Source organism: Lutra lutra, chromosome 8 (assembly GCF_902655055.1).
Source record: "Lutra lutra chromosome 8, mLutLut1.2, whole genome shotgun sequence".
NCBI classification, from domain to species: Eukaryota; Metazoa; Chordata; class Mammalia; order Carnivora; family Mustelidae; genus Lutra; species Lutra lutra.
In genome coordinates, this window is record NC_062285.1 from 54013109 (window position 1) to 54085197 (window position 72089).

The window sequence follows — 72089 nt, forward strand, 5'->3', positions numbered from 1 at the left end:
TGTTTCAATCTCCTTACTGGTTATGGGTCTGTTCAGGCTTTCTATTTCTTTCTGGTTCAGTTGTGGTAGTTTATATGTCTCTAGGAATGCATCCATTTCTTCCAGATTGTCAAATTTGTTGGCGTAGAGTTGCTCATAGTATGTTCTTATAATTGTCTGTATTTCTTTGGTGTTCGTTGTGATCTCTCCTCTTTCATTCATGATTTTATTTATTTGGGTCCTTTCTCTTTTCTTTTTGATAAGTCTGGCCAGGGGTTTATCGATCTTATTAATTCTTTCAAAGAACCAGCTCCTAGTTTCGTTGACTTGTTCTATTGTTTTTTTCGTTTCTATTTCATTGATTTCTGCTCTGATCTTTATGATTTCTCTTCTCCTGCTGGGTTTAGGCTTTCTTTCTTGTTCTTTCTCCAGCTCCTTTAGGTGTGGGGTTAGGTTGTGTACCTGAGACCTTTCTTGTTTCTTGAGAAAGGCTTGTACCGCTATATATTTTCCTCTCAGGACTGCCTTTGTTGTGTCCCATAGATTTTGAACCGTTGTGTTTTCATTATCATTTGTTTCCATGAATTTTTTCAATTCTTCTTTAATTTCCTGGTTGACCCATTCATTCTTTAGAAGGATGCTGTTTAGTCTCCATGTATTTGGGTTCTTTCCAAATTTCCTCTTGTGATTGAGTTCTAGCTTTAGAGTATTGTGGTCTGAAAATATGCAGGGAATGATCCCAATCTTTTTATACCGGTTGAGACTTGATTTAGGACCAAGAATGTGATCTATTCTGGAGAATGTTCCATGTGCACTAGAGAAGAATGTGTATTCTGTTGCTTTGGGATGAAATGCTCTGAATATATCTGTGATGTCCATCTGGTCCAGTGTGTCATTTAAGGCCTTTATTTCCTTGTTGATCTTTTGCTTGGATGATCTGTCCATTTCAGTGAGGGGAGTGTTAAAATCCCCTACTATTATTGTATTCTTGTCGATGTGTTTCTTTGATTTTGTTATTAATTGGTTTATATAGTTGGCTGCTCCCACGTTAGGGGCATAGATATTTAAAATTGTTAGATCTTCTTGTTGGACAGTTCCTTTGAGTATGATATAGTGTCCTTCCTCATCTCTTATTATAGTCTTTGGCTTAAAATCTAATTGATCTGATAGAAGGATTGCCACTCCTGCTTTCTTCTGATGTCCATTAGCATGGTAAATTCTTTTCCACCCCCTCATTTTAAACCTGGAGGTGTCTTCGGGTTTAAGATGAGTTTCTTGTAGGCAACATATAGATGGGTTTTGTTTTTTTATCCATTCTGATACCCTGTGTCTTTTGATTGGGGCATTTAGCCCATTAACATTCAGGGTAAGTATTGAGAGATATGAATTTAGTGCCATTGTATTGCCTGTAAGGTGACTGTTATTGTATATTGTCTCTATTTCTTTCTGATCTACTACTTTTAGGGTCTCTCTTTGCTTAGAGGACCCCTTTCAATATTTCCTGTAGAGCTGGTTTGGTATTTGCAAATTCTTTCAGTTTTTGTTTGTCCTGAAAGCTTTTAATCTCTCCTTCTATTTTCAATGATAGCCTAGCTGGATATAGTATTCTTGGCTGCATGTTTTTCTCATTTAGTACTCTGAATATATCATGCCAGCTCTTTCTGGCCTGCCAGGTCTCTGTGGATAAGTCTGCTGCCAATCTAATATTTTTACCATTGTACGTTACAGACTTCTTTTCCCGGGCTGCTTTCAGGATCTTTTCTTTGTCACTAAGACTTGGAAATTTTACTATTAGGTGACGGGGTGTGGATCTATTCTTATTGATTTTGAGGGGGGTTCTCTGAACCTCCTGAATTTTGATGCTTGTTCCCTTTGCCATATTGGGGAAATTCTCTCCAATATACCTTCTGCTCCCCTCTCTGTTTCCTCTTCTTCTGGAATCCCAATTATTCTAATGTTGTTTCGTCTTATGGTGTCACTTATCTCTTGAATTCTCCCCTCGTGGTCCAGTAGCTGTTTGTCCCTCTTTTGCTCAGCTTCTTTATTCTCTGTCATTTGGTCTTCTATATCGCTAATTCTTTCTTCTGCCTCATTTATCCTAGCAGTGAGAGCCTCCATTTTTGATTGCACCTCATTAATAGCTTTTTTTATTTCAACTTGGTTAGATTTTAGTTCTTTTATTTCTCCAGAAAGGGCTTTTATATCTCCCGAGAGGGTTGCTTTAATATCTTCCATGCCTTTTTCAAGCCCGGCTAGAACCTTGAGAATCGTCATTCTGAACTCTATATCTGACATATTACCAATGTCTGTATTGATTAGGTCCCTAGCCTTTGGTACTGCCTCTTGTTCTTTTTTTTGTGGTGAATTTTTCCGCCTTGTCATTTTGTCCAGAAAAGAGTTTATGAAGGAGCAAGTAAAATACTAAATGGGTGGCAACAACCCCAGGAAAATATGCTTTAGCCAAATCAGAAGAGATCCCAAATTGTGAGGGGGGATAAAGGGGATAAAAAGGGGTTCAAAAAGAAAAAAAGAAAAAAAAAGAAACTATTTAAAAAAAGAAAGCCAATAATGAAAAAAATATAAAAAGAGGAAAAAAATATATATATATATTAGATAAACTATTTAAAAAACGTTAAAAAAGAAAACGGTAAAAGTTAAAAAAATTTAGCAGAAGAAGAGAAAAAGAAAAAAAAATTGAAAAAGAAAAAAAAATTAAATTAACTGCAAGGCTAAAAAATCATGGGGAGAAAGCCATGAGTTCCGTGCTTTGCTTTCTTCTCCTCTGGAATTCGGCCGCTCTCCTTGGTATTGAAACTACACTCCTCGGTAGGTGAACTTGGTCCTGGCTGGGTTTCCCGTTGATCTTCTGGGGGAGGGGCCTGTTGTAGTGATTCTCAAGCGTCTTTGCCCCAGGCGGAGTTGCACCGCCCTTACCCGGGGCGGCGCTAAGTAATCCGCTCGGGTTTGCTTTCGGGAGCTTTTGTTCCCTGAGCGCTTTCCGTAGAGTCCGGAGGACGGGAATGAAGATGGCGGCCTCCCGGTCTCCGGCCCGGAAGAGCCGAGAGCCCGGGGCCCCACTCCTCAGTGCGCCCCCAGAGAACAGCTCCCAATGACTCCCGTCACCCTGGCCTCTGGCCGCGCTCCGAGCTGACCAAGCCCGCAACCGGTTCCAGGCAACCCCGAGCTGAGAGTCACTCCTCGGCTCTGTCTCTGCAGCCGGCTTCCCCGTTCGAATACCGGTAAGCTCTGCGACACTCAGACACCCCCGATCCTTCTGCGACCCTGCGGGACCTGAGGCCGCGCTGACCCCGCCTGGGCTTCCAGTTAAGCCTCTGGAGCGATGTCCCTCAGCGGAACAGACTTTTAAAAGTCCTGATTTTGCTCAGTTGCTCCGCCGCTCGCCGGGAGCCGGCCCCTCCCCCCGCGGTCTATCTTCCCGTCGCTTTGGATTCACTTCTCCGCCAGTCCTACCTTTCAGATAGTGGTTGATTTTCTGTTTCTAGAATTGCTGTTCTTCTTCTCTTCAATCTCCCGTTGGATTTGTAGGTGTTTGCAATCTTTAGATAAGCTATTTAGCTGATCTCCCGCTACCCGAAGTAGTCTCAGCCTGCTACTTCTCCGCCATCTTGACTCCTCCGGTTTCTCTTTTTTTAAAGATTTATTTATTTATTTGAGAGAGAGAGAGAGAACATGCATGCAAGTGGAGGGACAGACAGAGGGAGAGAATCTTAAGCAGACTCCCCATTGAGCATGGAGTTCAAAATGGGGCTCAATCTCACAACCCATGTGATCATGACCTAAGCCAAAATCAAGAGTCAGACACTTAACCGACTCAGCCACCCAGGCACCCCTCTGTAATTTTCTTGAGATGCATTCCATGCCATTAAGGCACAGAGAACATAAAATAATTTGAAAGCAATCCAACATGACAGTGGGTCAGAGCACAGACTTTGAAATCTCAATGCTTTCTCTCTTCCTTTTATAATTTACTCTTCTGACTCTGCACAAACTCTACTAATACTAATCTCCTACATCTAACTCTATATGATAATACTCTAAAGCTCTCTTTGCACTAGTGGTGATACACCAGGCCTCTCCTGGACTCCAGATCCATACATCTGACTGCAGTTTAATAACACCAAGTTATCATTCAGAGACATCACAAACTTAACATGTTTATGGCTGAGCAACTCCCCTCCCCAGATCTTCTCCTCCAGGCTTTCACATCTCAATTACTACTGGCAAAACCTCTCTTTCCCAGGACTCTGGCAAAAAACTCAACATCATTCCTGCATACTCTCTTTCTGTTACACTTCCAATCCAACAACCAATTTTTTTTGGCCCTAATTTCTAAATTTATTCAGAATCTCACTGTTTCTGCTACTACCCTACTACCCTGGTCTGAATCATCATCTTTCATCTGGATTATTGTCACAGTCTCCTGACTGTTCTCCCTGTCCGTTTCTTTGATCTTTATTCTCTGTTCTCAGCGAGAATTATGTCCTATTTATGCTCAAAAACTTCTAATAACTTCATACTTTCCTCACAAAATCCTTATAATGACTTACAACTCTCTACACATCTTCCCTTCTCCCTATCCTACAACCTCTATGACCTGATCTCAGATCATCTTTTCTTTTGGTTTGCTTTGCTCCAGGATCACCAGCTTCTCTGCTATTCCTCAAAGACCCTCATCTTCCTGTGTTCTCACCCTCATCTCCTACCACCCTGTTTTATCCCAAATTATTTTCAGATTAGGTTATTTTGCCTCCCAATAAATAGTTTTTGGACTCTGTTTGTTAAAAGCCCATTCATTGGTCTAGAGTATGCCACCTCTTCAATGATATTCCTTCCAAGACAGAATCAGCCTACCCTTCCAGTAAGAGAAAGAAGAACTTTTTTTTTTTATCTCCACCATAACACTTATCAGGATATGCTGCCTTAATCATAATCCATGTTGTTTGTACATTTCTCCTACAGAATTCATGTTCTCCTCATGTTGAAATATGTCTTAGTCTCTAGTGAAATCTCTGTGGTCCACAACACAGCACAGTTATTACATTTGTTGAACTCGAACTGTGAGAAGTTATCTCAAGAATCCTGCACTGCTGATAGGACAACCTGACATCTTTGCATAAATTCTTCTTGAGCCCATATGATTGCCAGACACTGTTCCAGGAACTAGTGGGGCATTCATTTGACAAATTCCTTTCCAATTACATTGTATTATTTATGCTTAAATAGAAACTAGAAAATTTAATCTCACAAGTGCTTCTCAGGGATAATCTCCTGAAGTCAGAATGTTCTACCTTGGTTTCAACCTGTCTGAAATACTATTTCTCTTTCCCAGTGAGAGGTTCTTATTGAAAATTCTTAACTCAAATATTTTGTTGCAGACTTCAAGGAGCTTAAGACATTTAAATGCTTAGAACACTGTAAAAGCAACTGAATTAGATGTGTTACAAAGTTTATCTGTGCATCCCAAGAGAAAATAATGAAGTGATGTGTGAACGAACCCATCCAGGGAGTTAGTTTAGAATGCAAAAAAGAGAAAGCAGACTGGCTTGAAATAGGGAAGTAAGATGCAGCATAGGAGGTAAAATGAGCCAATTCCTATGATAGATAGGTAGATGATTGATAGATCATGATGACAGATGATAGATGATAGATAATAGGTAGGTAGATAGATAGATAGATAGATAGATAGATAGATAATAGATAGACAGACAGATGATGGTTTGTTTCTTTGGAGAACCCTGACCGACAAAATACTCAAAAGAATTGCGAAGAAACATTTCTTCTTTGGCAGATAAAGACTGTGAATTAATAGGAAAGTAAATGATGAAATGATGTGCATACCTATTAATTGTCACAGTAGGACTCCAAACCATTTTTACCTGACTGAAAAGCTCATAATGTTTTGATTGCCCAGAGTGGCTGAGGAAATAAATAAGGCTCGTGTGTGAGGAAGAGTATGAAAGGCAGCATATAAATTGTGAAGAAGTCCACACTAGGTGCCTGCTGAAGAAGTGGCAGAATCCTCAGAGGCTGTGGAATTTCACACACAGATCATTTCGATAATAGTCAATTGCTTCTTCTAAGAAGGAGTCTTAAAAACAAGTGTCTGCTGGCTCCTGTGCCTTTCTGAGAATAGTGCTTCATTCTCCCTAAAGTTATAATTCAGGCTTTATCTAAAAATTGAAACCCAACAATGGAGCTGACTGGACCAGCAGTCAGAGGCAGACCTTGGGTAGGTTATATGTGGGGGAAGATGATCCCCTCTGAAGCAGCCTGGGGCAACACACCAGTAGGAAAACTTCATTTCAGATGTTGGTGAGAAGACCTCATCAGATCCTCTCCCAGGAAGTGCAAACTTATGTTCACACAGAAGGTGAGGAAAGAGAACTTAACTTTGTCCTTAATTATCTCAGTCTCCCTCCCTGTGCATCAATATCCTGGCATTCCTGGGACTCAGAATAACTGGGTCACTGCCATGTGCTCTCATGCTACTTTACTTCCCCATATAGCCAGGTAATAAACCTGGATTTTGAAAAATTTCTGTGAGTCTTTCCTTACAGTCCACAAGACCCTCCCTGAAGCAACTTTAAAGATAGCAGAGAGGAGTGAAGTGGACACCAGGATCGGTAAATGGCATGAGCCAAAGTGAATTATTTGACCAACAGAGCCTACTCAGAGTTTTGATGCACTTAATGTACCTTTCTGTCTACCCATTCATTCAAGCCATCTAAATCCAGCACGCATGCTCCATCAGCTGTTGTGCAAAGAGCTGGGAATATGGGGATGAACAGGACAGAGTCTCTTTCCTGTGGGATTGAAATCTTATTGGGTGGTCCAGAAAAATTATGCCCATGCCTCTAGGAGGTCAGTAGGAGGGCCACTTCAACCACTGAGGAAGAGCCATCCCTCACTCCTCTTTTCCCATATCCCACTTACTAGCATTTCAGCCTCCATTTTTCTGTGGTCAGACCCATAAGTCCAAGTCCATAAGTAAGACACAGCATCTTGCTGGCACCAGAATAAAGTGTGCACTTCTTAGCGCCTGCCACTCTGAGATCCAAGCACACTTCTCATGCCCATCATTCACTGCTTCATGTCTCAATATTCCATTCTAGAGCTGCAGAAACTTCTTCACACTTCCCTTGTCTGTTCATGCCCTTTAGATGGCTTCATGTGTCTTCCAGTGTTATATCCTCCAAAAGAATATCTTCCCCCAAATCACCCTTTCGGCTGAATCTTATTTGACTGTCCAAAACCAAAACTTAGTTCAATCACTCCCACCTCTAGGAAACTTCTTGATACACCTAGGAAGAGTTAGTTACCTGATGCTAGCTGTGTTCCCTCCAAAAAAAAATATGCATTGACACCTTAACCCCTAGTACCTTAGATGTGATCTTCCTAGAGAATAATTAGTTGAAATGAGGTCATACTGGAAGCAGGCAGGCCCCTACCCAATATGACTGGTGTCCTTATAAGAAGACCATCTGAAGACAGAGATACACAGGAAGAATGTCCTGTGAACACAGAGGATGGAAGTGATGCATGTATAGACCAAGGAATGCCAATGATTGCTAGCAAATCACCAAAAGGTAAGAAGAGGAAAAATGTATTCTCCTCCTGGCATCAGGGAGAACATGGCCTGACCAACATCTTGATCTTGGATTTCTAGCCTCCAAAACTATAAGACAATAAATACCTGTTGTGTTAAGACAACAAATATCTGTTGTCATTTGGTTGCAGCAGCCCTAGGAAAAAGATTTGGTGTTCTTCCTCCACCCTTTCACAATACCCTCTTTTTATTTACATAGAGATGAGCCTATCTTCCTCTGGATTGAATTCCTCAAGGGAAGGACTCTCTTACTTACCATCTCTAGAATAGTGCTTGATACAGAAAAGGACTAAAAACATACATGCTGAATCAGCATGTAAATGAATAAAGAGTAAAAGGAGATTGGTGACTATAAGAGAAGATATGGAGATCCAGTCCAAGTTTTTGTTTTGTTTTCTTTTATATTTAGCAATCCTATGCCAAAATTTTTCCATTCAAGTCTTTGGAAATCTTAGCTTCTTCCTTAAATGCACTGCCAAAGGAGCTAGTCATCAAAAATGGGATAGTGGAGCACCTGGGCGGCTCAGTCAGTTAAGCAACTGCTTTCAGCTCAGGTCATAATCCCAGGCTCCTGGGACCCACTGCATTGGGTTCCCTGCTCAGTGAGGAGTCTGATTCTCTCTCTCCTTCTGCCACTCCCCCTGCTTAAGCTCTCTTTTTCTCTCTCTGTCAAATAAATAAATAAAATCTTTAGGGGGGAAAAAAAAAGAAGAAGAAGAAGAATGGGATAGTTATTTGTGGGAGGGATTATTGTACACAGATTTGAAGACGAAAGTTAATACAAAGTCAAGTGCCCTAACTGGAGCAGCTCAGGTCTTTGAGAAGCAGAGTTGTTCTCCCTGAGTAAAAGACATGAATTCAGGGCCCAGAAAGTTCCAGAAATAAAACATTCCTCTACTTCCCAAGACTCATCCTCCTGGCTACTCCTTTTTATCTTACGCCATATGCTTACAGGTCACAAAAGTACTATATCTTCTTGCCAATTCCCATCCTGTTGTAGTTTCTGAGCAATTTTTCAAAGCTTCTCTTGTGAGACCTCCTCAGTGATGCTTTTCCTGATTCCTACCCTAAGCCTCTTGCACCAGCATTGCACCCTGTACATATCTCCTGAAAGACCTATCCGCACATCTACATATATTTAGACCAATCATGCTGCCTTCCTCTTCTTGAAAACAGAAATCATGTCTTTACTTCTTTACCATCCATCTCACTAAGAGGCATGTTAATGGAATAAAGACATGAAGGCCAGGTAAGATGTGTCCTAGGCAAATTGCAACATTTATTATATTGTAGGCATGAATAAGGGAAGAAAACATTAGAGAGAGGTTATGAAGCAGGACTCTATAAGGGCAGTAGCATTCTTTTCCACAAGCAACAGAGCTAAAAGAATTCAGCAACAATATGGCAGGACAACCGGCGATGAATATTTGCAGGAAAGACCTTGGAGTTGGGAAGAATGGAAGGACCAGTAGAGATAAGAGTAGAATCTCATTCTTGAGAATGAGTTCCATGCCATTCTTCCTCCCTCAGCCTGATGATGGTGGCCAGGCACAGAGGAGCCAGGCAGCAGAGTGGAAGGGATTTAGGAAGGTCCCTTTGAGTGAAACTCTCTTCTCTCATTCTAGTCTAATCTAATTTGAGGAGCCCAGATTGGTTGGGGAGGACAAAACCACCCAGGCAAGAGGAGTCAAATATCCTCAGCAAATATTGGCAGTGCTCATTTACTCTGCACTGGCCCAGTACCCCCAAAGGTGGGGGAAGAGAATTCTGGGCCAGAAAATATAATTAGTCAGCCTGCTGGTTTGGGTTCTAATTTAATCTGGGCAGCTGTGCCAGGAGCCTGTATTAGCATGACACTGGGAGGCGGAGAATATAATTACAGAGCAATAGAGAAGGGGAGGAGAAGTGGGACGATGACCGGTTTGTGCCCTGTCCAGGGGGGAGGGGGGAGGGTGATGTCAAGGGAGAGTGAGGATTCCCCTGGGAGAAGGGAATAAGCAATAGGCTTCTGTCAGTGGATGGATGGCAACTTTAATTTGGCTTTTGAGTAATTATGTATGTGGTATGCTGGATGTGTGTGCATGTTGGTGTGTTTGGGAGGCCCTGGCTTTGTAGCTAGGGGCTACTCCACTCTGCATGACAAAGGTGAGACTAAGGGTTGATGGATGGCCTTGTTGGTTACCTTGGAAGGGATGGGAGAAAGGGTACTGGAGCAGGTTATGGCTGAATTCTAGACAAATCTTAGGTACTTTTTCAGTGGATCAGTCTAAATGGGGAAAGCAGAATAAGGATTTTAAATCTGCACACATTATCTCCTTTTTGCCTTTGGCCAAAGAAATGTGATTAAAAGAATACCTCTTAGGGGATTTCATTCATACCAAAAAGCAACCAGCTGCTAATTTTATTTCTAGGGAGTTAACTTTGTGCTGGACTCTGGGTTAAGCAGTTTATACTTTATTAAGTAGTTTTTATAAAGCTCGACAAGGTATTTAGTATTATAATCCCTACTTAACGATTGAGGAGACTGAGGCTCAGAGAAGTCAAATAGGATGCCCTCAATCACCCAGCTAGGAAAGGTAGAAGAGATTATTGAAATCAGTCCTGTCTGACTCTAGACAAGATGCTGCTAACCAGCAACAAACCAACAACCTCAGTTGTGAGTTAGTATCACAATTGGAAATAGGACTTGGGTCTCACACTGTACTGCCTTTCTGCATTGAGGACTTACAGGGGAAAGAGGTAGATATTATTTACCAGGGTAAGAACTGGACACATTAAAGAAACAGAAATAGGGACCCCTGGGTGGCTCAGTCCGTTGAGTGTCCGACTCTTGATTTCGGCTCAGGTCATGATCTCAGGATGGTGGGATCGAGTCCTTTGTCAGGCTCCATGCTAAACATTGAGTCTGTTTGGGATTCTCTCCTTCTCCCTCTGCCCCTCCTCTCTCTCTCTCTCTCCCTGTCTCTTCTCTCTCTAAATGAATAAATAAAATGAAAGAAAGAAAGAAAGAAGAAAGAAAGAAAGAAAGAAAGAAAGAAAGAAAGAAAGAAAGAAAGAAAGAAAAGGCTGTTTTCCTCACCCTCAACCCAATGCTTTCGTCACTAGAACTAAGAGCATGATAACTGTGAAGTTCTCTGCTCATGTAGAGTGTCCTGGGTTACATGTCCTCTCATTTCGCCCCTACAACACTTGGACATGGGCACTATTACTGCCCCATGTTATGTGAGAAGACAAAGGCTACACCACTTGCCCAAATGCAAATGGCAGGCTCAGGATAGAGCAGGGATTCAATGCAGACAACCCGCTCTCTTCATCCCTGTCTCCCTGTGAGCCATACTTTCCATCAGGTGTCTTTGCCCCCTTCCCTCTGTGTCCATGATGGAGCCAAGAGGTTTACCCATCCCAGGAAGTGATGTGAAACTTCAAAGATCCACAGAAATCTTCCTTAATTTCAAGCCTCAGCAAGCACAAATCATATTTCAGCCTATTATTTGAGGCAGTAGGAAGACACAGAGCTGTATTAGGGATTTTTTTCTTTACTCTCACAGCAAGTTTCTCTGTGGCTTTTAGTCTTTTGCCTCCCCTGCAAAGACCTGCAAAACTGTTTTGTCCTCTCATCTTAGAAAAGCACAAACCCAAACAGGGAGAGGCCTGTTTCTTCTTTTTCTTTCAGTTCCATGACTCTTTCAGCTCCCTTTTTCCCAGGCAAAGACCTCCCTCCAGGGCCTGGAGAGCTGAGCCACTGGGAGTAAGAAGGGAGAGAAGCCAGCTTCCTCCTCCCAAAGGAGGAAAGGAGGGAGGATCTGCTGGCCTTAGGACAACAGAGTTAGCTAGAGGAGATGGCCCTCCCTGCCTGCCTGTCCTGCTTGCTCAGCTGCTCAGCATCTGCCCTGCACCCAGGAGTGGGGCTTCTCTAGGGTTTCTGCCAATCTCCTGGGCTCTGGCAAAAGGAGCCAAAAAGGGCGCAGATGTGTCCTGCATCCTGAAGCCCATGGGCACTGTTGTGGGACTCCACAGTCCCTGTCTAGGAAGCCAGGAGAGGCATCCTGACTTCATAGGTCTCCCTACCTCCGACATCCTCCCTCATATAGCTTTTATTCCCCCTGTCCTCCCTGTCACTCCCTAAAATCCTCCCAACCTGCTCAGAAGAGAGCACATGCTGTAAGTGGAAAGAACTTTTGGCTGAACATCAAAAAGCTTGGGTTCAGCCCTAGCTGTGTGGGCACTATCCTCATCTATAGAATGTGGCAAATGGCAACTGCTCTGTATTTCCCACAAAATGGTGAGAATGAGAGGAAAATGTCCATGAAGAATCAGTTACATCAGTTACTGAGGCAATGGCCAGGGTTGCTCTTAGTATGGCCACCACAGTGAACAGGGTACAGAGCAGCAGCGATGACACAGGTTTCACAATCAGGCAGATCAGGCATGAAATCCCGGCCTCCTCCTGAGATGGCTGGAGCTCATTTTCTTCATCAGTACATTGGGAATAAGATTGCTAGCCTCAAAGGATTATCATGGGATTCAATGCGGGGATGGACAGTGAAACACCTAGTAGAGAGATAGGTGGCTGGTGAGAGCTTGAGATGTGTCTGTCCTCTCCCAGTGTTCCAAATCCAACCCAGGGCTGCAGACCCCTGCACTACGGCTGGGCTGGCTGGACCTTGAGTAAAGGTACCTCCCCTAGGGACCAAATACAACCAAAGCACATGCTCTGAGCCCCAACTGCACTGGCCTGGAAGAAAGGTGTCATTTTTGCCCTCCAATCTACCAAGATTGCCCTGTCCTAGACTCATGCATTAAAAGGTTTCATGAAGCCTGCTGGGACTCCAGTACCAGAGTTCCAGGCAAGACATAATGCATGGGCGTTAGAGACAGTGAAATCTCACACAGAGCTACAAACACACATGCATAGACACAGCCTCCAGACTGAGATTTCTAAACAAGACTCTGGTTATATCTTGCCCCATTCAATCCACTTTTGATATATTTTTGACTCTCTACTGTTAAGGAAATGAAATGCTAAAACTAGCAGGTGAGAGCTAAAAGTTCGACAAGGAATAGGGTATTTACAGAGTCCTGAAATCTTTAGAAGTGCTCCGTAATTTTAAAAAATGATAATTTTTTAACAGGTGTACCTCATTTTATTATGGTTTGCAGATAGGTTGTTTTGTTTGTTTGCTTTTTTTTTTATTTATTTATTTTCCGGTGACCCAAGATTCATTGTTTATGTACCACACCCAGTGCTCCATGCAATACGTGCCCTCCTTAATACCCACCAATAAAAGTAAAGAGTAGAAAAGTAGCATCTCGTGTTACCAGTAATGGGAAAAGCGATACCGTGTGCTCCCTGGTGTGAGGCACTGAGGGCACAGGAGCACATATGGAATCCTGACAAAATCATCCAACCCACATCGAATCATGTGAAACTGCAAGCCAACCAAAGTGAGAGACAGTCTACAAAATAGGAGGACTGTGCTCTTTAAAGGTCAGCACCCTGAGACAGAAAGGAAAGCCAAGGAGCAGTTCCGGCTTAAAGGAGAAAAGAGACAGAGAAAACTATGGCACTTTGTGATTCTACACATTATTAGGAAAATCATGAAATCCAAGCTAAGTCTATAGGTTGGATAATACTATTGTATCAATCTTAAATTTCCTAATTTCGATCATTGTACCGTGGTTGTGAAAATCATTGTTTTTAGGTAAGGGTAAAGGGGTATAATATCTGCAAATTACTCTCAAAAGTTTCAGGGAAAAAAAAAAGGCAGTGTGATAACGCAAAATATGAACTCGAAGATCCAAGGGACAGGTGTACCAGAGTTCTCTTTACTACCCTGAAAATTCTTCCGTAAGTTTGAAATTATTTCAAAAGAGGAATTAACAAAATTCAAAAAAAAAAAAGTTCAAACCCTAAAATGGTGACATTTGAGGATTTCTTAGCTCTCACCTCCAACTATCTGAACAATCTTATGTTCCACTCATTCTCACATTTAGCCACCCTGAGCCGCTTGATTTTTCCCAAAACAAACCCTACATTTTCCACTTTGGTTTTCATTCTCACTCAGATCTCTCTGCCAGCAGACAGATCTTTTTACTCCTTCAACTTTTGAAATCCTATTCAACCCTGGACCTCCTTACAAAAAATTACCCAGTATTAAGGAAGAAACCCTTGTTAGCTCCTAAACCCATCCAGTCTGCTGGGTTTACTCCTAAATCTGGGTGAAGTCACCCTTCGCGGCAGAGTAAACTAGTCTCAGATTTCACCCAGGAAACCACAAACCGAATTCAGAGACTGAATCTAGGCTGTCACCTGGTGGTCATTAGGAATATATGCGTTTGAAGAGTTCTGTGAGCCGGTTTGCAGGATGCAAAGTCAGGACAGGAATTCGGCCTGCAGCCTCCTTTGATCCATCTGTGGGTTATAAAAATCCATTTCATGGATCGCGTTGAGACTGCAATTAAGATAGATTCATTGTTTTTCACAGAATATTCATGCAATAAAAGAGAGCTATTATTAGAAACATAAAATAGTATACTGAAATCTTAAAGACCAATTATTTCCATTTTACCATTTTATAGTTAAGGAACATGAAATCCAGGAGGGGTGCAGAGCAAGTCCTAAAAAACAGACTTTTTGACCCTGCAGTCCTTTAGCAAATGTAGGTCAGAAGAAGCAAGTTCGTTATGAGCATGACAAAATCTATGATAGGTAAACATAGAATGCTTTGAGTGGTTTAAATCTTTCATCCCGTCTTCTTATCTGCCTTATCTTCCCATCCTCTCATCTGCCTTCTGAGGTAGGCTGCCAGCTCCAAGTGGGTAAGGGCAGGAGGGGACTCCAGAGCGGGAGGGAGGAGGAGGATGGTTGCTACAGGGGCTACTGCCTGGGGAAGGGTGCCACGTTTCCCCCGATGAGGTAGACCAGAGCAATCTGGGTGGTTGTGCTTCACTTTCACTTTCTCTTGTGTATGAATCTCTTCCTTTCAGATTCTCCCTCTGTGCTTCCGTCTGGTTCAGTGTCTCTTCTTTCTTCTTCTCCACCTCTTCCTCCTTTTCTTTGAAACTAAAAAAGGGATGTCTCCTTGGCACCAAGACTGCTGCACAGACCAAGGGCTGGGGTTAACACATACATCATTTCCCCTCTGCAGCTCTCCCTCTGATCAGCTGATGACAGTTAGCCCACTTCCTCTGATTAACTGACACAACACTGATGCAGCATGATAACGTCTTTCCAGAAATCCTGGTTTGTTCTCCAGTCCCTCACTGGGTTCCACTCCACACCCTCGCTTTACCCGCCAGAGTCTCTAGTTCACTGCGACTGGGGAACAGTCTGACTTTGGTGGGATGGCCTCGGAGTTTCAGGGCTTCCCTTCTGGGGACATGAGAGAACAATACGGGCTTAGAAAAGAGCCACCCGGGGACGCCTGGGTGGCTCAGTTGGTTAAGCGGCTGCCTTCGGCTCAGGTCATGATCCCAGCGTCCTGGGATCGAGTCCCACATCGGGCTCCTTGCTGGGCAGGGAACCTGCTTCTCCCTCTGCCTCTGCCTGCCTCTCTGTCTGCCTGTGCTCGCTCGCTCTCTCTCCCTCTGTCCCTGACAAATAAATAAATAAAATCTTTAAAAAAAAAAAAAAAAGAAAGAAAAGAGCCACCCATCCCTCCAATCTATTCACCTCCTGGCCCATCTCAGTTTAACCCAAGTACTCATGCATGGGCTCATGCTCATGAGTATGGTCACTTACCTCTGTAAGTGCCCATACTCACCCAACATTTTTTTTCCCTTACACCAAATCTACAGCAACCACCAAATTCACCTGCTGTCCTGGCTTTTAATGCCTATCCTCTTAAAGATGTTAGACTATCGGACCAAAGACCCCAGTTTTAAATATCCCTCAAATCCCATGGGATCACTAACCTCCTGGCACTTATTTCATAGCTCCTCCAAGCTTCAACCCAAGTTAAATGATTTTTTTAAAAGGGAAATTTATTTATTTACTTATATAGAACATGCGTGCATGAGCAGGCATGAAGGGGTAGAGGGAGAGGGAGAGAGAGAACTTTAACCAGGCTCCACACTCAGCACAGAGCCCAACACAGGGCTCAATTTCAGTGACCCCAAGATCATGACCTAAGCTGAAATCAAGAGTTGGACGCTCAACCAGGTGCTCCCTTAAATATTTTTTATTCAAAAAAATTATATTGTTTTTCTGTCATCCCCTCTTTCTTTCCCTGCCATCAATGCTATCATTGTCATGAGTGTCATGAATGATCCGTACCAGGTACCTGGTATAGAGGGGAACCCAACAGAGGCTCTCTTTTCTTCTAGACAGGGAGACCAAGATGAAAATCTTTCCACATTTCTTATCCCTCGAGTCCATGGGGCCCCAAAAGAACCCTGCCTCTCATCCTCCTACATCCTCAGATCCTTCCTCCTCCACTGCACATACACTCCATACTATGGGCCCCAGGCTCTTTGCTCTTCAATAGGCTTGTAAAGCACTGAGCATTCACTGTATGAGTCCCACTTGAGACCTTAAAGATTTTTTTTTTATTTATTTGACAGAGAGAGATCACAAGTAGACAGAGAGGCAGGCAGAGAGAGAGAGAGAGAGGGAAGCAGGCTCCCCGCTGAGCAGAGAGCCCGACGCGGGACTCGATCCCAGGACCCTGAGATCATGACCTGAGCCGAAGGCAGCGGCTTAACCCACTGAGCCACCCAGGCGCCCCCAATTTGAGACCTTAATGAGGTGCTGTGCTTCTAAGTTAACAGGCTTGATCAAAAGAAAGATAGATCACAGCTCATAGGACAGTCAAACAATCTTACGCTCAAACCATCTGAGTATGATGAAAAACATGAGTGTCACTATTTAATCTAGAGAAGACAGAACTGTAGTGTCTTTGGTGGAGGAAAACTTTCTCAAAAGTAATTTCCTTGGGACGGTCCTCAAAAAAAAAAAAAATACACTAATACATTTGGGAACTACAAACTCTCCCCTTCTAGGGAGTCACATTCTTATGAGCTTATTAAAAGCTTCAAGAAGTTGTGTCTAGAAATCACGTTTGTCTCTTGTTGACCATATGTTTCCCCAAATTATTTAATCAGACTGGAGAGTGCACCCTCTAAGGCAGAGCATTTTACATTGTGTCTCTTCATATGCCCCTGCACCTCGCTTCTTTCTGGCACCACCCAATAAAGTGCAACTTGGATAGAATTTTAATTTCAGGTCTCTGAAGGAGTACTCTCCACAGAGGCCTAGGACAGACTGCTCCCCTGGGCTGCAGGACTACAAACAAGGAAGCCATAGCAAGACAGAAGGAAGGACTTTCCTGCAACTGAGTTGAGTGATTCAACAGGAAGGGTGTGTGAGGAAAGTTTGTAAATCCCATTTCTTGGAATCCTGAACTCCCAGAACACAGAAGCAAAGAGAAGGAGATGACCTTGTTGGACTCTTTTCTGTCTGGAGAAAGTCTAGAAAACCCTCCATTAGTTGAACCACAGCCTTCCTTCCTACAAATCTATCTGCTATTCCCACTTTCGAGCCTTTGGTATGGCAAGGAGAAAAATTCACTCAAACTCCCACATCAGCAATGTGAAGGAACCAGACTCAGTGAAGAATGGATGTTTGCAAAGCCTCACTCGCATCTCTGAAAGGAGAAAGGCTGAGGACTGAAATAAAAGCAGGTCACTCGCAGCTGCACCTGGGTGGAGGGGCCCAGCTGCTTGGCCCCGAGCAGGGCTGGGAGCTGCAGCTTCTCTGTCACGGGACGGCCTCTCTGAGCAGCTGTCTAGGCTCCGTGGCTGGGATCTGGCTGGGCCAGCTGCCAGTGGAGTGCTCCATCCTGCAGCCTCAGAACCCACTCCCAGCTCTAGCTCAGCTGGGCCACTCGGAAACCATTTTTACCTCTCAGTGCTCTCCAGTTACCTGTCCGGGGGGTAATATCATTCACAAGCAATTTTTACTTGGCTTTGCCATAGACAATGGTTGTTTTCTACTGCATCCTCTATTACCCACAGGATGATTTCTTACCAACGGTCTGTCACTTAATATTTTCATTTTCCACAATAAACCACATGTAGCCACATGAGAGAAAAGAACAATAATGGCTGCAGAGGTCATAGATTCCTAGAGCCAAGAGAATCTTTGAAAATATTTCTGCATTTGTCAGAAGAGGAAACTGATGTCCATAAAACTACGTAACAACCACAAGGTTAATGTTAAAGTGGAGGGTCCCTTCTACTCCCAGTTCAATGTTTATACTGAATTCCTTAATGCCCAAGGGAGAGGGCTCCCACAGGGACACACAGGCCATGTGCAAGGTGCTGTACAGCCAAATCGCACAGGCAGTAAGTTGAGTTCTGAAGATGTTAATTCCTATGCACCGGACTACAGAGCCACCTAATGGCAGAGTCTGATGCTGGCTCCCACTCTCCTAACCATGACACTACCAATATTGATCAAAATGTTAGCATTTTGGACAGAACCACCAATGATTCCTGTGCTGACAAGCCCTGTATCTTCAGAGACATTTAGCATCTTTGGCCCTCAGACGCTAACTACCAGGAGCAGCTTGACGGTCACTCTGAAAATTAAAATGCCATTCCGTATTTACAAACTTTCTGTAGAGGTGCTCCTCTCTAGACCCCAACTGTTAAGGAAAATATTGCATTTCAGAAACTTAGCGCTAAAAATAATTTTAAAGAGCTCCACTGGTTTAGTTGTTTTCATTGTACGGCAGGTGTTGGAGAAGTGGGGAGACAGCTGATCACCAATGCTAAATGTTAGCCAGGAGTGACAGTGATTGAGGGTTGAAGAAAATTTTTCAGAGTTTAAAAAAACTTCTTGGAACTGAAACCCAATAAACTGGAGACCTCTCCAGGTTGTGACAGAGTTTTTAAAAATTCAGCTTTAAAAGTTCCTTGGGAAAGCTGTCATTTATTGGGAAATGGGAAAGTCATTTATTTAGAAAGAAAGAAAGGGAGAAGAGAGAAAGAGAGAGAAGGAAAGAGAGGAAGAGAGAAAGAAAGAAAGAAATAGAGAGAGAAAGAATTTAAGGTGGTTTAAACATTTTTTTAAAAGGGCTAATAAGTCAACCCCAAAGGAACTTGTCCACGATGTCATGCATATTTAAAAACAAACTTCTGTAGAATTTACCAGAGTGTGAAAGAGGTATGCAAACTCATCCATTTTGCTCAGAACTGTCTCAAGTGTGTGATAGGGCTGCGAGCATTTTGTCTGAGACAAATGTGAGTTAACTTTTAGACACCCCTCCTCCTGGGGACAGAAAGCTTTATCACACAGAGATTCCAGTAACATGGTAGGAAGACTCCTACACATGCATTGTTAAATGGGAGGTACCTTTCCCTTAATAGGAAAAGACCTTTCATTTTACAAAGACTAAGGCAGCCCTCTGACAGGAAGGGCTCTTTCGTGGTGAGCTCAGTGACTTCAGATCTTTTGTTCTTCAGTCTCCTGAGCTAGGGCAAAGGATGTGGCTGGGGTAGGAGGTGGAGACTATGCATGTGTGTGTGTGTGAGTGTGTGTGTTCTCACTTCCGCTTCCCCTTTCTGAGCTGGCAACAGAAGTTTAATGAGGACAGAGAGAAAGGTACAACATGCAATATGATACTCTGTCACTGTCCTCACTCAGATCCCGATACCTGGGAAGGGCTTCGCCTGGCTTCGCTAACCTCTCTGCCTCAAACTTTGCTCCCTACCTGCGGAAAGGTGAGTATAATTTCCCCCTCAATTTTAAGACTATACTGATTTGGGATGGTGCTGGGAGAGAGGAGAAAACAGGAGAGAAATCAGGTTGCCAAGAAAAGGGAAAAAATAGGAGAAAATCTTCCACATCCCTAACTTTAGTCTTAAAAAACTCATCACTGTGTCTCTCAGAGCAAAAAGGACCCTTTACTTTTTTTTTTCCTTCTGCCTACTACAGGAGACGTACTCTATATAGGGTCACAAAACATGGGTTTTTTTTGATGGTCTGAATTACTATTTAGGAATGTTTCACTTTTCTCGTGTGGGACATTCCTCCGTGTGTCTTGCTATATACTCCCTTGTCCTGTAATTTCAAACCGATTTTAACTTTGAAAGTTATTCTCAAGGAGTAAAACTTCTCACTTCACTGCAGGTCCCATTCTAGTGCTCGTAACTGTGAACTAGTGGGAATACCTTGCCTAAATCAGTGCTGCTTTGTACCTACTCTCCTCCTATCTAGGTTGTCCTATCTACAGCAAAATGGCTGTCCTGGGATTTCCCAGCCCTTTGCAAGCGTGGTGATATGTGCAAATCTTGGCTGTAAATGTGGATAAAATGCAGAAGGTCTTGTGGGCCCCATCATGGAAACTCTGTTTCCTTCTTATCTCCTCCCACGCTTGTTTTCACTCTCAGTCCCAGTTTACAGACCCTGTTTGGGCATAGGCACAATATGGAAAGAAGAGAAGAGAAGTCTGTCTGATATGTGTTCCTGGGAGGAGGCCCAGCCGGAGTGGAAACCAGAGTGGCATGAGGAAGGTGGTGTGATGTAAAGGAAAAAGCATAGACCTGGGGCTCAGATCTTGCGAGTTTCAGTCCCATTTATAACCTTAATATTTATGTGATTTCAGATAAGCCTTCCCTTCTCCCTTTCTCTCTCTCTCTTTTCTCACTTTCTCTCTCCCAACCCTTTCTCTTTTTCAAAATGACTGACCAGGATTAGATGATCTCTCAGATCCCTTTGGGCATGAAGTAAGAAGGAAGGAACTACTTACTGTTTATGTTTTCTCTCTGCTCAGCAGCCATCTGGATTTGATACCCACTGTTGTATGCCACTGCTCACTCCTTCTTTTTTCTTATTCCTGAAAGTGTTCTGACTTTGGTGAATGGTTTAGACTGAGGGAAGATTAATAATAATAATTGTTATCTTTTAATCAGCACTTCCTTTATATATCAGGTACCTAATATCCATTACCTGATATTAGCCCCCAGTAGCCCAACAAGTTGTGTGTTACCTGTTTCATATACAAAGAAACTTAGGTTTAGAGGAGACAGATGATTTTAGCAAGGATACACATACAGTAACTAGATAGAACTGTGATTTTAAACAAAGCGAACTCTGATCCCAAGGCCCTTGCTCTTTCTTTACAGGCCCTCTCTTTTCCTCCCCAAGAGTTGGCCATCTTCACTGGGCCCCTTAAAAATATCCCCATGAGACACCTGTAAGCAGAGCTGATATTTGGCAGGTACAAATTGGTAGACCCATAATGATTGTTAAAATATTTCCATGCCAATTTATGATAAATATCAATTGCCCCAAGTCCAGTGAGTGCCCATGACCAACTTGACTATCCCAGCTCTCCCCACAAGGTTCCCCAGACCAATGCCAGAAACTCAATGCCATATATTTGCAGGACCCAGCTACGGGGCTGTGACTGGTGTCAACTCGGATTGGTCTGTGTTACTCTATAACCATCCTTAAATGTTCTGAATGGCACAGCGATCCGAGAGCAATGTGGAATCCCAGGCAGACTTTTTCCTCTCAACTGGAACCTTGTTGGACCTGCTGCTGAACTGACAGGTGAACCTGACAAAAGCAAAATTGCTTTGTAACCTAGTTGGGAGTTAGGAAGGAAAACTATGCTAATAACCAAAAAAAGCAACATTTCCTTCACTAAGTTTGACACAAAGCCGAGCATGAATTAATTTCGGTTTTTGCTGTCTCTTCTATATGAGGTTCTAAAGTGGAGAGTTTTTGTAGCATGCGAAATGCAGAATTCACTGAAATAGTTTCTCCTTTCTTTTATCCCAAATTACGTGTACCACTGATACTTGGGTAGAGATATTAGTTTATTTTCTTATTCTATAATTAATGGAAAGACCATATAACTAGAATCAGACCAACCCAAGTTTAATTCTCAACATTATAAGATCCTACTTATATGACCGTGGATAAGTCACATATGTCCCTGAGCTTCACATAATAATAGTTAGCTCAAAGGTGATTGTCAGGATTAAGTGAGATAGTTTACAAGAAGGTTTTATGGATAAATATAAGGTACTCTGTACATCCCAGTAATTTTAGCACCTATCACTTTGGCACATGTTACTATATAGGGAATCTCTGACTACATCCCTTAGAACACAGACTGAATGTATATGGTGTACGCAATGCATAATAATGACAGACCCATAAATGTTTCCTCCTGCTACTACACTTGCTACTTCTGCTGACAATTTTTGTTAGAAGATACTCTTTTCAAAGCTCTTAACTCCTGAATCTTCTTTTTTTTTATTTTTTTAACATCTTAATTTTATTTTTTTTCAGTGTTCCAAGATTCATTGTTTATGCACCACACGCAGTGCTCCATGCAATATGTGCCCTCTTCTTTTGTCTAACTTCGATCCTGTCAGCTGAAAAACTTTGCTTTGAGCTATAACATCCTCAAAACAAAAAGAATTCCCTCCTGCTCTATTTGTTGTAGTCAGATTCCAGAACATTGGCCAGATTGTGGAGAAATATTAAGGGAGCAAGCTTCTAGAGAGATGTAGAAAAGAGGAAAGGACAAGGGGCTGAAAATGAGAGCAAAAGGGAAAATACGGCTTTTAAAGAGTGACTCAGGCAAATAGCAATAGAATCAGTGTGGAATTTTTTGGGCTGAGGAGCAGGCAGTTAGTAGGAACATCAGAGAAAAAATACCAGCAGGCTAGGACTTCCTTCCTCACAGGAGTTAGATTAAATAAAATACCAAATACAAATAGATTGAATACAATAAACCAGTATCACAAAAATGGTCCTCAGATTCCAGAGGGAACTTCTGACCAAGAAGTGGAAACTTCGAATGGAAAATTGTAGGAAAATATTTTTTAAATAAAGAAGAATTTGATAGTTTAAGCTTTATAAAATTCGGTGTGGCTCCTGTGTTCCATCAACAAAAGAGCAGCATGACTATGCCCCAAGACTCTCTGCTCTTCACCACAAGGTATAAAAATACATATATATTAGGATTTGTGACCTATGGAGAGTCGGGAGCCCCTGTCCCATATCATGTACTAATGAGGTTAGTTATTCAGCATCGGTATGATTCTTGCTCCTCTGTAGGTACAGCATTTGCTGAGCCTCTCCTGCAATAGCTACCCTGCTGGATACTGAGATGGGGCTTGGGGGAAGGGTTACCAAGAAGGGGGCATGACAACGAGATGGGTGACCTCTTCTCTTTTGCAGCATAAGATGTGGGCATATGTGTTATTTGCTAGAGGTGGGGAAGAGAAGAGATGACTGTATAGGCCTTCAAAGTACAGATAGAATTTGTGTGGGTAGAGGGGGGGAGCGATGAAACTTTCTTTAGCATCAGCTAAAGAAAAAGTAGCAGAAATGTTCAAACAGTGCTGGAGCTCAGTGAGCAATGCCTAACAGAATTACACTCCTTTGGGCCCCTTTTGGGCTTCCCCAGTTCAAGACTCACTGCTTTCCTGAGTCCGTGGAAGTTGCGAGTGCAGGCATGTCATAAATCAGTGTCACCGGGGAAGGAAATCTGCCAAATGAGAAGTTAACAACAGAGGCCACGGGACCATTTCCTAATGCTTCTGGGGAAAACCATGCAAAAGCATTTTCTTTTACAGGTATTATCCATACAGATATTTCAAACTTAACTAGAATAAATTCAAATGCATTGGTATTGAAAGCAGATTTGTACATTGACTCCCACCAATTCATTTTCAAGAGGATGAAACTGCTGTCCGAGGAGGAATCCTAACTGACTTGTCAGGAGTCAATGAGCTGGACCAAAAGGTTGAAAGAACGCCCATGTCTACCCTGATTCCTAGTCACTACTCTTTTCACGGCTCCCAACTCTCTCATACATCTAGGTGTATGTATTTGTATGACTCGTCTTGAAGGAACTATGTCCAGGCCCTTCTCTCAATTACAAAGTTGCCATCTGCAAGCATCCAGCCTGCAATTCTTTCTAATGCTGTCACTGCTGATGTGCTTGTCTGGTATCATTTGCCGCTTCCTCCAGATTCCCACAAAGAATACCTAGTTTCTTATCTCTCAGCAACACAGCTTCCTCTTGTGATCTCTAACCAGACAGTTCTATCCCTCCCTCCCTCCCTCATAATATCACTGTGTTCATCTTGTTCCCATATAACACCATAAACATGTCTCTGCAGCAGATATTGGGAGAAAATGAACGTGTTCAATTCCCTGGGTCCATGTCCAGTCTGCCACAGCTGAGATTAGCTTAGATGTGCCTTGCATCTTTTCTTTCAGGCTTGGAACCATGTTGCTTTCCCAAGGGAAGAAATTATTCCATTCTCACCCACATTGCTCAGAAAATGCCTGTCATTCTCAGTGGGCGGTAGACTCCTTAACTCATCCAGGCTTTTTGTTGCCATAACCATAATAGTCATTTATTTATAAACCCTTCTTTGGAATTCTTCAGCATTGAGGATTCTGTTTCCATAGGCTGTAGAAGCCAGATCTGACTTCATGAAGAAGGCTCACTAAGAACTGGGCTTTGCAAGTGCAGTGCGTCAAAGGCCGAGGGACAGGAAGATAGAGGGAGAAAAGAACATGAGAAGAACATAAGGTTTAAAATGAGATAAGCAAAAATAAAATAAAATGAGATAAGCATTTTCAGGGGGCAAAAGAGAAATTAGCCTGTATGTGTCCGATGTATTTTCAAAGATGTGAGATGAATGTAGAATAGATTCGTATCACAGAGGATGTCGAAACCCAAGTAGAGGTCTCTATCTACCATCTCAACTAGCAAGATTCTGGCACTGCACTAAGCGTTATGGGGGTTCAGCTATAAAACGGCACATCCAGAAGTTTACAGTACCAGAAGCATCAAATTTTAGGGCATAATGTCCCAGTTGAGAAACTGAGACCAGAGAAAGGGATTGAATTTTCCAAGGTTATACCACTAGCAAGTGGCAGAGTGAAGTGCGGGAGTCACATCTTCCTTCTTTCCTCCTTTCTTTCTTTCCTTCCTTCCCCCCTCCTTCCTTTCTTCCTTCATTCCCTCCTTTCTTCTTCCCTCCTTTCTTCCTGCCCTCCTGTCTTCCTTTCAAATTCCCCTCATTACTAAAAAAATTCTTCTTTGTGAGCTGAAGAATTCTAAGAATTCTTGTGATTTAAATGAGGTCCACTTACTCTGGGAATTAAAGACAGTAGTCAAGTCAGCCTTTGATGTTTTCTTCTCTGGACCAACTGACATCAACCTATTTCAATATTTTGAAGGTGCAGAACGAGGTAAATAAACCCTGATCAAGACATTTTAGATTTCCTAAGTTCTTCTAGTTTCATCCTTTCTTTTATCACCCCACAAGAGCTATGACTAAAGGACAAGTTTTCTCTGTGCCCCCTCTTTGTGGTTTCCCTGCGTCACAAGCTGAATTTACTCATTTAATTGCTGTTCAAAGGCCCAGACAGTGGACAAAGAGCCAGGTGCTCAGGGTTAACAACATCTCAGGTTAACTGTCTCTCGTTGGAAAATACTAGGGAATGGGCAGGACCGAAGTGAAAGAATTTAGGTCTAACCACAGTAACTATGCATCATCATTCTTCTCTGGGTATGTTTTGTCTGTAGCAAACAGAGGCATCCAAAACAATTTTATTGCCCTAGGAAGGCACTTTAGGTTCAGGATGGTCCTTCCAAAAATGGCTATGTTAGGGCTTCCATGGTTGCATGCCTCCCTAATGAATTTGTATTGAAGTCTTTGAAGAATAGGAGTCTCTGGAAACCTGAACTCATATTTTTTTTTTCCTCCTGCTTTCCCTTACTCCAACAATTAAGAGCACAGCTATGAGGATGGGGCTGTAGAAGGCAGCTCCAGAGAGCAGAGGGATGAGTCATGAAGAGCCCTGGTCAGACTTCTCTGTGTCCAGTGGGTTGAGTGTGGCAGATGGGGGAGAGGCAGGAGGATTGAGCATCCGCTGATTTATGTGCATTAGCCTCAAGGCTTTTTAAGCTCTATTCATTCAGGCAAGATTCTTCCCCTCTTTCTTCCTCTTTCAATAAGTGGCTTGTGTCATCAGAACATATCTTTTGGAAGACACAGAGATGTTGAGCAGGCAGTGTTAAATGAAATATAAATGTATAAATGAACTGAGGAGTTAACTACTAGCTGTGGAGAAGTCCACGTTGACAAATTAGAAAGGAATGACTCTGCAGGTCGTGACTGCTCATTGTACAAGGCAACATCTCTGCCTGTTTGTTTGTGTTGTGGGATTTTTTTTTCCCAAGAGAAATCTTATGTGGACCCCTAATATGTAAAAGAGCGGGGGAAACAAACAACAGACTTAGAATGATTCTAGTTGGAGTGACATCCTGGCTGTGGCACCTTGGAAATTTTGTCTAACATTTGAGATCTGGAAATTCTTCATTTATCTTTATGAAACCAAATAGAGTGGACTTTATCAATTGTCAATTTAAAGATATTCTAATTTTAGTGGAAGAGTCTGAGAGACAACATTCTTAAGGATTGAAGAAAACTGTTTTCTAAGACAGTATGCCAGCCATCATGAGAAGTAGCAATTCTTTAAGTTAGAAGAACTTTCTCAATGTCCCTTAAATCATAAGATGTTTGAAGTTCCAAAATTTGTTGATTTGAAATACTTGCCCTGGTATATGTCAGAGCGCTTGTGGGGGAAGTATGAGGGGCAAAGACAGAGGAAGGGCTGGACAACTCCCCCCACCCTTCTTGAAAGGGCAGAGGGGTCATGCTCCTCTGTGCATTGCTGGGAAGAGGTGGGGGCAGCCCTGGAGTAATTTCTGAACAGAACATGAGGGAGTTATCACTGTATTTCAGCTCTCCGAACAGCATTCCTAGGGACGGGAGGCCCTAAAGTCTGAGCCAGGGCGATGGAGGGCTCTGTGCTGAGCACCACATCCTGGGAGAAACGGCGGGCCTGGCTCCAGCAGAGCCGCCACTGGCAGACCCAGGTCCTGGAGGAGGAGGCTGCAGCTGCCCTGCAAGATGTCTCAGACCCAGAACCTTCCAGCCTGGACGAAGTTTTCCAGGAAGGTAAGAGGCAATTAGACAACAGACAGACTTGCCCATGGTCTCATGCCAGAGGAAACATGCAAGCAGGCATAGGTCTGCAGAGTGTCCTCAGGGGGTCCCTTGCTGACTCTGGGTCTTCAAGGAGCCTCATTTTGATGGGTTTAATGCATTTAAAGGAAGAGTAAAGAAACGCAAAATATATAATTTTGGGAGAGAAAGATGGGCATAATATAAGGAAAAATAAAATACATTTTTGCATCATCCCCAGAAGCTCTCTGTGAGGGCCTGAGGTCAGGGTTCTCCTGAATGCCTTGGGGTATTTTTATTTTGTCTGGGCAACAAAATGACACTCAGTTTGGATGCCTGGACTCTACCACTCTGCTGTGAGCAAGTTGTGTGACTTTTGGCAAGTCACTTACATCACAAAGACATATTTGTCTGACGGAAGTGGTGGTACCTGAAATCTGAGTAGGACTTTTCTTTTCCTCCACGCCTCTCAGAGCTTCTTTGAGGTTCGAATGAGACTACAAACGTTAACGTTAAAAACAAAAACAAAAAACCCTCATATAAATAAACCCATCTGGCAAAAAACAAAAGCACAAACCCAAGTTTGTGATTTTTTTATTGTTGTTACTTTTTTCCCTATTATTTATTTTTTATTTTATTTTAAGGAGAAGGATCCACCCTGTTCCCAAACCCTGGAGAGAAGGGAGCCGTGGGCCTGTCATCCTGGGCATTTTCCAGGTTCTAGGAGGAAGGAGGCGGGAGGCAGAGAGAGAGAGAAGAAGCACCCACTATTTTTATACATGGATGTATTCCTGTCATATCTTAAAGAAAAGTTTTATGGGGGGAAGAGTCTTATGACGTGGCTCACAAAGGATACACTTGCAGAAGGAGATGGGTTGCAGGGAGGAAGTCTGACCTCCCTCAGCTCTCACGGTGATCTGACCTCTGATATTTCCAGGAAATCCAATCAACAAGATTGAAGACTGGTTGCAGGATTGCGGGTAAGTCCTGGGAGGCCCTGGCAGTAATTGCGGCACATGTGTAGAGATGCTTGCTGGTACTGACTCTTCGGAGCTAGGAGACGGGAAACGGGTTTGATTTGGGCCTAAAGATCAGGAGTGAGGTTGAAATGCCGGGGGGGCGGGGGAGCGGACTGTACAGGTTTGGGTAAGTGTTACCAGTAACTGGGCCTGGGCTGTAAATGAAGTTAACTCCGAGCTGAGACGAAGTTAAGGTGGAGGTCTGGAAATCCAGGCTGGATGTGGTCTAAAGCCCAGAATGATGGAAATGTCTGGGGACTGTCTGGGCTGAGTGGTAGATCCCTATTCCATCACTTCTCCCTCAGACTGGAGTCTTACACCGTGTAACAAAAGAGAGTTAGAAACCTCATTGTTCTTATGAGCACAGGAATTCATCACTGCGTTTATTTCTACTACAGAACACAGGACGATGGGCTAAGGGTTTATCCCGGTTATTCAAAGTGGTGAAGAACAGGAGCAGGTACTTCAAGACAAAATGCAGTGTCTCCCTCCTCAGAAACACTAAAATATGAGGCCCCACACCCCATCAGTACCATTTTAGGCTCAGTCTACCCAGACACAGAGGGAAAGCTTCTATGCCTTATATAAGTCTGATCATCTATGTGATAATTCTGAGAATTTATAACTCCTGCCTGCTCCTTCTTTCCCCTCCAGGAATGTTTCAAACTTTATATACCCTTTAATCTGAACTCATCCATTAACACATAAATAAACCCATCCTTGCTTATTTGGTAGGAAATAAATAGTACCAAATTATCTAAGGTTGTTCATTTCAACTCTGCCGCAGAAAGTAATGCCCGAAAGGATTTATTCTGTGTTTTTGTGGGTTTGCAAAACATACTGCCCTTATTGTCCTGACCTGGCTCACAATTCATTGTCTTCACAGTCTGTGAAGGGCCCTCAAAGCTCAGGAAGTGAAGAGATGGTAGAAACAGGAATGTTTGCACATTCTAGTGTGTCACAACTGTCCTAGGATTTGGAATGCCTTACCTGGTATCTACAGGAGAACCAGTCAACTCAGCTAATGTCTTTATGTCATTAATTACTCCTGAGTCAGTTTACATCACTAATGACAGAGCATTTGCTGATGTCTGATTGTCTAAATGGCTTAGAAGGGGGCCAAGGAGTTTAAAATATGCTCCTTGACTTCAAACATACTACATTCTAGCTGAAAAGAATAAATTCACAGGAATACAAGATTCTAAACTCCAGAGATTACCCTTCCCCACTTATATTCCACAGAGATAATCCCTAAACCAAAACATGTACTGAAAAAGTGGTCTGGTGAATCAAAAGGCTCAGAGTTGAACCTACACTCCTGCAAACTGTGTGAGCACCTGTCAGAAAACAACCAAACTCCTAGCTCAGACGCCTCGCCTATAAGGTGGAGATTTAGAATAATAATGTCTCAAAGTTTCTTGTGAGATTTAAATGAGATAATATGTGCACAAGTGTTCTCTGCCCTGTAGTAAAATGTGAGCGGTGAGGTTTATAAAGAAGAGACTTTCTGCTACTTTAAAACAGCTCTGTCTATAGACTTAACATCTGTCTGTCTAAATCTCATTATTTCTCAGAAAAGTATGTCCAGAAATGATACACACCAACTCTAGGACAGTGGTTACCTCTGCAAAGGAAAAAAGTAGGAAGGAATGGGAGTAAAATGAAACTTTAGTTATATTTTAATATTATATTTATATTTTTTAACAGAGATCAGAAATGAAAATGACAAAATGTTTACCTGTGTGAAAACAAGGTGGCAAGTGCAAGGGTGTCTGTCACATTTTCTTTCCCTTTCTATGTGTTGAAAAAATGTCAATATTTACACTTTGAAAAGCCCACAGGAAAGTCTCTTAACACATATTTGTCTCTGCAAGGGGGATTTAGGTTCATAAAATATTTCCAATTTTCTCTATTTTCTAACCTTCTCTAATATATATGTAATATTTCTTAGTTATATGGGAAAATTAGAAAAATTAAAGGCTGATGATGGTTGACGATAGCGACAAAACACTGGATTGTGATAATAGATGATGAAGAAGAGGGGGAAATGGCATTGCAGATATGCCATTCTGCGTCACACAGTGTTCAGCTCTTAGGCTGTTGAGACCACAGAAGAAGGAAGATGAACAAGGAGCCTACAATCACTGGACATCTGTCCGCTCTGTTGACAGGTGCCTGCAAGGCGTTTTTCAAATTTTACTTCAAGACTGTATAGTTTCTGTTTTCTTTCCAATGTCAAACAGACATCCTCTGATAGGAAGACAGTTTTGTTTTCTGACGAGCTCTCCAAGAAAGCCCACCAACTTCCTGGGTGATTGAGCATCAGTGTATTGAATCTAGCAGCAGACCATTCTGCTGCAGGTCAAGATCATGTATATTTTTACGAACTCTGGCTATCCTTTTGCTTCCTCCTCTTAAAGCTCTCGGGGGTGGGGGAGGGGGTGTTCCAAGACATGAATGTGTTTCTTGTGAATCATAGGTAGGGTTAGGAGCTCCAAAATCATCTGCGTCGACTTTAGCTTAACTCTCTACAAGCAAAGTCTATAGAAATTGCTGGAAGAAGCTAAAAATAGTCACATCCTTCTCAAAATCTGATCTTCCTTCCTACTATTGCTTATGAATTGGGTATACAGGAGGAGTGGTACATTGGCTCTTATATTTCAGACTTGAAATGATGGCTAAGGGCTCTTTCAGTGGAAGATGGAGAGAGAGGAGCAGCTGAGATCTAGTCCCTAGTCATCAATTTTATGTCCTCAATAATAACCCATGAAAGGCCTGAGACTTGGGTGATGGCCATGACATTTTAAATCAACTTCAGTTTGATTAGTAGATCCAGATTCCTATCTGTACTTCTGTGGTAGATTCCACACACACAGCCTGCTGTCCCAAGGCTCATCCTGGACTGGTCTTCATATAGAGAATATGTACATACCTACCAGGGCACAACTAGAGAAGAGAAATGTACAAGGAACACTGAACAGAAACTTGTATCTAGTGAATAGTACTGAGTTTTGTATGGACAAACCAGAAATTTTACCAGAGGTGTTTTTTTTTTTTTTATTTCAGAAGAAAGCTTTCCTTTATTTTTTAAAAGATTAATTTATGTATTTAAAAGAGAGAACATGAGTTGGGGGAGGGGCATACGGAGAGAGAGAATCTCAAGCAAACTCCTTGCAGAGCACAGAGCTGGAAGCAGGGCTCTATCTCACAACCCTGAGATCATGACCTTAGCCGAAATCAAGAGTCAGACACTTAACCAACTAAGTCACCCAGGCACCCCTATCAGTGGTATTTTTAATGTAAATTTTATTGAAGTGTAGCATACGTACCAATAGCATTTTTCTTTTTAATATAGCTGTGGTACAAATCAACAGGTATAAGTTTCAGCTATGCTGGGTGAATTAGTTCTGGAGATCTGTACAACTTGGTGCCCGTGGTTAACAGTGCAGTACTGTGCACTTCAAAATCTATTGAGGGTAGCTCTCATGTTAAATGTTCTTACCTCAGGGGGAAAAAAAAAGTCAAAGGGAAGCAAGGAAGTTCTGGAAGATGTTGGATATGTCTGTTACCTTAACTGATAATGGCATCATGGGTGTTTGAATATGTCCTCTTAAGTATACATTTAATATGTACAGATCTTTGTATGTCAGTTATACCTGTTAAAATAATAGCCATGTAAGTTATACTGAAAAATAAAATACTTACTGAAAAATAAACAAGTATTAAATATAGATTCCCATGAATTTTCTTCAAGAGAATACCAAACAGCCATAAAATATGAAGCAGAGCATTACCAGCATTCCAGAAGTCTTCTTCTGGAAGGTCTCCTTCCATTCATTACCCTGCTTCCAAGAGTAACACATAACCTGACTAATAACATCATAGAAAACTTTTGCACTTTTTAAACCTAGTATAAATAGAATCATACAATATGTGCCCTTGTATTTTTTAATTTTAATTTTTATTGAAATATAGTTGACTACAATATTATATTAGTTTCAGTTGTACAACATAGTGATTCAACAATTGTATATGTCATGAAATGCTCACCATGATGGGTGTAGTCACTGTCACCATACAAAATTTTTATAATATTATTGACTATATGCCTGATGCTGTACTTTTCATCTCCGTGACTTACATATTTTATAACTGGAAGTTAGTACCTCTTTCAATATGCAGTGTTTCCTGTCTGTTTCTTTTATTCAGCATGATGTTTGTGGTGCTCGTCCACATTTCTGCATGCAGCGACAGGTCATTCTTTTTTATTGTTGTGAAGCAGTAAAATGTATATTTATCATACAATTTATCCATTTCACAATACAGATTTGGTGTCTCCCAACTCTGGGTTATAATGAATATTATTTCTTTTCATGAAAAGACATAGGTATTTCTATTGAGTGTAAACAGTGGAATACTAGTGTGTTTCAGTTGTAGTCATAATAACAGTCAGCTTTGGCACTTGCATTAATATGTAGCTGCAGCCCAAGCATTAAATACAAGAGTAAATCTCAGTATTCTAGTAGTTGACTATATAAGTTATGGGGTTTTTGGAGTAATATTAAAATAAATTTATACTGATATTTTTAATGGTATATAGACTAACATTTATGTTTGTGATATGATCTTAAAATACATTTTTATATAATTATCTGTTAGGAAAAGAAGCACATATATGTAGTTGTAGTTATATTATTAGAACTATTCATTCTTTTTTTTAAGATTTTATTTACTTATTTATTTGACAGAGAGAGACGCAGGGAGAGAGGGAGCACAAATGAGAGAGGGGAGTGAGAGAGGGAGATGCAGGCTTCCTGCTGAGCAGGGAGCCTGATGTAGGGCTCAATCCCAGGACCCTGGATTCATGACCCAAGCCAAAGGCAGACACCCAGCAACTGAGCCATTCAGGTGCCCCTAGAGTTACTCACTCTTAATTAGCTTGGATGTTGTTACATTTTATTTTTTTTTAAGATTTTATTTATTTATTTGACAGACAGAGATCACAAGTAGGCAGAGAGGCAGGCAGGAGGGGGGTGAAGCAGGCTCCCTGCTAAGCAGAGAGCCGGATGCAGGGCTTGATCCCAGAACCCTAGGATCATGACCTGAGCCGAAGGCAGAGTTTTTAACCCACTGAGCCACCCAGATGCCCCTTGTTACACATTTTATAATGTACCTTGATGTACAGTTTTTTTTATGAAGACATAAAAATTCAGATTTTGGAAAATGTAGTTGATTTTTCACTATTGAAAGGAAAGCATCTATAAAAGATGTCTACACATGCAATGATTTATTTTGTAAAAAACACAGCTTGATCTACAGATGTTCAATTAGTAAAACCATTGCTATTATTAAACATTTCATTGAGTGATTATATACTGAGATTACATCCAAAGCATCATGTGCAACTTCCCTTTTAAAAACTTTCAGGACTTTTCAGTCCTTGAAGCAGACTTAGATAATGACCACAAATAGGCATCCAAGTCCCCCTGTTGGGTATTTGAGAACGCAACAGCAGCCAGGAAGCAGGAATGCAAGCCAGGCGCTGTGGTCCCAGTTCACCACTTTTCATAGACTGCTTCACTCACCTGCTTTATACACAGAATTCTTCCTTGTCTGTAAAACTGAGTTGTTTCTCGCCACCATGTATGCTGATTTCTGTCTGTTCCTCTTGTGGAGTTGGTAGAAGTTTGATAAGACCCTATCTTAAAATGTAAAATTAAAATCTGTAACCAAGATGCAGTTTCTGCTGCTTCCTGAGAGATATGATCATCATCAAGAACCTGGCTCAGAGAAAAGGAAGAAGGTGTGGGGAGCTAAGCTGACCTCCTAGAAGATGAAAAATATCAGTATTTGTATCTGTGATGGCTCCCAACCCTCTGCTTTTTATAAATGTATCTCTCTGGTTTTGCTTCTATATTCAGTCTTCCCTATTTTACCAAGCATGTGCAGACTTGTTGCTCACCACGCTGACTGTGAACAGTGCAGTCGGTGCAATGGCAGCCCACTCTACAGCACGTACACACATACACAAAGACAGTACGGTGTGGCACAAAATCCAATGATCTCCAGTCCTACTTCCCCTGGCCACTTTGGAGAACTTGTCAAGGGACTACTCTTAGTTTGCTTCAACCTAAAAGCAATTAAATACTGCTTAATCTCAGGAAATTATGAGAACTAATGGGACACATTTGAGGAAAAGTCCCTTGGAAAATGTATGATTTCAACCTATAAGATTGTTTTTGGTCCTCAGATACTCTGAAGAAGGGTTTTTTGAGGAAACAGGACAGTCAAGCTACAATGGTGAGTACAGGCTCTGTTCTTTCTCCTGCTGTTCTTCTACCAGGATAGTAACATGGCTGTGTGTGTGTGTGTGTGTGTGTGTGTGTGTGTGTGTGTGTTTATGCACATGCACTTGCATATGCAGGCATAAGAATGCTGGCTGCACTTTAATTGCCTGTCTATTGGTGGTCACAAGGCAATCCAGGAGATCCAAACGAGGGAGTAAATGTTGGCTCAGAGCTGACAGGCTAACTAGCACTAAAGATTATCTGCCGTCAGTGGTTGCTCAGCTAACAACCACTGCTATGGGAAAAGAGTTTTATAAGATGTGTGTGAGTACACGCTCCCATGTGCTCACTATCTGACAGAGGATTGTATACATGACTATATGATATAGGGGACAGGTTAATTACAGGTGATTGTTTATGTCTTTCTTTTTTTGTTTATGTCTTTCTAAATCAAAATATGAATGTGACTTCTGAGGTAGTATATGTAGAGCTGGGGGAAATTTTGCAAATGTGATGTATGACATGATTACGTGGTTACAGATGTTCATATGTACAGGTGTGTGGGGGGGGGGTGTGCGCGTGCACGCACAGGCCTATTTTCTCTGACTTTTGCTTTAACAGGGTGCCTCAGCCACGGAACCAGCTTTGAAGATGACTTGACCCTAGGAGCAGAAGGTAAGTGGCACAGCCCACTGATGTTGGAATCAAGGAAGGGGATATTTAAGAGATGAATTCAGGGTAGAACGAAAGGGAATAGCTGTAGAAAGAAACAACCTATTCCCTAGGGTCCTACCTGTGGGGAAAGAGCAGTCTCATTATGAACTAATATTAAAACTCATTAAGCTTCATGTGCCCAGAAATACTTCTTCACCAGCCTGACATGACATCTACCAGTCCATCATTAGGGCTCTCATCTGTCCCCTGGGAGGACAACATATAAAATCACCATAACGTTGGCTGCCCAGACATCTTTAAAACTGTTGTCTGTATAGGAAACCCAAAGCAGCCTGAACAGTGGGTATAAGTAGGAGACCACACTGAAGGAGAGAAGAACTTGAATAATGGATGGAGATGGGGCAACCTACCAGTGTCTCCTGAGACCTGTGGAGACTCATGATGTGAGGCAGGAACACTAGCCTGAAGGGCTGAATGATGTTCTCTTCCTCAGAACAGAGAAACTTTTGCCCCAACACCAGTCATGGTATATAATTCAGAGGCTCTGGACCATTTCCTCCCTGCCATATCTGCCCCCCTTCCTGGTCTATGTTTGATGAACTTTAGATACCCCACAAAGAGCAGAGTTCATGGGGTTCAGCTAGCCTATAGTAGTGGCAGAGGGGAGTGAAGGGGACTGAGTGTTAATTACAGAGAGGCAGCTTAGGTGATTTTCATTTTCCTTTCTAACTTTCTCTTTGCCTTTCTGTTCCTTGTGCAGCCACACTATTGGCCACCGAAGGCAGGGTCTTCTCCAGGTAAGTGTTAGGTTCCCCCAGACTGAATGATGTCTTCTTCCCCCAGACTGAACTGGTGTAGATGGCAGAGACAAAGAGATGAAAAATAAAGAGCCCAAGAGTCACAAGAGAGAGTGAGATTTCCCAACCAGGAATGAGGCCCTAGACTGAGCTTTCCCAGTAGACGATAGAAGGTACCCAGCAGGGAGTAAATATGCCCAGCAGAACATGTCTTGGATCCAGGATGCAGACTGCTTACAAGCTTACAGTGACATCAGCTCTGATCCCTGCAGGAGTTTCCTGGACCCAGTCCGGCCCTGCCAACTCCTTGATCTTGGCTGCAGCTTGGCCTCCAGCAGCATGACGGGTGGCACCAACAAGACGAGTTCAAGGTAGGTATTGGGTCTGGCAGGAGTGTAAGGGTGGGAAAGAGGAGAGGCCCAAGAGAATGGAACCAAGAACCTGGTCCATGTTTTCTGGGATATCTTACTGGAGGTTTTATGCACTCACATACTTGAAAAATATGGCTATATTTACTTCAAGAACACTGAGGCATGTGGAGGAATCTACTGCTCAGAGCTGGATGCTCTGTAAAATAAAGGTGACCTTGTACCACAGGAGGTGTAGCATGGGGGTAATCACAGTCCCTGGACTTATAGTAAGTACTCAATCAACAATTAATGAAGGTATTGATTGGTTGGTTGATTGAATGAAACAATAAAATATTAATTCACTCGGGCAATCTCCTATCCCCCAATGCAGGCCAGGCATAACTATGTGGAATTAGAGAAGACGAAGCAAAGTGCTTGCCCCCAGGAGCTCAACAATCAAAAAGAGTGAACAAAAGGCACACACAAAGAACTTTTAAAAAGATAGAAAGTGATGAAAACTAATGTGGTATAATAAAAAATATTTGGAATTTGGTATCAAAGTTTGAATCTGAGAACCGGTCCTTGGATTTATTAGCCATGGAACTATCAGTAGTGATTTGTCTTTACTGAGCTAGAGCCCTGGCCAGACCCCACTTCAATTATGTCAGAATCTCTGGAGATAAGACTCTGATATCTGCACGTTTTTATTGAAGTACACTTGACATACAAAGTTATAGTCATTTCGGGTGTACAACATAGTGATTCAACAATTGTATACATTATGCTGTGCTCACCATGGTGAAGGTAGTCACCATCTGTCACATACCATGTTATTACGGTATTACTGACTATATGTCTTATCCTTGTCATCCCGATGACTTATGTCTGTAGAATGGGTAGTTACTGAGCTCTCGTGTCACCCAGCTTGGTGGCACACAGATTTGGATGTAGGTACATGTGAGTGCCATTCCAAGAGATAGAGAACTTGATCTTCTGTAATGCAGGGCTTCTGTCCTGAAAATAGTGCTACAAAAGGGTCAACCTCTCAAAATCATGTTTTGAACATACCTGCATTGGTTATTTTTTACCCTCGGTAACAATAGAGTTTTGTGTTTCTTACATACTTCCTGCCTCGTTGTCCCACACAGCCATGAGGTGAAGCTGGGGAGCAAGCTGCAAAGCTCTAGGCAAAAGCCAGCCAAACCATAGTGTGTACAGGTGGGAAAGGATTGATTAATAACATAACCACAAGATTTCTTGAACTCTAGTATGCTTTTGATTTTTTAAATCCTTCTCATAGCACATTTTCATTCATCTATTATGGTGTTTAAAGTACTGCAATGGGGGTGCCTGAGTGCCTCAGTTGGTTAATCGTCTGCCTCTGGCTCAGGCCAGGGTCCTTGGATCAAGCCCCGTGACCCACTCCCTGCTCGCCAGGATATTTGCTTCTCGCTCTCCCACTACCTCTCCCCCCGCTCGTGCTCTCACTTGCTCTGTCTCTCTCCCTCCCTCAAATAAATAAAATCTTTTAAAAAATCAAGTACTGTGATAGAATCTAATCCAATTTTTAAACCAAGGCTGGATTGTAATTCCATGTTTCATACAGAAAATGTATGTTCACAGAAGTGAAAGTTTTTCTCAAAGTCAGTATGGAAGGTAGAGAAATGATCGGAAAGGTAGCTCAGTCTCCTAACACATTTATTAAATACTCTGGATGACCGTGTAACTCAAAGTTGCCCCTATTTACCAAACTCCTTCTTTTCAGCGTCTCTGAGATTCTGGACAAGGTGCAAGAAGATGCAGAGGATGTCCTCTTCAGTCTGGGCTTTGCCCAAGAGGACCACAAGGACACTTCTCGGATTCCTGCCCGATTTTTCACTACCCCCTCTCAGGCCAGAGGCATTGATTTCCAGCTTTTCCTGAAGGCCCAGGTGCAGAGGATAGAGATGGAGGACCCTTGCCTCATGCTGGCCAGTGAGTGTTCCCATGGATCTGTTCTACTTCTCTGCCATTCACAAAAGGGATCAGTGGCTCCAGATCCTGCTTTCTCTCAGTCAGCTTCACTCCACCCTTTGTCTTCTGTGTCTATTTCTCGGCCTCCTTTTCAGTGAAGATGGAGAACTTTGATGTCTGCTTATTCCTCTTAAAGAAATAGTCATCAAGAGACCTCATATCACTACTGCTTTCTTAGGCTTTCTCTCCTTCAGCTGAATCAAATGAGAACAGTGTCTTTAAGTCTTATCCTTGTTTTTTTTTTATCATTTTTTTAATTTATTTTCAGCATAACAGTATTCATTGTTTTTGTACCACACCCAGTGCTCCATGCAATCCATGCCCTCTCTAATACCCACCTCCTGGTTCCCCCAACCTCCCACCCCCCCACCCCTTCAAACCCTTCAGATTGTTTTTCAGAGTCCTTGTTTTTATTTCTCGGTTGCAACAGTAGAATGTTCCCTTTTTACAGCCACTTTATTAAAATCATTTCCTTTTAGAGCAATAATCTCAAAGTTCTCAAAGGTAGATATGTTAAATTGTCAAGGGACTTTATAAAACATTCAAATTCATAGGCTTTTTTTTCCATAGAGGGAAAGGCTCAGGAGTATTTATTTTAAACAAGCACATGGGATTCTTATATATAATCTTTAGAACACATCCAGGGAAACAATTATTTAAGTTGTTCTGATTTCATATTAAGGAAAGATATGAGAGGGTTTCTCTACCTGGATGAGGCATAAAAGACTCTATTTGATTATATATATTAGAATATGTTTCAAATTATCTTCTGCTACACCCCCAATACAATTGCATTTCTGACAGTATTGTTTCAGATTCGTTGCGTCAGATTCAACTTAAAATAAGCTTGGTAAAACCATGCTCCTGAGCTCTACCTGTTGCAACAAAGATTTTGAGTTAGAGTATCTTCACAACCTTAGATGATTCTTATGCACACTATTAGAATATAATTGATTGAATTTATTTTATGTACTATGCACATAATTAGGTGTTATATTCTGGAAAAATTGGACTAGGCAAGAGGTACACAATTCTTAAGCCTTTTGGAAGCCTACAGTTTAAGAGGTGTGGCTTATCATAGTGTTTTTCAAACATGGATGTCCATATGAATTACCAAAAGGTGTTGTTAAAATGCTTGAGATACAGTCTGAGATTCTACATTTATAACAAGCTCCCAACTAGTGCCAATGCTTCTGGGCTATGACCACACTTTGTGAAGCAACATCTAACAGAATGATAAAGTCGCAAGTGTGAGCCCCACGTTGGGCATAATGTTTACTTTTTAAAAAATGGTATCAAAAGTTCTGTACCCTAGTCTATTGGCTAGTAATTGTCATTATTCCAATTTGTTTATACTCTGAAGCATTCTAGAACCCTGAAGTTTTGTTATTGTCTAAGAAAATGAGATTGGTTTTGTCCTTTATTTTGGTCATGTTTGTCATCTAAAGCAAACAGTAATTGAAGCCATTGTTTAGAACATACTGACAGCAGAAAGGATATGTGAAATCAAGATATAGAAAACTTCCCCATCCCATATAGAATTAATTTTTGGACTGAAGGAAAATATCTATTCAGATGGGGAGTCAAGAAGTCAAGAAAGTCAACAAAGGGGATCCTGAGTATGAGAAATCTAAATGGGAAAAACGCTGGTGGGGAGAATGGCATCTTCCTTCTGAATTTTGAGCCTTAAGAAGGCTTTGAAGGAAGAGATACAAGAGATAATTTGCTGATGACCCCCAGTTTCACCATCTTCAACCCTTGTGTCCAGGCAGGTTTAAGCAGGTGCAAACACTGGCTGTCACTGCTGATGCCTTCTTCTGTCTCTACTCCTATGTGTCTAAGACACCTGTCCAAAAGTTCACACCATCCCACATGTTCTGGAATTACAATCCAACTGATGTGCCATCCATCAGGATTCTGGCTCCAGAACCTGAACCTCAGTCACCCAGAGACCGCCTCCGGAAAGCCATCTCCAAGATGTGCCTGTATACAAGCCCTCGAGATCGGCTGTCACCACCCCATAATATCCCCAAAAGGAACAGTCTGGACCAAGTGGTGTGGGAAGTAATGGACAGAGTGAGAGGAGAGAAGATGGTTTTCCAGCAAGACCCTGGATTTGAGCCAGGCTCAGAGGAAGATCCGGTGCCACTCATCAGGGATACAAAGCTACCCACTTTTTTCGGACCATGTGCTCTTTGCCCCAGAGAGGAAACACAGCAGGGAATGTCCACAATGCAAGCACCATCACAAATTCTGGATTCTAAACCAGAGGCAACCCCTTGCATGCATTCTCTGCCCTTACAGCCGAGCACAGACCCTGCACAGGTAAAAAGAGAGCCATGGGGTCTACAGGCCACCAATAAGGAAGTCCATTTGGCCAAGGATGAGACTTTCTGGAGAAGAAAGAGCAGAGCAAAAAAGAGCTTGTTTCAGAAGAATCCCATGAGCAGGAGAGTTAAGTCATTGGACCTGTCCATCATGCAGCAGAGCCGAAAGCAACCAGCATGGTACCAGTCTCTAACCCAGCAGCTACAGGACACTTGTGACTTGGCGGAGGCAAGTGAGTTGGGGGCAAGAGAGAGGCTGGCAGAGAAAGGTTCTGGATTCTTGCCTTTCAGTAAAGGGAATCCAGGCTCCCTGTCCTCACCAGATATAACAACTCTTGAATTACATTCCAAAAACTTTGGGAACCAGTTAATAGAGAAGAAGAAAGATAAATGGGCTTGATTTCTTAAGATCATCCAGGTTTTCAGAGCTTTTCTAATTCCTCATCTGATCTGATCTTCACTGAAGTTCCTTGTCAAACACACCTGGCTCTATCATTTGTGGTATCTGCACCAGAATACACATAGAGGCTAGTTATACACTAAGCTAAACACTAGTAAATAAAATATGCTCTCTTCTACCTTAATAAATTTGTAACCATAAAGACCTGGAGGTCCAGGTTCAAAGTTAATAGTCTCAGATTCTTAGGACTTCTGTGCTAGAACATGGCAGTGTGGGCAGAGCCACTCCCCAGCTCTGGCCTATCCCCTTCTCTTCCCATGCCCAGATCTACCCTAGACCTTAAGGGATTTCACACATAGATGTGTGAGCACCTGGCCTACAGATCCAAAAACCACATAACCTCTACCCACACAAATAGCCATCTGTTGATCATCACTTGTTCCTGGGGGTGCATACACTAGTAGAGAGGGTGACCTTTAAGACAACAGACACCAGGCAAAACCAGTGCAATTCCCTGGAGCAGACTTGGGGGCATCTGAACAGTATATCCAGGTATCCTATGGAACCAGAGCATGTTCTAGAAGAGGCAGTGCAGGATGAGGTGGGTACATCCTTTTGGTCCACCAACTCTTCATCCTGTGGACTCTCAAAAACTCAAGACTCCTCTTGTCTGGGACTCTAGACAGTACCGCTATCAAGAGCTGACCTCTCTTGGGAAAGCTCTCAGATCCTTGCCACAAGAGAAGCTGTGATGATTTGCAATATTGTTTGTATATGTGTCACCTGTCATTGGACACAGAGCTGCATCTCAACTCCTGCCTTCCTCACTACTCCGCTCCTGCAACAAGAGAAGAAGCTGAGTCTCTCAAGTATACTCAGCCTCTTTCCCCTATGGCCACCTGCCATCTCCTGCCATCACCTCTCCCCACTGGCTCTTAGTTCTGCTGGGATCTTGAATGTTTTGGCAAAAAAAAAAAAATCTGTTATTTAAACCAAGGATAAATGAGGCACCTACTCCCTAGTACCAGAGAGAAGATGGCATCAGGAATTAATTAATTAATTAAATGATTTTTCTAAGGTAGTAGAAATTGATATTCTTCTTGAATCAAATCAATGAGTCTTGCTTAGAGTTCTCTCCATTTCAAATCCCTTAATTTACTGCACATCCTGGCCCAATAGTTATTTTTGGTCAATACCCTAAATTTGCAGTGTTACTTGTCCAGAATCACAAAGACCTTTATACTTCTAACTCTTTTAATTTTCATTCTCTGTGACTTTAGGGCCACAGTCACTCTTCTTTCTCTCTTACTTATTACTTTCTTCCCCAGGTATGTAAATTATATGTATACGGTAATTACTCACAAAAGAAGTAAATATCAGAAGGCAGCAATACATCATATACAGCTGGGAAAGTTTAGGCTATGGAGTCAAATGACCGACCCTATATAATTCTCCATGATCTTGCAAAAATCACTTGATTTTAATTTTATCTAATGTAATAGGAGAATAATTATATACATATGTATGTATATAATTATATGTGTGTGTGTGTGTGTGTGTGTGTGTATACATATATATGAACTAGGCATTTATGTAGAGATTCAATATATTACAGGGAGGGTGTGAAGGTAATATAACATAGCTACTGCTGATTTTAGAAAAGGTAATCATGGGCATAAAATATTTAGATCAGTGATTCTCGATCCTACAAGATTTTTTTTAATTGCTATTTTCAACAGACCTAAATGCAAATCTCTGAGGTTTGGATTTGGGCATCATCGTTTCTTCTTCTCTTAAAACTTTCCTACTGCTTCATAGCAAACTACCCAAAATGCAATGGTTTAAAGAAAAAGTTATTTATTTTTTGTCACTATTTTGTGGGTTTACCAGATGGTTCTTCTGCTCTTCTAACCTGGGTTCTCTTATGTAGCTGTTTTTGGCTATTTGGCTGGCCTCTACCAAAAGGTCAAAATGGGATCCCTCATATATCTAGAACATTGGTGTTGACCGGCAGGGGGCGCTCTCTCCGTGTGCCGTGTCATTCCTTGCCAGTCTGGCTTGTTTCACGCGGATGTTCAGCAAAAACTGAAATTGCAATGCTTCCTTTTAGGGATGTGTTGCAAGTTTCACAATGTCCCCCCTACCACATTACTGGTTAAATCAAGTCACAAGGGCGCCTGGGTGGCTCAGTGGGTTAAAGCCTCTGCCTTCAGCTCAGTCATGATCTCAGGGTCCTGGGATGGAGTCCCGCATCGGGCTCTCTGCTCAGCGGGGAGCCTGCTTCCTCCTCTCTCTGCCTGCCTCTCTGCCTACTTGTGATCTGTCTCTGTCAAAGAAATAAATAAAGTAAAATAAAATAAAATAATTTAAATCAAGTCACAAGGCCAACCGAGATTCAAAGGGAAGGAAAACAGACTACGTTTTAACAGGAGTGGCAAGGTCACAATGCAAAAAGCCATGTGGAATGGGAGGGTTGTTGCGCCATCTTATAAATGCCCATCACATTGACTCCGGTGCACCATGAGGGTGAAGAATAACTGCTTTAGGGACACATGGGTGGCTCGGGTGGTTAAGCATCTGCTTTTGGCTCAGATCATGATCCCAGAATTCCCGGGATCAAGCCCCCATGTCAGGCTCCCTGCTCAGTGGGGAGTCTGCTTCTCCATCTCCCTCTGACCCTCCCCCTGCTCTTCTCTCTCATTCTCTCTGCTTTAATCATTCTCTCTGTTTTAATATCCTCATATATTAAAGACACACTGAGGGTAAGCTTTCTTGCTACAGCTCATTCAGACTCAGCCACAGTGTATAAACTTGAAAAGGAAATTAACCGGTAGGCTTATCAAATTAAAATAGAAAATGTGGAGTATATGCTCCACAGCTAGGTTACTTTGCCAATAACCTAATTTACTCTAAAATGCAAAGCTTTGCTCAGGTGTTATTTGTCCAGCAGATGTCAGCCTCGCACAAGAAAAATGCCAAGATGTCCAGTAGAGCAGGCTGAGTGCAGGACCTATCAGGTCCTTTCTGGGCAATATCCAGGACACCAGTTCCTCTCACACAGCTGCCCCACCTTTGGCCAACTGCCAATGTACAGAAAGATTGGAACTGAATTGCCAGGGAGAAAGTATTGCTAGGAGCTATATATTTCAGATAAGGAACTAGATTCCATTTTCCTCCAGGGTTATGGGATCTCATCACAGCACAAGAGATTGTGGTTAGAAATGCTGTGTCTCATTTATTCTAAGGTGTGCATTTTCCCACATTTTAATATCTCTGAGATAGAATGAGTCTTAACAATTGGCAATGTCAGCCAAGGTCTCTTTTTTACCTCCATAGTGAAATATTAAATAATTGAGTCTTGCAAAAATGGTTTATCAGATTCAATAAAACACTGTTAACTTTAGAAATTAAATGTACTTATTCTCTCAGGTAAATGAGAAAATTATTTTGCAGATTTCCCTTCTATGATTCCCTAGAAGACTAAGGTATCGCTTCTTCACTGACACAGTCTTTGGCTGAGACAGGGGGTCACAGTGGTTTCCAAATCCTTCAGATATTCCATACATTTGTTTAATCATCTTTTCTCAAAGCTATGAATTATCTCTCTCAATCCACTCCTCTATTATCCTTTAAGAGATCACAAAAAGGGGGGAATACCTATGAAAGCACCTCAGGACTACCAAGATGAAAGGCTATGTGATAAACAGGGAAGGGGGAAATTCACTCACTACCATCAAAGGCCAAGCGAGCTGGGGCAGTTCCTCTGATGGGATGAGAAACAAGTCCTCTCTGCCTCCTCCAGGGTCTGAAATTATCTCCTGGGGATTAGTGATCTTCCAGAAGCTCTGTAGCAAGCACCAACGTTCACCTACAACTTGTCACCAGGTGTGAGCGTGGGTGGGAAGGAGTAGCAGACCCCAGACAGCCATGGTGTCCAGATGTATAGTCTTCATGTTGCACAAAGACACTCAAAGAGACAAAGGAGATCAAAATTCAGCTCTGCTATGCTTACCATCCAAAATCTCAAAGGTCTTCATCTTCTAAGAGGGAGTTCCTTTTTTTTTTTTTCCTAGCTCATCTACATAAGGTGAGTGCCTTTCTGCAATTAAAACAAGGGCACCTTCTGTTAAAAGTGGATCTCATCCCCAGCTGTCAGTTTTCGTCCCTTCCACTCTCTCATTTAGTCTCTGCCAGAGAAGAAGTCCTAATCTTACCCCCAGATCCTAGGAAAGGATGACCCTCATCGTTCCTCATAGTTTACATCGTATTCAAAAATATCAGATGCACAGCCCTTTCTCTTAGTGCCCCGCTGCTGAAATGTAAGCTGTTTGACCTTTATCAAGTTTATAAGAAGCAGGCCTAATGTTTTATTTTTTGTTATTGTTTGTTTCCTTTGCAAGATCTGAGGTATCACAGACTAATATATATAATCTTTTTGCAAAGTGATCATATCTAGAGATGGGAGTTGCATTTTCTAGGCAGCTCTGCCGGAGGCAGTGGGAGGAAACAGGCAGGATTAGGCAGGGAGGCCAGTGCAGAACATAGGATAAAGAAGAAAACTAGTCCTAGATGGTCCCAAATGGCAGGTAATTCAAAGCTATTAGTTGGTACTTAGTGGAACCTATATGAACCAGGTAGCTATAGACTTGCTCTTTGCTGTAAGATTTACCCATGTGACAATATTAACCACAAATATTTCTATATAGTGCTTACTATAAGTCAGGCATAAGCTTTAGCACTATGTGGAAATTAAATCATTTAATCCAATGATATAGCTTTTTTATTGTTCTCCATTTTATAGATGATCACACTGGGCACAGTTATTTTTATACCAAAATAAATTCTGAAGAGAGACTATCAGATAGAAGGTTTAGGGAGAGATGGGGGGAGGGAGAGGAGAAGGCAAGAGGATATCATGAGAATGTGACAATTATTTTTCCGCCTCACTTGCAACTCTTACCAAGTTATTTTGCATCTATTGGGGAAATATAATTAAACACAAAATCTTCTGGGGCACCTGGGTGGTTCAGTTGGTTAAGCATCTGACTCTTGATCTCGGCTCAGGTCTCAATCTTAGGGTCATGAGTTCAAGCCCTGCTCTGGGCTCCATGCTGGGTGTGGAGCCTACTTTAAAAAAAAAAAAAAAAGTTCTAAAAACAAAATATTCTGCCATTGCAGAAAACCTTTCCAGAAAAGTATAAGAAAAAGAAAAGGGTTTTTATTTTTTAATATGATGTGTGTCAGAGGCCATCCGCTAAAGAGACAGAAGGAAATCCCACTCTCTTCTAGAAGCAGACAGATAAAACCCCTTACATGCATACAATCACTGGCTCAAGGAAGAGAACACTGCAGGACCATTTGTCACACACAGTTCGTTCTAAATGCACCCTGGAACTGGAATGGCCAACTGTGTTAGCTAATTGCCTTTATCGAAAGGAATAGTAAGACTTCTCATATCTTCATGACAGAGGTGGTTTTGCCAGTGTGAGCCAGGCACCTAAGTTAGACTCCTAGCCTTTCATGGGGACTGAGAGATAGAGGCACAAGGGACTTTGATGATTGCATTTCAAAGCAATGGTTTCCATAATCCTTGAAAAAGGCATTCCAGGGTGGTAAAGGTGGCAAGAGGCTTATTTTGTGTTTTAAAAAGATTTATATACATTTCAAAGAGACAAAGAACTTAGAAGTTTTCTAAAGAAACACACTTTCAGAAAAGGAGGGGGGAGCCTTTTCTAGGACAGGGGAAAATTAAACCTCTTATTTTAAAATTGTATTTGCCATTGCACCTGTGTGTGCATCTTTCTTCTTCCTTGGCCTTCCCTTTACTTATACTGCCCCCATTCTGGTTTGGAGCTGTGAAAGGTAGAAGGATCATCTCTACCTGCATTGCATAACATCCATTTTCTGTGTTACATTTCAAATGTTTTGGTGGATTTCCAAAACTATATCCAAGACTGTCAAGCCACACGGCTTCAGGTGTCAACATGCAAGTGGCCTGCAGTGCAAACATGGTTCCTGGAGTTGTGCTGAGCAGAGGCCCCGTCTGCCTTCACAATACCCTACCTAGCCCTCATGATAGCACTTTCAGAGCTGTTACCTCATGTCAGTCTTTTAATCATATAGACTAGATGAGAAAAAAATTATTTAGCAAGATCACATAACTAGTCAGTTAAAATGCAGATCTCCTGACTCCCAAACCCGTGCTCTTTTCATCAGAACACACTGCCCTGCACGAGCACCCGAATGTTTATAGCAGCAATGTCTACAATAGCCAAACTATGGAAAGAACCTAGATGTCCATCAACAGACAAATGGATAAAGAAGATGTGGTATATATACACAATGGAATACTATGCAGCCATCAAAAGAAATGAAATCTTACCATTTGCGGCGACGTGGATGGAACTAGAGGGTATCATGCTTAGCGAAATAAGTCAATCGGAGATAGACAACTATCATATGATCTCCCTGATATGAGGGAGAAGAGATGCAACATGTGGGGTTAAGGGGGTAGGAGAAGAGTAAATGAAACAAGATGGAATTGGGAGGGAGACAAACCATAAGTGACTCTTAATCTCACAAAACAAACTGAGAGTTGATGGGGGGAGGGGGGTTGGGAGGGGGTGGGATTATGGACACTGGGGAGGGTATGTGCTATGGTGAGTGCTGTGAAGTGTGTAAACCTGGCGATTCACAGACCTGTACCCCTGGGGATAAAAATATATTATATGTTTATAAAAAATAAAATTAAAAAAATTTTAAAAAAAAATTTTAAAAAAAAAGAACACACTGCCCTGAGTGTGCAAGAGTTTGGGCTATAGCTGTGGATCAGAGCAAGCCTCGAAACGTGTACTTGAAACTGACCATCATTAACTATGTGCCCTAAGCCTTTGCACTAAGTGCCAATATCCTCTTGCCACCCTTGGATTTTGCTTGCCTTCTTAGAAACTCACTGACAAGAGGAATGTTATACAGATTGAGCTGGAATGCTCACAGTTTAGCAAAAGACATGGCAAGGAAAATCAACAATTACTTTTATTGAATATCATTAAATGCCACAGGGACATAGGAAAATGAACTTCCCAGAGGATATGTCCAGATGAATCTGGACACATGAAGAAAGGTCCAACAGGGGAAGAATAGTGTGGAGAAGTAGAAGCAGCAGCAATGGGACACTGATACACTAGATAGAGAGATAAAGGTGTTCAAAGGCAGAGAGAAACAGAATATCATAGTATCTTCAAAAACTACACCTTGGGGACGCCTGGGTGGCTCAGTTGGTTGGACGACTGCCTTCGGCTCAGGTCATGATCCCGGAGTCCCAGGATCGAGTCCCGCATCGGGCTCCCAGCTCCATGGGGAGTCTGCTTCTCCCTCTGACCTTCTCCTCGCTCATGCTCTCTCTCACTGTCTCTCTCTCAAATAAATAAATAAAATCTTTAAAAAAAAAAAACTACACTTTGTGCCACATGGGAGAAAGGGAGTATGTGGGAGATCAAAATTAAGACTAGAAAAAAATAAATGGAAATTAGATATGAAACAAAAGTCATCAATGTTGTTTAAAGATTGAATCTAGAAAGATAAGGGGCCACTTAAAATTTACAAAAGAAATTATATGATTAGATTTATCTTTTAGCTCATTCAGGCAGAAATATGGGAGATGGATGGAATCGGGAACCAAAGAAAGGAAAAATCACTTAAAAGCATACCACAAAAGACTGAGGAGAAATGGGACAACCAGAAATAAGACAAGCATACTAGGATTGGAGGGGACAAGTGTCACTTTGAGATATTTAATATGCTCAGTGGCTAAACTGAGGACCAATCAGACTTGTGTTTGGGGAGAAGGGGAGGAAAAAAAATAGCAAAATTTCATGGTTTCTTCTTAAACAACTAGGTGAGTATTAATGTCCTTTTACTAAGAAAAAAAATACAGTAGCAGTAGCAAGTTGGAAGGCAAATATTTTAAAAGTATAATTTTCAAAAAGGCAAAATAATGGCTCTTGCGTTAAGATAAGACAAACATGTTCAAAGATTTTATTCAATCCACCAATTAATAAGAATTCCAGTAATGTGTTTGAACTGGTCCAAAGAGTATTTGAGAAGTTAGCTATGAACAGACAACCTGAGTTAGGTACAACACTAGCTACCAAGAAGCAACACCATAAACTCTCATCTCTGAGATTATTGGTTACACAAAAATAAAGTACTTGCATCTCTACTCAACATAAATTTGTGAGGTAACCCCTACCCGGACAGAGTAGTAAAATAGCCCTGGAAAGAGAAACTCAAGACTAGCACTCTGCTGAAAAAATGTCCGGTATTCTTGTTTGTCTGTTTTCAAGTCTAGAATAATTTGATGAGTTAAGATTTAGATAAGATGAGTTTGAGGTAGTTCTGAAATACTAAAATGGAGAAAGAAGTCCATAAGGCAGCTGGATATATGGACTTGAGGATAGACTGTGTTGGAATTCAAAGCTTAATTATAATAGGTGAAGGCATGAGAAATAACAGTTCACGTAGGGAAATTATGCGGAGTCAGAAGTCCAAGTGTAAAGGTAACCCTTAAAAACATGTTTATTTAAAAATCAATCAAACACAAGATGTTCATAAACCAGTAGCCATATGGATTGGTAAAAGAAAGTTTCAGACAGTCTATAATCTATTTTGAGTTAATTTTTATGAGTAGTGTAAAGTAGGAGTCTAGTTTTATTTTTTATTATGTGAATTTCCTGTTTTCCCAGTACTATTTATTTAACTATCTTTTGTCACTGAGTATTCTTGACTCCCTTGTCAGATATTAGTTAATCATATATGTCTAAGTTTATTTCTGTGTTTTGTTATTGATCTGTATCCATCTTTATGCCACTACCACACTATTTGGATTACTTTAATTTTTGTTTGTTTGTTTGTTTTTATTTTCAGCATAACAGTATTCCTTGTTTTTGTACCACACCCAGTGCTCCATGCAATCTGTGCCCTCCCCAATACCCACCACCTGGTGCCCCCAACCTCCCACCCCCCGCCGCTTCAAACCCCTCAGATTGTTTTTCAGAGTCCATAGTCTCTCATGGTTCACCTCCCCTTCCAATTTCCCTCAACTCCCTTCTCCTCTCTAACTCCCCTTGTCCTCCATGCTATTTGTTATGCTCCACAAATAAGTGAAACCATATGATAATTGACTCTCTCTGCTTGACTTATTTCACTCAGCATAATCTCTTCCAGTCCCGTCCATGTTGCTACAAAAGTTGGGTATTCATCCTTTCTGATGGAGGCATAATACTCCTTAGTGTATACGGGCCACATCTTCCTTATCCATTCGTCCGTTGAAGGGCATCTTGGTTCTTTCCACAGTTTGGCGACCGTGGCCATTGATGCTATAAACATTGGGGTACAGATGGCCCTTCTTTTCACTACATCTGTATCTTTGGGGTAAGTATCCAGTAGTGCAATTGCAGGGTCATAGGGAAGCTCTATTTTTAATTTCTTGAGGAATCTCCACACTGCACCAAGTTGGCTGCACCAACTTGCATTCCCACCAACAGTGGAAGAGGGTTCCCCTTTCTCCACATCCCCTCCAACACATGTTTTTTCCTGTCTTGCTAATTTTGGCCATTCTAACTGTTTATAGATTGTAGACTGAAAGGTGGAAGCTGAAACCATAAACCTCCTAAAAGAAAACTTAGGGAAAACTCCCTGATGTTGTTCTTGACAATATCCTTTTTGGATATGACACCTAAAGAAGATTCAACAAAATAAAAGATAAACAAGTGAGACTACATTAAACTAAAAAGTGTTTGCAATAAAAAAAAGAAATAACAAATGAAAAGGCAACTTAGGAAATGGGAAAAAATTTTTGCAAAGCATGTATCTGACAAGATGCTAAATCCAAAATATGTAAAGAACGTATATCTTAAAAGTTCTCCTCACAAGAAAACAAATTTCTAATTATGTAAGTTGATGGATATTAACTAAAATTATAATGGTGATCACTTCACAATATATATGTATATCAAATCATGGTATATACCTTAACCTCATACAATGTTTTATGTTAATTATCTCAATAAAACTGGAAAAACTGGAAAAATGAATACATCAAAAAAAAAGAAAGTTTCAGACAGAAGCCAAGTGAGATTTGTTTCAAGAAAGAGGGTATAGTTTCAGTAACATATATCATAAAATACCCAGCAAGAAGAAGAATGCAGAGATACCATTGAATTTGCATCTACACAATGATTAGAAACATTGATAAGAGAATTTTTATTTGCATGACAGGGCTTTAAAATATTAATGTAAAAAGGGAATAAGAAATTGTGCAAATAAAGTAGATATGGGGTCAAGAGACTCCAAGGAGTGTTCTGTTTTTTTCTAGGATGGGGAAGGTTTATATATATATATATATTTGCTGAAGAGAAAAAATCAGTAGGGTGGGGGAGTCCATAGTTCAGGAAGGAAAAGAGAATGATGATATGAAGTCACTGGGAAATTGGAATGAGTTGAGATCCAAATCACTTTTGAACACTTAATTTAAAAATAAAAACAAAGTGCTTTTGGAGTGTTTAGCCATGAGCTAGAGGTACAGATCTTTGTGTGAGATTAGATGAAAAGAAAAAAGACAAGCATGAATACAGTTACATTGGTCACCTGGAGAAGCCAAGAAATTTCTGCCTATTGTTTTCTCTCTTTTTCCTAAAGAAAGGGTCATTACAGTGCAAGGCAGGGAATTTGAAGACAATAATAAAGGTTTGAGATTGCCACTATGAAAAATAAATGATGAATGTTTATTAGTAGAAGCATGTATTAATAGTTGAATAGGGGAATAATATTAGGATTCAGCTCAAGGTGCAGAATATGTGTTTATGGGGATTTAATAATTTTCTCCTGGGACACCTGGGTGGCTCAGTCCATTATACATCTGCCTTCGGCTCAGGTCATGATCCCTGAGTACCAGGATGGAGTCCTGCCTCAGTCTCCCTGCTCAAAAAGGAATCTGCTTCTCCCTCTCCCTCTGCCCCTCCTCCCCACTCTACACCCCTCCCGTTCATGCTCACACACACTCTCTTCAAATTCAGTCTTTAAAAAAAATAATAATTTTCTCTAGCTGTGTTCAGCAATCCATATAAACAGATAAGAATAAAAGTATATCTTTGTAAGTATAAAAACAGTAAGAAGTGAACCTTTCAAGGAACTTCACTTCATGGTGAGCACAGCAGAAACTCTGTTACATGAGGGTTTCTTTGCTGCTGCTGCTGCTGCTGCTGCTGCTGCTGCTGCTGCTGCTGTTGCTGCTGTTGCTGCTGCTGCTGCTGCTGCTGCTGCTGCTGCTGCTGCTGCTGCTGCTAATCCCTCTAAATGTGACTTTCAGTAGTGAGAAATATTTCAACAGGTGGGGTAGGAAAGCATCTATCAACCCCAGTCCCCAGAGTTGTCTCAAAAATGCATGAGGCATTTCTTCTCAATCCCATTGCAGGCTTTCTCCATCATCATGACCATACATGTTCTGATAGCATGGGCTTCAGAGAGCAGCCTAATTCCCACCTCTCCTTAGAAGAGGTTGTTGTACTGCCCCAAACACCCAGGTCCTGCTCCCTGGCCCAGCAAACCCCTGAACTCGGTAGGAGAAAAGCAGCACGGTACACTGGAAAGAAGCCCAGACTGAGACACTTGGAATCTTTGCCAAGATTTGCATGTGGTGCATGCTGCACGCACAGAGGAAGACCTGAGGCACATCATTTCACATCTCTGCACATTGGTTTCTCTACCATCTGGGTATTAAAATATACAAGATGGACAGTGGTAAACTAGACAAAGACTTAATTTGCACTGAAGTTTGACACTGTTTAGGGCAGTTAGAGGATTTAACAATGGTCGAGTTTGGGGAACAAGGATTGCTACTGGAACATTCTCAAAGGACTCAAGCTAAGTGAAGAAGGAGAAATTCCACCTTCAGGCTCTGAAACTTTAGTGCATCCAGCCCTAGGGTTCCCTTAGAACTCCTTTATATACTTATGTGTTCCCAGTTAAATTTGAGGAAGTCTTCCACAACACCTGTCCTTCTTCTTGAAGGCTCACCTGAAAAGGCTCCCCCTTATCCCAAATTTTTCCCTCTATCTCAAACTTTATATCATCATAAAAAAAAGTTGAATGAGATTCAGCGTTCCTCCTCTTAGCCATTAAAAGCCAATCACCATATTTTTTGCTGGCAGAAAAAACATACAAATAAAAAACCTTGGCATGTTTTAAAAGAGAATTAACAGTTGTGGTTTGTGTAGTAGGGAAAACATTTTGTTAACAAACAAGACTTGAGCCCCTACAATACTCTAGCAGGCAGTATGTTGTACAGAGCATTTTAGACGTTCCTCCCCTAAGAAAATGTTGGTAGAGTAGGAAAGGTAATACACACACACACACACACACACACACACACACCACATATATATTTCCAGTAATGTATTACTTGGTTGCCTAATAAATTGCAAGACAGCAAAGACCAGATGAGAGGGCTTTGAGGGAAAGCATAATCATGAGGGTCAAAGAAAAAAAATCATACCAGGTATGATGAGCAGACAAAAGTTGATTTTATTTCAATAAGATTGCTGGCCAGAGGGGAGAAATCAGGGAACATTGACCAAGTCTGGTTGTCAAATTAGGTAAAAACAAAGAACCAGAGAGTTTAAGAGCTGGGGTAGAGGAATCTTAGATCACCCGTGTTTGCTGATTGGCCTTATCTAAAGGAAAAGTAAGCTTTCTGGCATCTTTGTGATGACTGGAAGCTAGGGGCCCCACTGAAGTTAGGTTCCCACCCTTCCACAGAACTAGGGAGATAGGGGCCTATCTTCCTTGATATTTACATTTCAGAGAGGTGATCTCAGGTTCCAGAGAAAGACTTGCCTGGGTTGTAAAATTGGAATAAGGCCAGGAGAAGATTTGTATCTCAAAGGGTCTGAGAAAGGATTTACAGTACAAGCTTTCTAAATTAAGCATTGTAAAAAAAAAAAAAAAAAAGGTCAGGGCCTAGAGTCGGGGAAAAAACTCCAACTACAGTCAAGCTGAGAGGAACATTAAGGCCATCTTGATCATGAGAGAGAACAGAAAGATCTGAGATTATCTCATTTTAAAAAAACCTAAAAGTCTGTATCTGACCCCATCTCATAGAGGAAAATGGATTGGGGCTCCAGAAAGAGGCAACCTTCACATTCAGTTTTGTCAGATTCCTTATAGGAGTGACTTACTGAAGGCTTCTAGAAAGTGCATCTGGCAGGAGATGGAGCTCCTGCCAGATGCACTGTCCAAAGGAATGGACAGGATAACCTCCTCAGGTCTGTAACTGATGGATCCACATAGACAATAACTCAGAGAGGGAAAAAAACAATGCATTTGCTTGCTAGTCCCCTCCCAGGCAGATTCCCAGTAACTCGGACAGTAATCAGAATCATCTGGATAAGACTCCATGATTAGCCTGGGAAACAAAGTCTCCCCCAGCTTCTCTCTTGCCTTAGCTCTCTCCAGCAATTGCCTTGCTCCACCTCCTCCCATTCCCTACTAAGGACAGTCGGGCAGTTCCGCCCTTGTCTCCAGTCACAAAATTCCCCCACAGTGACGGAGAAGGTGTCAGGTGGGACAGAGCTCCAGGCTGGTCACAGCTGGATAACTGCTCACGGTCCCTGGAGCCAAGCCATAGTTCCCGCCTCTCCCATCTCCTGTGTGGGTGAGAGAGATGGAGTGGGTAGCAGGGCAGACGTACAGATTAGGAAAAATGGATTGGAGGCATTAACATTCTTGTGGTTAGGCAGGTGCCTAATCTGGTCCCTTCTTCCCCATGCCAATAGTAGGCAACCCCCTTCCCCACCCCACCTCTTCCACCCAGCAGACTTCAGAGGCCTCTCTGTAGTTCAGGAAAGCCACCACCTAAATGCTTTTCCACCCACATTACTTTCCTTTGAACATATTTGCTGCAAGCACCCTGGCATTCCTTAGCCTTTTAGAATATACTTACCAACTCCAATTTGAATGTAAATACTTGTCACTTCACCTGGTGGGGCATGGAGGTATGAGCTCCAGCCTATTTCTTGGAGGTCCCACCTCCCAGATTGGCCTCTCTTTCTTACACACTGTTTCCTAGGTAATTTAGAGTGTCAATGAGGCAAAGGGGCCATGGGCTTGGGGCAGGGATAGTTGTGGCAGGGAAAAATCAGCACTGAAAGGGTGTTGGTGAAAAAGGATTGTGTGTAAATGTTTGGATAGCACAAGAGAGTGCATCTAGTAGAAAAAAAGTCTAGTACTGGGGGAGGAGTCAAGATGGCAGAGAAGTAGCAGGCTGAGACTACATCAGGTAGCAGGATATCAGCTAGATAGCTTATCAAACCATTGCAAACACCTACAAATCCAACAGGAGATCAAAGAGAAGAAGAACAGCAATTCTAGAAACAGAAAACCAACCACTTTCTGAAAGGTAGGACCAGCAGAGAAGTGAATCCAAAGCGACGGGATAGGCTGCAGGGGGAGGGGCCAGCTCCCGGCAAATGGCAGAGCAACGGAGCACAAAATCAGGACTTTTAAAAGTCTGTTCCACTGAGGGACATCGCTACAGAGGCTAAACAGGGGTGAAGCCCATGCGGGGTCAACGTGGCCTCAGGTCCTGCAGGGTCACAGAAGGATTGGAGGTGTCTGAGTGCCGAAGAGCTCGCAGGTATTAGACCGGGGAAGCCGGCTACAGAGACAGAGCTGAGGAGTGAGCTCTCAGCTCGGGGTTAACTTGAACCAGTTGCAGCCTGGGTGAACTCGGAGCACAGCCAGAGGCCAGGGAGATGGGAGTGATTGGGCTCTTTTCTCTGAGATCGCACTGAGGAGTGGGGCCCCGAGCTCTCAGCTCCTCCAGGTCGGAGACTGGGAGGCTGCCATTTTCATTCCTGTCCTGCGGAACTCTACAGAAAGCGTTCAGGGGACAAAAGCTCCAGAAAGCAAATCCAAGCAGATTACTTAGCCCGGCCCTTGGTAAGGGCGGTGCAATTCCCCCTCAGGCAAAGACACTGGAGAATCACTACAACAGGCCCCTCCCCTAGAAGATCAACAAGAAATCCAGCCAAGACAAAGTTCACCTGCCAAGGAGAGCAGCAGAATTCCAGTGGAGGAGAAAGCAAGGCACGGAACTCATGGCTTTCTCCCCATGATTCTTTAATCTTCCGGTTAATTTAATTTTTTTTAATTTTTTTTTCTTCTGCTAAATGTTTTTGAACTTTTACCTTTTTCTTTCTTAACATTTTTACTAGTTTATCTAATATATTTTTTATATATCTAATTTTTTATATATCTAATATATATTTTTTTCTTTTTTATATTTTTTCTTTATTTGTTTTCTTTTTTAATTATTTTTTTCTGAACTTCTTTTTATCCCCTTTCTCTCTCCCATGATTTGGGGTCTCTTTTGATTTGGTTAAAGTGCATGTTCCTGGGGTCTTTGCCACCCTTTCAGTATTTTATTTGTTCCTTCATATGCTCCTATCTGGACAAAATGACAAGGCGGAAAAACTCACCACAAAAAAAAAAGAACAAGAGGCAGTACCAAAGGCTAGGACCTAATCAATACAGATATTGGTAATATGTCAGATCTAGAGTTCAGAATGACATTTCTCAAGGTTCTAGCCGGGCTCGAAAAAGGCATGGAAGATATTAGAGAAACCCTCTTGGGAGATACAAAAGCCCCTTCAGGAGAAATAAAAGAACTAAAATCTAACCAAGTTGAAATCAAAAAAGCTATTGATGAGGTGCAATCAAAAATGGAAGCTCTCACTGCTAGGATAAATGAGACAGAAGAAAGAATTAGTGATATAGAAGACCAAATGACAGAGAATAAAGAAGCTGAGCAAAAGAGGGACAAACAGCTACTGGACCACGAGGGGAGAATTCGAGAAATAAGTGACACCATAAGATGAAACAACATTAGAATAATTGGGATTCACGAAGAAGAAGAAAGAGAGAGGGGAGCAGAAGGTATATTGGAGAGAGTTATTGTAGAGAACTTCCCTAATATGGCAAAGGGAACAAGCATCAAAATCCAGGAGCTTCAGAGAACCCCCCTCAAAATCAATAAGAATAGGTCCACACCCAGTCACCTAATAGTAAAATTTACAAGTCTTAGTGACAAAGAGAAAATCCTGAAAGCAGCCCGGGAAAAGAAGTCTGTAACATACAATGGTAAAAATATTAGATTGGCAGCAGACTTATCCACAGAGACCTGGCAGGCCAAAAAGAACTGGCATGATATATTCAGAGCACTAAACGAGAAAAACATGCAGCCAAGAATACTATATCCAGCTAGGCTATCATTGAAAATAGAAGGCGAGATTAAAAGCTTCCAGGACAAACAAAAACTGAAAGAATTTGCAAATACCAAACCACCTCTACAGGAAATATTGAAAGGGGTCCTCTAAGCAAAGAGAGAGCCTAAAAGTAGTAGATCAGAAAGAAACAGAGACAATATACAGTAACAGTCACCTTATAGGCAATAAAATGGCACTAAATTAATATCTCTCAATAGTTACCCTGAATGTTAATGGGCTAAATGCCCAATCAAAAGACACAGTGTATCAGAATGGATAAAAAACCAAAACCCATCAATATGTTCCTACAAGAAACTCATTTTAGACCCGAAGACACCTCCAGATTTAAAGTGAGAGGGTGGAAAAAAATTTACCATGCTAATGGACATCAGAAGAAAGCTGGGGTGGCAATCCTTATTTCAGATCAATTAGATTTTAAGCCAAAGACAATAATAGGAGATGAGGAAGGACACTATATCATACTCAAAGGATCTGTCCAACAAGAAGATCTAACAATTTTAAATATCTATGCCCCTAATGTGGGAGCAGCCAACGATATAAACCAATTAAAAATAAAATCAAAGAAACACATTGGCAATAATACAATAATAGTAGGGGACTTTAACACACCCCTCACTGAAATGGACAGATCATCCAAGCAAAAGATCAACAAGGAAATCAAGGCCTTAATTGAAACACTGGACCAGATGGACATCACAGATATATTCAGAACATTTCATCCCAAAGCAACAGAATACACATTCTTCTCTAGTGCACATGGAACATTCTCCAGAATAGATCACATCCTGGGTCATAAATCAGGTCTCAACCGGTATCAAAAGAATGGGATCATTCCCTGCATATTTTCAGACCACAATGCTCTGAAGCTAGAACTCAATCACAAGGGGAAATTTGGAAAGAACACACATACATGGAAACTAAACAGTATCCTTCTAAAGAATGAATGGGTCAACCAGGAAATTAAAGAAGAATTGAAAAAATTCATGGAAACAAATGATAATGAAAACACAATGGCTCAAAATCTGTGGGACACAGCAAAGGCAGTCCTGAGAGGAAAATATATAGTGGTACAAGCCTTTCTCAAGAAACAAGAAAGGTCTCAGGTACACAACCTAACCCCACACCTAAAGGAGCTGGAGAAAGAACAAGAAAGGAACCCTAAACCCAGCAGGAGAAGAGAAATAATAAAGATCAGAGCAGAAATCAATAAAATAGAAACCAAAAACAAACGATAGAACAAATCAACGAAACCAGGAGCTGGTTCTTTGAAAGAATTAATAAGATCGATAAACCCCTGGCCAGACTTATCAAAAAGAAAAGAGAAAGGACACAAATAAATAAAATCATGAATGAAAGAGGAGAGATCACAACTAAAACCAAAGAAATACAAACAATTATAAGAACATAATATGAGCAACTCTACACAAACAAATTTGATAAACTGGAAGAAATGGATGCATTCTTAGAGACATATAAACTACCACAACTGAATCAGGAAGAAATATAAAACCTGAACAGACCCATAACCAGTAAGGAGATTGAAACTGTCATCAAAAATCTCCAAACAAACAAAAGCCCAGGGCCAGGCAGCTGCCCAGGGGAATTCTACCAAACATTTAAAGAAGAACTAATTCCTATTCTCCTGAAACTGTTCCAAAAAACAGAAATGGAAGGGAAACGTCCAAACACATTTTATGAGGCCAGCATCACCTTGATCCCAAAACCAGGCAAGGATCCTATCAAAAAAGAGAATTACAGACCACTATCGTTAATGAACACAGATGCAAAAATTCTCACCAAAATACTCGCCAATAGGATTCAACAGTACATTAAAAGGATTATTCATCACAACCAAGTGGGATTTATTCCAGGGCTGCAAGTTTGGTTCAACATCCACAAATCAATCAATGTGATACAATACATTAATAAAAGAAAGAACAAGAACCATATGATACTCTCAATAGATGCTGAAAAATCATTTGACAAAGTACAGCATCCCTTCCTGATCAAAACTCTTCGAAGTGTAGGGATAGAGGGCACATACCTCAATATTATCAAAGCCATCTATGAAAAACCCACCGCAAATATCATTCTCAATGGAGAAAAACTGAGAGCTTTTCCGCTAAGGTCAGGAACACGGCAGGGATGTCCATTATCATCACTGCTATTCAACATAGTACTAGAAGTCCTAGCCTCAGCAATCAAACAACAAAAAGAAATTAAAGGCATCCAAATCGGCAAAGAAGAAGTCAAACTATCACTCTTCACAGGTGATATGATACTATATGTGGAAAACCCAAAAGACTCCACTCCAAAACTGCTAGAACTCATATAGGAATTCAGTAAAGTGTCAGGATATAAAATCAATGCACAGAAATCAGTTGCATTTCTCTACACCAACAACAAGACAGAAGAAAGAGAAATTAAGGAGTCAATCCCATTTACAATTGCACCCAAAACTATAAGATACCTAGGAATAAACCTAACCAAAGAGGCTAAGAATCTATACTCAGAAAACTATAAAGTACTCATGAAAGAAATTGAGGAAGACACAAAGAAATGGAAAAATGTTCCATGCTCCTGGATTGGAAGAATAAATATTGTGAAAATGTCTATGCTACCTAAAGCAATCTACACATTTAATGCAATCCCTATCAAAATCCCACCCATTTTTTTCAAAAAAATGGAACAAATAATTCTAAAATTTATATGGAACCAGAAAAGACCTCGAATAGCCAAAGGAATATTGAAAAAGAAAGCCAAAGTTGGTGGCATCACAATTCCAGACTTCAAGCTCTATTACAAAGCTGTCATCATCAAGACAGCATGGTACTGGCACAAAAACAGACACACAGATCAATGGAACAGAATAGAGAGCCCAGAAATAGACCCTCAACTCTATGGTCAACTAATCTTCGACAAAGCAGGAAAGAATGTCCAATGGAACAAAGACAGCCTCTTCAATAAATGGTGTTGGGAAAATTGGATGGCCACATGCAGAAAAATGAAATCAGACCATTTCCTTACACCACACATGAAAATAGACTCAGAATGGATGAAGGACCTCAATGTGAGAAAGGAATCCATCAAAATCCTTGAGGAGAACATAGGCAACAACCTCTTCGACCTCAGCCTCAGCAACGTCTTCCTAGGAACATTGTCAAAGGCAAGGGAAGAAAGGGCAAAAATGGACTATTGGGACTTCATCAAGATCAAAAGCTTTTGCACAGCAAAGGAAACACTTAACAAAACCAAAAGACAACTGACAGAATGGGAGAAGATTATTGCAAATGACATATCAGATAAAGGGCTAGTGTCCAAAATCTATAAAGAACTTAGCAAACTCAACACCCAAAGAACAAATAATCCAATCAAGATATGGGCAGAAGGGGCGCCTGGGTGGCTCAGTGGGTTAAGCCGCTGCCTTCAGCTCAGGTCATGATCTCGGAGTCCTGGGATCGAGCCCCGCATCGGGCTCTCTGCTCTCTCGGGGAGCCTGCTTCCTCCTCTCTCTCTGCCTGCCTCTCTGCCTGCTTGTGATCTCTGTCTGTCAAAAAAAAAAAAAAAAAAAAAAAAAAACAAAAAAACAAAAAAAAAAAACAAGATATGGGCAGAAGACATGAACAGACATTTCTGCAAAGAAGACATCCAGATGGCCAACAGATACATGAAAAAGTGCTCCACATCACTCGGCATCAGGGAAATACAAATCAAAACCACAATGAGATATCACCTCACACCAGTCAGAATGGCTAAATTTAACAAGTCAGGAGATAACAGATGTTGGCGAGGATGTGGAGAAAGGGGAACCCTCCTACACTGTGGGTGGGAATGCAAGCTGGTGCAACCACTCTGGAAAACAGCATGGAGGTTCTTCAAAAAGTTGAAAATAGAACTACCCTATGACCCAGCAAACACAACTGGGTATTTGCCCAAAGATACAAATGTAGTGATCCAAAGGGGCACTTGCACCCGAATGTTTATAGCAGCAATGTCTACAATAGCCAAACTATGGAAAGAACCTAGATGTCCATCAACAGATGAATGGATAAGGAAGAGGTGATTATTTATATATATATATATATATATATATATATATATATATATATATATATGCAGTCATCAAAAGAAATGAAATCTTTCCATTTGCAATGACGTGGATGGAACTAGAGGGTATCATGCTTAGTGAAATAAGTCAATTGGAGAAAGACAACTATCATATGATCTCCCTGATATGAGGAAGTCGAGATGCAACGTGGGGGATTAGGGGGGTAGGAGAAGAATAAATGAAACAAGATGGAATTGGGAGGGAGACAAACTATAAGTGACTCTTAATCTCACAAAACAAACTGAGGGTTGCTGGGGGGAGGGGGCTTGGGAGAGGGGGTTGGGGTTATGGACATTGAAGAGGGTATGTGCTATGGTGAGTGCTGTGAGGTGTGTAAACCTGGCAATTCACAGACCTGTACCCCTGGGGATAAAAATACATTATATGTTTATAAAAAAATAAAGATAAAAAAATAAAGTCTAGTCCTGGTTGCCCACAGTGTGATCTTGGTTAGATTTATTCCCTTTCCCTGGGCCTTTTTTTCTTTACAGTCAGACAATTAAGTTAGTCCTTTCAAGCTGTGACATTCAATGATTCTCAGGCCTCAGTTTTCTCAGTGGGAATGGGAATGTCAACCCTTTCCTTGTTGGTCTCACCGGGGTGTATGAGCTCAGTTGTCCTGATGGGGACAGCTGGTAAGGAAGGGTACATGAATCTCTGGGAGCTTTACTGAGTCTACGGCACCTGCACTCCCCCTGTACCTGCCTAACCACAGAAATGCTAATGCCAGGAACTGAGCAGGCTTGGAGAAGATATAGGCTTCCAGAGCTGCTAAGATCCCAGACTCTGGTGGTTATTTGAAGTTAGCTCTTCCCAGGTGTCTGGCTCTAGTCAGATTCATAGCTCCAGAGTGCAGTGGGGATTTGAACCCCAAAGCTTGGGTTTAGATAGAATAACTCATAGAAAAAAATATATTGGGCCACCTGGGTGGCTCAGTCTGTTAAGTGTCTGCCTTATGTCCGTTCATGATCCTAGGGTCCTGGAATCAAGCCCCGCATCAGTCTGCTTGTTCAGCAGGGAGCCTGCTTCTCCCTCTGCCTCTACCCCCAACCCCTGCTTGTGTGCTCTCTCTCTCTCTGTCAAATAAATAAATAAAATCTTGAAAGAGGAAAGAGAGAAAGAAAAAAAGAAAGAAGAAAGGGAGAGAGAAAAGAAAGAAAGAATGAACTTGGGTTGTTCACTACCCAGCTATGTGAATAAGCAAGGTGTTTCCATAAGTAACTATAAAGATACAATTACTTGTCTGTCTAGTTTATTGGGTTGGATCAAATGAAATAATGGAATAAAAGTGCTTTAGAGACACTGATATTTATTTTAGGCAGGATTCAAATGAAACAGAAAACCCTGATTCATGGCATCAGTATGTCAGCAAAGTGAGGAGGTAGTCCTAGAATCAAGCCACTCACTCACTGTGTGATCTTAGACAAGTGACTCAAGTGTTCTGTGCCTCGGGTTCTTAAATCAGTTAAGTTGTGGATAATGTCGAAGTAAAAACCGCACCAAAATTAAACAGACAAGAACGACCTCACTGTGGCTATTGCAGTAGGGGAGAGAGGAAAGAACTAAGTCTGACCTCAGCTCTCCTGAAGCAGGGGTGATAGAACTTGGGGGGGAGGGTGTTAAGATTTTATTTATTTATTTGAGGGGAAGCACAAGCGAGTGGGAGGGGCAGAGGGAGAGGGAGAAGCAGGCTCCCTGCTGAGCAGGGAGCCCGACAACTCAAAGCTCCATCCCAGGACCCTGGGATCATGTCCTGAATTGAAGGCAGATGCTTAAGTGACTGAGTCACCCAAGTGGCCCTGGGTGATAGAATTTTTAAGAGCTGGACTGAGCTAATGGAAAAGTACCAGAGGACCTTAAGAGGTAGTCATAGGTCATCTGTATTTGCTAACTGGCTTTATCAAAGGAAAAATCTCTCTCATATCTTTATGACAGAAGATAGTTTTGCTACTTGGAGCTAGACATCCTGTAATGTTAGGCTCTTATCCTCCCACAGAAATTAGGAGATAAAGGTGTTAATCTTCTTTGATGACTATGTTTCAAAGAGATGGCTCCCTGTCCTGGAGAAAGCCTTCCATAAGTTGTAAAACTGGCCAGAGCCTGGGAGAAGATTTACATCTCAAAGGGACAGAGGAAGAATTTACAATGATGATAAGTTCTCTAAAGGAAACACTATAAGAAAATGTGGGTCAAGCTCTAGAATCTGGAAGAAGCCTGCCTAAAGCCTAGTCAAGTTAAAGGGAACATTAAGGCCATCTTGTTTAATAATGATAATATTTGGGTCACCTGGGTGGCTCAGTGGGTTAAAGCTTCTGCCTTCGGCTCAGGTCATGATCCCAGGGTCCTGGGATCGAGCCCCTGCATCGGGCTCTCTGCTCAGCAGGGAGCCTGCTTCCTTCTCTCTCTCTGCCTGCTTCTCTGCCTACTTGTGATCTCTGTCTGTCAAATAAATAAATAAAATCTTTTAAAAAAATAATGATAATACTCATTCCATTCATAAGCCTGCTGTGAGCACTGAATGACTTATTCTATGTAGGGAACAAGAGAAGCATGCCTTGTATTTATTAATCACTTTGAGTAAGATTCTATTGTTAACCTATAGAACAAAGGCTCCCCTTTGAAATTATTAATGTTAAAAATGATGTTTCAGATTTCTTCCATTTTTGAGCTTCATTGAACTTTTAGGACACACTGATTTTAAAATAGGAAAACAGTATTTTCTCATGAAACAAGTATCTCAATTACCTGGTCATCAGCTTGTACTCTTTGACAGTTTTCCAACATGGATTTTCTTTTGCCTTTTTTTTTTTTTTTGAGACTTTACTTATTTGAGAGAGGTAGAGCAAGAGAGAGCACGAGAGACAGGGAGAAGCAGACTCCCTGCTGAGCAGGGAGCCCAATGTAGGGCTCAGTCCCAGGACCCTGGCATCATGAACTGAGCCAAAGGCAGATGCTTAACCTACTGTGCCATCCAGGTGTCCCCCAAGATACATTCTCAATTTGTGGGCAGTTTCCCACCCTCACTCAGTACATATTCTGTTGCCTGTTTTAAAACCTGCATAGCTCCTAGGTCCCAGGAAATAGTAACAGTCTTTATAAACCAAACCATATTAATGACATGAGTTGTATAGGGGCAGAGAAGTCTGATGGTCAGTGCTTATTAAGATCTAATTCAAAATGTCTATCATATTATCTGCTGATGCCCATGATCATTTCTCCTAATTGCCTCTTTGTTAGTGTGAGGATTGGAATTACTAACATGGGGGTGGCTCTCAATTTTTCCATTTATATAAAATTTATCTTTTATTATTATATAAATTATAATAACACATTTATATATTATATATAATATAATTATATAAATTGTTTATTTTTTTATTTATCTTTTATTATATGGTAAAATTGGTAGAAGACAGAGAACTTCTCTTTATCTGTAGACCCAAAGTAAGAAGGTATGCAAATTGAAATTAGGGCCTTAGTGACATGCTGAAGGAAGTGTATGAGGGAATCCTGGAACTCATTCCCTCTCCTTGAGGATCCTGGCATTTCTGTTTTGTTTGTTTGTTTAAGACTTTTTATTTATTTATTTGTTTGTTTGTTTGAGAGAGAGACAGAGACAGAGCACACACGTCTGAAGGGGAGAGCAGGGGAGAGAGCTATTCCTCAAGCCAATTCTCCCCAGAACACAGAGCCTGATGCAGGGATTGATGTTAGGACCCTGAAATCACAACCAGAGCCAAAACCAAGAGTCAGGTGCTTAACTGACTGAGCCCTACAGGCACCCCAGGTTCCTAACATTTCAAAAGAAGAAAGAGTCAGAGAAATGGGTCAGGTGAATTTTGTAAGTTCTCTGTGGCCCAAAATGCCTTAAAATTAGATTGGATGGTTTCAATCTGTCCAGTGGACATTAGGAGGATTCAGCTAAAGAACAGACCAAGTGAGTAATGAGTGTTGCCTACACATTCAAGCCACATTGTTACCTGTGGAAAATGTGGAACAGAGGAAGGAGTTAAAATGGTAGAGAAGTAGGGGGACCTGGGGTTTTCCTCATCCTTTGAACATAGTTGCATTGAGGTCAGATCACTTGGAACACCCAGGAAATTGATCTGAGGATTTGAAGAAAGATTTCCATGGTTGGAGTGAGACAATGTGGCTGGTACAAGGTGCCTGGAAGTGAACTGGGGGAGAGAAAAGCTGCCATGCTGTAGAGGGGAAGGAACCATTTCCACAGGGAGAGAAAAGAGAGAGCGAGAGAGGGGTTGAGACAGTGTGGCATTGGGTTCACGTGAGAAGAAAATTTCTCAGACCACAGACTGGGGAGCTTGGGAAACTGAGTGGCACAGGTGTTTTGCAAACAGTGAGTGTAGTTCAAACTCTGAGCTTCTGGAAGTGTATGACTTTCTCCATAGCAGAGATGTAGTATTCAATCCTGGTAAGAAGGATTGCTTTGGCCGAGGAGCATACACTAAGTGGCTTAGGGATCCTAGGGGTTGCAGTGGGAGAGATCGTTCCCCTTCCTGGAGTTCATTTGAAAGAAGGTATATGTCCTCTCCCAGGACAAAAGAAAATGGCCTTTCATCTACAAGGGACTATGGCATGTGCAGAAAGGGGATAACCTGTTTGCTGCCTTAATTAATTTATTTTTTATTATTATGTTTTATTAGTCACCATACAGTACTTCATTTGTTTTTGATGCTGTCAGAACGTAGAATCCATGCTCCCTGAAGACGGGGGACTGGGGTTTTTTGGGGACAAAAAGCATGAGTCAGAGTGCAGGAAACCTCTCTCATCCAGAGGTGGGAGCAGATCTGAGCACTGCTGTCTTCTTTAAGACTTGGAGTTTGAATCCCAGTCATGACAGAAATAAATGCAGGAGAAATGGGCACTGACCCGCTGATGGCCCTTGCTTTTCTGTGAGCACTTCCTGAACAGAGGGAAGTTGAGGTCCCCTGTCTAAGTGGAGAGAGAGTAGAGTGTCTCCATTCTACTCCCACAACCAACACAGTCAGATGGCAGAGATCAACACAGCAGTCCCCAGTGGAGATGTAAGCTGCTTACATCAAACACCACCCCTCCCCCACCAACTCCACCACAACACCACCCCATCCCCAGTGCTTGAAAAGTGCTTTTTTTACTGGAGCAGGATTGATTCTGGGCCAATGCAGCAGGGCTTTCCCCCAGAAGAACAACACAGGCAAGTCTCTTCATTCACCAAATTTACTAATCATATAGTGCCCCATAGCATCCTCTTCAGTTCTGGGGGGAATAGGACCAGGTTGTTGATTTTTTGTTTTGTTTTGTTTTGTTTTTTCTCTTATTCTTTTCTTTTCCTTCAAAATCAGAATTATTGTTTTTCATTTGCTTACATTTTCTTTTCTTTTCCCTTTTTGGGGGGTACAATTTTTTTTCTTTTTTTTTTTTACTATTTTTTCTTTGGAATCAGGCTTATTGGTTTGTTTATTTTTGGTTTTGATTGTCTGGTTTTTTTTTTTATTTCTTTTCTGTTTCTCTTATTTTTGGATCAAGCTTGTTTTTTTTCTCTCTCTCTTTTTTCTTTTATTTTTTTACAGGGTTTTTTCAAAAAACAAATCAAAGATAAAGGTCCAAATACTCCCCACTGCAAACAAGAGGGAACTCTGCCAAGGATGGGCCAGTGGGAAAGAGTAGCCAAAATGCAACAGCAGAGTGCACACAGCATACTCTAGAAATAAACTCCCTTAAGTGCCATCCCCTGGACAGTGTATGACCTCTTTTTAATATAGCATTATTCTGAGGTGAAGGAAACATAATAAATATTCATAACACACAAAAGACAGAAACTCAACCAAAATAACAAGATGGAGAAATTCTCCTCTAAGGAAAGGTTAGGAAGATATCACAGACAGGGACTTGCTCAGAGCAGATATAGGCAGTATATCTGAACAAGAATTTAGATCAACTGTTATAAGAGTACTAGCTGGACTTGAAAAAAACATAGAAGACACCAGAGAAACCCTTGCTGCAGAAATAAAAGACCTAAAAACTAGTCAGGCTGAAATAAAAAATGCTAAAGCAGAGATGCAAACTACGAGGATGGAAGAAGCAGAAGAGAGGATAGGTAATATAGAAGATAAAATTATGGAAAATAATGAAGCTGAAAAGGAGATGGAAAGAAAACTGTTAGACCATGAAGGTGGACATAAGGAACTCAGTGATTCCATAAAAAGCAAAAGAATATCTGTGTTAAGGAGGCTGTGAAAAAAGAGAATGTCTATTTGGACAAATTATAGCTGAGAATATCCCCAATCTGGGGGGAAAAAAACAGGCATTCAAATCCAGGAGGCACAGAGAACTCCCCTTGAAATCAACAAAACCAGGTTAATATCATATCATCTTGCAAAATACAAAGACAAAGAAAGAATTCTGAAAGCTCAGGAGGAAAAGTCTTTAAACTACAAGGGTAGACATATAACGCTGTCAAGAGACCTGTTCACAGAGACCTGGCAGGCCAGAAAGGACAGGCATGATATATTCAACATGCTAAATGGTAAAAATATGCCACCAAGAATAGTTTATCGAGCAAGACTGCCATTCAGAATAGAATAAAAGATAGAGTCTACAAGAAAAAACTAAAGGATCTTGTGAACACTAAACCAGCCCTGCAAGAAATATAAAAGGTAACCCCTTGAGTGGAAAGAGGAACCAAAAGTAACAAACACTAGAAAGGAACAGAGACAATCTACACGAACAGCCACTTTGCAGGTAATACTATGGCACTAAGCTCATATCTTTCAGTAATTACTCTGAATGTAAACAGACTAAATGCTCCAATGAAGAGACATAAAGTATCAGAATAGATTTAAAAAAAAAAGACCCATAATATGCTGCTTACAAGAGACTCATTTTAGACTCAAAGTCACCTCCACATTGAAATTGAGGGGTAGAGAGCAATTTATCATACTAACAGTCATCAAAGGAAAGCTGGAGTAGCCATCCTTATATCTGACAAACTAGACTGTAAACTAGACAGTAAACCAAAGATTGTAATAAGAGATGAATAAGGACACTATATCATAATAACAGGGTGTATCCAATATGAAGTTCTAACAATCATAAATATTTAAACCCCTAACTTGCGAGCAGCCAAATATCTAAATCAATTAATAACAAAGTTAAAGAAACTCATTGATAAAAAATACAATAACAGTAGGGGACTTTAACACCCCACTGATAGCAATGAACAGATCACCTAAGAGAAGACCAACAAGAAAACAATGGCTTTGAATGACACACTGGATGAGAAGGACTTCACAGATACATTCAGAGCCTTTCATCCTAAAGCAGCAGAATACACATTCTTTTCAAGTGCCTATGGAACATTTCCCAGAATAGATCACATACTGGGTTATAAACCAGGTCTCAACCAGTAAAAAATATTGAGATTATACCATGCATATTTCAGACCACAAGTTTTATGAAACTTGAAGTCAACCACAAGAAAAAAATTGGAAGAGCTACAAATACATCCTACTAAAGAATGAATGGGTCAAAAAGAAATTAAGGAAGAATTTTAAAAATACATGGAAGCAAATGAAAATGAAAACACAACAGTTTAAAACATTTGGGTTGTAGCAAAGGAAATCCTAAGAAAGAAGTATATAGCAATACAAGACTTCCTCAAGAAGTAAGAGAAATCTCAGCCTAAACTTATACCAAAAGAAGCTGGAAAAAGAACAGCAAGTAAAACCTAAACCCAGCAGGAGAAGGGAAATAAAAAGATTGGAGCAGAAAGTAACAATATAGAAATTTTAAAAAATTAGTAAAACAAATCAACAAAACTAGGAACTGGTTCTTTGAAAGAATTAGCAAGATTGCTAAACTCTTACCCAGACTTACCAGAAGAAAAGAGAAAGGATCCAAATAAATAAATTCATGAATGAAAGAGATCAAAACCAACATCAAAGATATACAAACAATTGTAAGAGAATTTGATGAGCACTTATATGCCAACAAATTAGACAACCTGGAAGAAATGGACAAATTCCTAGAAATGTAGGAACTACCAAAACTGAAAGTAGAAGAAATAGAAAACCTGAACAGATCCATAGGCAGGAAAGAAATTAAATCTGTAATCAAAAATCTCCCAAACAAAGGAGTCCAGAGCTAGATGGCTTCCCAGGGGGAATTCAATTGAATATTTGAAGAATGAATATCTATTCATCTGAAACTATTCCAAAAAAACAAATGGAAGGAAAACTCCTGAACTCATTCTATGGGACCAACATTATATTGAGCCCAAACCCAGACTAAGATCCACTGAAAGGAGAATTACAGACTAATATCCCTGACAAACATGGACATGGCAAAAATTCTCAACAAGACACAAGCTCATTGGATTCAACAGAACATTAAAAGGATTATTCACCATGACAAAGTGGGATTTATTATTGGGCTGCAGGGTGGTTCAACATCCACAAATCAATCAATGTGATACAGCACATTAATAAAGGAAAGGATAAGAACCATATGACACTCTTAATATATGCACAAAAATTTTTGATAAAATACAGCATCCTTTCTTGATAAAAATTCTCCACGAAGTAGGGATACAGGAAATATACCTCAACATTATGAAGGCCATATACAAAAGACCCACAGCTAACATTATCCTCAATAGGAAAAATCTGACACCTTTACCCCTAAGATCAGGAGCACAACAGGAATGTCCACTACCACCATTGTTGTTCAACATAGTAGTAGAAGTCCTACCGTCAGCAATCAGACAGCAAAAAGAACAAAAGGCATCCCTATGAGGAAATTAAAAGTCAAATTTTCACTTTTTATAGATGACATGATACTCTACCTAGAAAACCTGAAATACTTCACCAAAAAGTTGCTAGAACTGATACAGGAATTCAGCAAAGTCAGAAGTACACAAAATCAACACAACAAAGTCTGTTGCATTTCTATACACCAATAATGAAGCAACAGAAAGAAAAATCAAGGAATCCACCCCATTTAAAGTTGCACCAAAACCATAAGATAACTAGGAATAAACCTAACCAAAGAGGTAAAGGATCTGAACTCTGAAAACTATAGAAGACTTATGAAAGAAATGGAGGAAGACACAAAGAAATGGAAAAACATTCCATGTTCATGGATTGGAAGAACAAATATTGTTAAAATGTCTATGCTATCTAGAGCAATCTACACATTCAATGCAATCCCTATCAAAATATCACCAGCAATTTTCACAGAGCTTGAAGAAACAATCTTGACATTTGTATGGAACCAGAAAAGACCCTGAATAGCCAAAGGAATGTTGAAAAGACAGTCTTGGCAAGATGGCAGAGGAATAGAGGACCCTGTTTCAACTGGTCTCCTGAAAATTTAGCTGGATATCTACCAAACCATTTTGAACACCCATGAAATCAGCCTGAGATGTAGGAATATATATATCTGGATCTCTACAAGTGATGTGGGAAACAGAGGCAGAAGAAAATCATTAAAATTCCTTACCTACTGACAAGCCCTTGAAACAGACAGAGTGGCTCTCCCCTGGGGACTCAACTGCCCTCACCTTGAAGTTTTGCTAAGGACTATCCTAGCCTGACCAACCCCCTACTCCAACAGGTCCAACAAGGATCCTGTAAGTCTACTTTAGGAAACTTTATCTCTAAACCACCAAGATAGCGTCGACAATCATTCCCAAGCATATGGCTCACTGATATACATATAAAGGGTCTCCCAAGAAGGTTTTATTACTGGTAATAAATAGCTAGACCCTCTAGGTCCTGGAGACCTTGCTTCCAAAATTCCTTAGAGACTTACATCATCCATAATCCCCTTTGTCCTCACCCACCGCTGAGTCAACCCCTACTCTGCCTTTATAAACTCTGACTGTAATCTGATTTGGGGTCCAAGTCCCTACTCTGCTGTGTTGGGTATACTTGGGCCCAAGCTTAAGCTTGTTAAATAAACTCTCATATGATTGCATTGGTGTTGGCTCCTTGGTGGTCTCTTGGATGCAAAAACTCAGGTACAACACAAGCAGAAAAGCGACTGTTTTTCTCAAGGTAGTAAGTGTAGAAATGTGAATCTTGGGGTGGTATTGGAAAATAAATAGAAGGAGGAGCCCACAAGCTGGCTCTTGGAAGTAAAATAACACCAGGGCACAAAATTGGAACCCTTAGAAATCTGCTCTAGTGAGAAACATCCCTCTCTGAAAGGGGCTCTGGAAATGAAAAGGCAGAATTCTGGGGAGGGAACTGTGATCTTGAGATCCAAGTAGCTACAGATCAAAAGGGGCTTCCTGAACCAGTAGAGAGCCTGAGCAGTGAATCCAGGAAGGAAGTTATGGTCAGCTAGCCCAGGAAGGGAGTCTCAGTTCAGATCACCATAAACCTCAAGCTGGACTGGTGGATAATCACTCTTGTCTTGGGCAGCCTGAAAAAGTCCGGAATCTGCACTCACAACTGGGCAAAAACTCACAGCCCAGAAAGGGCATTCAAACGGCACCCAGACTTGGTCCGGGAGCTTCAGGTGTACATGGAGCACACCAGCCCACAGCCAGTAGCAGTTTTAGAATCACAAAGGACAAAGGCACTCCCAGGCACCTGGGACTACCTCTAATAGAGTTGCTGTGAGTGCACACTGAGGGGGGTTGTGGTTTTCAGGGGCATATGCAGAAAGGAAGACTGTTTGTCCTGGAGGGTTTATTAAAGGGCAAACTGAATTTTCTGTTCTGAGACAGAGGTTTGACTACAGCCATCTTTGCTCTGATTTTCTGAAGGGAAGCAGAAAGGCCTGAAGGAACAAAAGCCACACAGGAGGCCAGTCTCCACGAAGTCCATGCCCCTGACAAAGGGTGGGGTAACTCCCCACAGGCAAGGTTACCTAAGAAACAGTGTGGCAGTCCCCTCCCCTGGAATACAGGCTGGAAGAACAGGTCGATGACAATCCTTTGGATCCTATAAGGCTGTAAAATGCCAATGCCAGGGGAGAATTGAATAGTGAGCTCCAGGTATGGCATCACTACTTATTTATTTTTCATATAAAATTTTCCTTATCCTTTTTTTCTTTTTTTTCCTTCTTCTTATGTTTTTCTTTTTTTTCTCTTTTAACCTTCTCATTTCAACTAAATGTTTATTATATCAATTTATATTTCATAG

The 72089-nt window shown here is 41.4% G+C and overlaps 1 protein-coding gene across 3 annotated transcripts; it reads left to right on the forward strand.

Moving 5' to 3' along the window:
* Positions 1–19164: 19164 nt before the first annotated feature.
* On the forward strand, positions 19165–42721 carry TESPA1 (thymocyte expressed, positive selection associated 1). 3 transcript variants are annotated; one of them, XM_047742123.1, is made up of 10 exons: positions 19165–19330; positions 20998–21164; positions 26399–26614; positions 27558–27600; positions 33890–33939; positions 34548–34601; positions 35362–35398; positions 35671–35769; positions 37514–37722; positions 39530–42721. In XM_047742123.1, the coding sequence occupies exons 3-10, from the start codon at positions 26452–26454 to the stop codon at positions 40486–40488; spliced, it is 1614 nt and encodes a 537-aa protein (XP_047598079.1). In that variant the 5' UTR covers positions 19165–19330; positions 20998–21164; positions 26399–26451; the 3' UTR covers positions 40489–42721. The 3 variants fall into 3 exon arrangements, with proteins under 3 accessions (XP_047598079.1, XP_047598080.1, XP_047598081.1); XM_047742124.1 differs by lacking the exon at positions 20998–21164; XM_047742125.1 differs by lacking the exons at positions 19165–19330; positions 20998–21164 and adding an exon at positions 24782–24839.
* Positions 42722–72089: the final 29368 nt, after the last annotated feature.

Bases quoted from the DNA above. Each gene is read 5' to 3' on its own strand.
- TESPA1 (XM_047742123.1), top strand. From the start codon at position 26,452: ATGGAGGGCTCTGTGCTGAGCACCACATCCTGGGAGAAACGGCGGGCC. The intron at 26,615-27,557 runs GTAAGAGGCAAT...TGATATTTCCAG, and splicing joins GGACGAAGTTTTCCAGGAAG to GAAATCCAATCAACAAGATT. The intron at 33,940-34,547 runs GTGAGTACAGGC...TTGCTTTAACAG, and splicing joins AGGACAGTCAAGCTACAATG to GGTGCCTCAGCCACGGAACC.